The sequence below is a fragment of the Aplidium turbinatum genome, chromosome 1 (genome assembly GCF_918807975.1).
Source record: "Aplidium turbinatum chromosome 1, kaAplTurb1.1, whole genome shotgun sequence".
NCBI lineage: Eukaryota > Metazoa > Chordata > Ascidiacea > Aplousobranchia > Polyclinidae > Aplidium > Aplidium turbinatum.
The window spans coordinates 8,607,932-8,680,020 of NC_137472.1; the positions used below are offsets into that span (position 1 = coordinate 8,607,932).

Genomic DNA, 72,089 nt, shown 5'->3' on the forward strand with positions numbered 1-72,089 from the left:
TCGTACTTCTGCGCCACAGAGGTTGATAAATTTATTTTGAGAATTAGGAGAAAGGTAGTGAAATTGCAATCTTTTATTCTGGCTTCGAGCTTCTCTGATTTTATTTGTATGTCTAGCCAGGACAGGATCGTACTTGCTTAGCAACTCATTTAACTTTAAAAACATGCCTGAGTTTTCATCTCCTAATACATGCGACTTGCCAGTAAAAGACGAACCGCTTTCTCCCAAAAGTAAAATGCAATCCAATATTCTTTTTAGTACTTCTTCACAATTTCTTATCTCGTCTTGTACTTTTTTTAAAACCAATGTTTCTATTGGTCCTGTATTCTGCAAAATGCTCAATTTCCATTCAAGATAAAACTTTCGATGTGCCAACGTTTGTTCGTGATTTGGAATTCTATCTTTTAATTTCGTCCTGCCATTGGTAGTTTCGGACCACCCGGAGCTCTTTGCAAGATAAGGGATATTGTGGTGATCACCAGGCATTGTCAGAAAACAAGGCAAACAATAAAATGCATTTTTCACTTTGCTGTAGCACAGCCAGTCTCTCACTATTGACTCTTCGTTAGGAAGCTTTCTTCGCAATAAAGCTCCAGAAAATTTTTTCCGCTGCGATCAGTTGAAACGTTTTCTGCGCAAACTGGAATGTGACTTTTACTTTTTTTAAATGAGATGTGTTCTATATTTCTTTTATCAAATAAACCAATGTTTACAATATCATCTTTTAGCAAGGAAGTAAATGTTGAACTTTCTTCATGCTGTAGATTGTGGTGCAAAGTTTTTTGCGTTGGTGAACTATCTGTAAGAAGTATTAATGCACTGAGTAACTTTGTATCTGAATACAATCAATATTCTGCTATGGTAAAATATCTAAAAGAAAATTGTAAATGTTTACAGCGGAGCCTTTTTCTTCAATACATTGCCTGCTTGCCAAATGACTTACAAACAGTAGGCTAAATTCCAATTAAGTAACTTGATACAAACTAAATCTTCTTGATAACAAATTATATATTTGTTATATAACCCTAACCTGATAACTGTCTAACCATCAAGATCATAAAAGACACCTTTATTCTGTTCACTATCAGTTGTTTGAATAGCAATCCCCTTTTCAACATCTCCAGCAAGACTAACAGCAGAATCAATCTTTTCATTGGTGACAGCCACATCAACTCTTTCAACAATAGAATCTTTTGAAGTTTGACTGGTTGATGAGATTTCCACTTTATCTATAAAAATAAGTTAGGCTATGTTTAATAGTTTAGTAAGCACACAGTGGCTGTGTGCATGTGTGGGAAAAACTTAAATGCCAGTAATAGGCATAGCCTAGGCTATGAATTGTAGGCTACAGTAATAAACCAAAAAATATCTGTAAAGCTTATCTTTACAGCTAAAGTCACCAGTCAAAAATCATTCAAATTTATACCTTTGGTAAAATTATTTGTAAAGAACAATAAACATATTTTAATCATAAGCTAACATGCTCTAATGTATACTCCAGAATTATCCAAAGGTAAGTTAATAAAAATAATTCAGAAGAAACAGAACATTGTAAGATAACCGGTAGCCAGTCAATGTAATTGAAAAGTTGATTATATTAAACTCATAAAGCTAAACAACTATATAATCTTACTGTAGTCTACTTACTGAAAGCTTAACTTCTATTAGAAGCATCAACAAGAAACTTCTTAATTTGACTTTTTTTCAGTATGCCTTCCAAAGCTTTTCTTTTTTTTTCGCTTAGTCGATCCACATTCCCACTTTTTCATGACTTTATTGAGACAGACTACACTAAACTCTTTATGACTAAACAATAAGATATAAGCTTACTCATGTAGGTAACCGTTTAACAAAGTGATACTTACGTACTAAAATATTCTGCTACTTCACACTAAGCTTCTTCTGCAGTGAACTTTTCTTCTGAGTTTTGAGTAAACACAAGCAAACTGGTTAGCCTATTATAAATTTTCCATACGACTTGAAAAGATTTGGGATATGGCTTTAATGTTGATTGGACATTTTAAAACAGAATAAACTTTGTTTAGGCCATTAATACAAACAAACACAGCAGGTGCAATTATAACAATTTTATCATTGCACACGCGATGCAAATTTTCAGTTAGGCTACCTAGTAGCACTGCCATAATTGTTGAAGACACGTGTTTTTCAACCAAACCTTGAGCAAAGGACGGATAAGCGGAATAGAATGCAAACAACTGAGAAGAAATCCGTTTTCTCCAAAGATATTAGAAACGACTATTTCATATTTATGTACAGTACGTCAGTACTGTATACTCGGGGAAAGTGAAAGAGCACTTGGTTCGTTTGAACTACGTTTATTATTAAGTTGGTAAAGTTTTATTTTAGAAGTAAAAATAGGCCCCCCTCAAAACTAAAAAAAAACTACTCGTTTTTCGAAGAAATATACGAAGAAATTTTTACGGCTTTTATTTCACCAACAACTGATTACGAAAAATTGTTTTACGAACAACTGTTTACGAACAATTTGCCTATAACCCACCCATACAGTATATTGATGTAGCTAGAAACAACGTTGTAGTAAAGTTTCCGATTGTTAAAGTGCTGTTGCCTGCAAACTATTCCATCTACTAGGTGCCACTAAATGGAGAGCAGTCCTGATATGCATTGCCAAAGCGTACACCTCGAGAGTTGAAACAGCGCCGCTCGATCATCTTGAGTAGAGCTACCACCGATTTAGCGGGCGGACAGATAAATATGAGAAATGGCTTGCGCCACCCCAGAGTATTGTAAACGACACCCAGATTGGGGACCACTGGGTTTGGTTTTGCATATCCAAAAAATAATCTGAATTATGCAAGTATACAATTATTATTTTTAATTGTCTGTGAATTGATGACTGCGAGAAAGTCATCTTTCAGTTTGTATGGTAAGGTTACGTTAACAAAATAATGTAATGTTGCAACATTGAAATAAAAGTTTGTATGGGGCCTGCACTTACACAGAATTCAAGATTGAAACTTTGGTTGCACCTTGTACTGTAGGTTTCCAGAAGAATTTAAAAAATTTAATGAAAATCGTAATTGGTTGTTCAGAATAGCAGAAACTTATCGCAAAATGAACTACACATGAGTTTACCTGTGTAATTCTATGATTACTTTTGTGTTTGTTGTTTAATTATCAATGCTGTGCAAATGGCATCCTACGTGATAGATCAAAGAGTGGGATGTCATCAGAAATAAATCTATATGTTATAGTGCCGAGTGATGCTCCAATGGACACAGCTTCTACACTTGCTAAAAGCACATGAATTTTTCTTCGCAACACGTTTGATGGCATACTTGATGGTTGAACTTTTTTGTTTTTGTTTAGTAAAACTGAAGTAAACCATCTACCCTTAAACAATAGCTTGGATTGGTTAAATCGCATTCATTGCTCAAAATAATTTGACTGCACAGATACACCATCAAACAAATAAAATATGTCATGAGAAAGTTAGCACACTCTTGGTTCTAATGAAGACGGTTGAAATCATAAAGCAGTTTGAAGCCAATTTATTTTTATATTTAGAAAAGGTGTAATTTTAAAATTTTTAAAAAACGATGATATTATTCACTTGATGAAATGGAGCAAGCCCAATTCAAAGAAAGCTTGATTTTAAAGAGAGTTCTACGAAATCTTCAACACTTTATTTCCAACAAAAAATACGCAATTCTAATGCTCTTTTGCTTAGCCGTTGTGACAGAAATGCTCTATGGATTTCAGGTAAGAATCAAAAGTGTTTAATCCTCATGTACTATTGCTAACCTACCAACTTCAAAGACTTCCAACTAGTGTTTTGTCAAAGACTATCAAGTGAACCGTTGAAACGCATTGACCTGAAATATGAACCATATGATACCACGTTGACATGGCGGTAAAGCATTACCACTTATGGATAACGCAAAAAGCCTGCATTTTGTTTAAATCCGTTTAAGGCCTTCTAATATCCACCGGACATTAGACGAGATGTTACTGACTGAAATCTAAAGCAAACATGTGATGAAAGACACCCTCTCTATAGACAAACTGTTGCACAGACACGGTTTAAATCAAGAACATTTTTCCCAAAACACGTCCAGCCACTAATCTCAACAAAAAAGAAAGAAAGACTTTAGCAATAATTCAATAATGACCCATCACACGCGGAAATGAGAGTTTCCCCATCAGAGTCCTTTCTCACATGAGCAATCGCCCCCTGAATACAGTGGAAAATCTTGAATCGATTCCGAACCGGTGTTCGCCGTACTAAATCTACAATGGTAAAGTGCGCTACAACACGGGCTCAGTTCCATGCATCTGTGGTACCAAGCCTCAAACAGCAGATTATCTTCTTGTGTGCCCCAACTTACCACCTAGTAGGCTACAGAAAGTTAGACCTTTCAATGTACAATAGGGAGGGCCGTCAATGCACTTTTTTTGCCAAATCACTTAGCAACTCGGCTCAGATAGGAGGCTTAGGTCACAAACAAATAATCTGAAAACCTTTTTTAGATCGGGCCGCGAGAAAACGCCGCACAAAAATGTCAATATTCCCCAAATAAAATAAAAAACGTGTTTTTCCCTCCTCCTCAAAAAAAAACGTAATTAGAAAAATCGAAAATACACAAAATCCTGCTAAACAGTCAAAAACAGTCAAAAAAGGGTTTTATCCTTTTTGTTGTCAAAGTAAAGGCCTTCGATGCTTCGACTATTGTGCCTAGCGAACTGGAAGCGAAGTGATTCGTCTCTAAACGGAGCCGTTTTCGTGCACAAACAAGCTTGTTTTTGTCGACTATCATCGTCGGATTGAAATCATCTTTTATGTCTAGTAATGTTGCGGTTGCGAGGGCAGCTGCTGCTCGACTCGAAATTCCATACCTTTCCGCCTCACGCGCAACTGTACGAAGATCGAAAGTACATCGCTCCTGCTCTTCTTCGAGTTCTCCTGCTCTTCTTCAAATTCTTCTCGAGCACTCTGAAGGGATGCGCCTTCTGGGAGATTCTTCTGTATTGTCGTCATCCGAGACATTCTTCGCATTCCTCCCGCTCGTTTTCTCGCTTCTGTCTCGAAAGCAGTTGCTTCTTCCGCTCGTCCCTCTTCTTCTCAGATTTTACCGTCTCCCAATCGACGATTCCAATGAAACCAAAATTCTCTCCGTGTTGGTCCTTAACGAAATAAACCTTGCGTAAATACAGCAATTTGTCGTCAACGACGTCGAAAAGAGTGTCGAGGCAAAGACTGGCCTTTTTTGAAGCTTTCCATTGAGCCGTCTTTCTCGCCGTGGGGAGTTTATTCTTCGTCTTAACCATGGCCCATTCCTTCAGAATCTTCTTGTTCACTCCCTCATGCCTAAATCGCCACTGTGACGAAATCTTACATAGGCTACTTGTTATTTTAGTCACCACTGCTTCCGCCATTTCGCGCAGCCCCATTTCCTTCTTGTAATCTCCGGTGTCCTTCTTCTTCATGATTTTGTATTCTTTTTTTTACTCGGGCGCAATATTGGAACGTCACCACTGGTGGAAAGAACCAGCTCATTTATTTCTTTGGCAAAGCCGGACACCGCATCAGCAGAACGAGTATATGCGGTCATGTTATAACTATTACAGACCACTTAACTGCAATTAATTGATAAACTGCCACCAGTACTGATTATTTGTATTCAATCAATCAATGTAAAGTAGGACTGGTAGGCTATCACTACCACTACGAATTACTGTAGGCTATTGAATACCTGTAATAAATTGCAAATTGTGTTTAAAATTTCCCTCCACTTCACTATTGTGAATAAAATTTTCACTGAAACACAACCCAATTATACTTGCTTCAGTCAGTATGCTAACACCCTACCTGTTCTACTTTCTCTGAGCACTGATATTTACCTGATATCTGAGTAGTCCACATACCATGCCTTCACTTTTATACCTACCCTACCTGCAATGCCCATATACCCTGCTTTCACTTTTTATATACGCTACCTAAGTTTTAGTAGCTTACTCACTTGCATACAATGCCTTCACCTTTTAAACAGGCTACCTAATAGCCTACTTCCTTGTTTCCCATGCCATCACCTTTTATATAGGCTACCAAGTAGGCTACTTGCATGTATACCCTGCTTATTTAACCTAGTTACCTATAGCCCTATAAATAACCTAGCTTACTCTGAATCCAGGCAATCCTGCCTGCCATGAGAGTAACAATTGGACAGTAGCCAATTTCAACATGTTCTGATTGGTTGGCGGTGTCAAAGCTGCGATTGAGTCTTACTAGGAATTAACATGTTTAAGTGGCTACCAGCCATGCGTGTTTTAAGATCTGAGCACACATGTTTCCAATATATTTTTTCGCAATTTTGCAATATATTTTTGTGTTTTATAACAAGAGACAGTGAAAAACTGGACTGTCATGCATTTCAAGCTTCATTACTGACTGATTTTCACTGTATGGTGATTAATGAATCCACCATGTTTGATGGGTGTGCGGCGCACACCCTGAATATACGCCACTGCAATATCCCTGGAATGGGGTGATTTACTGATTAGTTGGACCCTGTTGTGCACTGTCTTCCTGACGTTCAATTTAAAAATGGTTTTCGATTTCGCCATTTACTCGGCAAGCCTCCTAAGAAACTCGAGTTGCTAAGCGATCTGTTCCCGACGGCCATCCCTAATGTACAACTCCGTCGCTACTGGTGTTTTGCAATTTTCACTCAAAAGCGACGAAACAACTTGTCGATATCACATTAAAAATAAAAAATAAAATCGGCAGAACATAAAGAAATGTTCCATACCACAATAGAAATGTTCCATACCACAATAGAATGTTCCATACCACAATAGAAATGTTCCATACCACAATAGAAATGTTCCATACCACAATAGAAATGTTCCATACCACAATAGAAATGTTCCATACCACAATTGAAATATTCCATACCACAAAACAGTTTTCTACCAGTGGTGCTTCAGTGAACTGTAGGCTACTTGAATTGATTGAGATATTTTGGTCCATGATGTGTGAGATTTCGAAATAGGTCAATTTTAATCTTGAATAACTTTTAATCTTTACAAGTTACGGCTTTCCAAACGTTGCTGGATAACAATTACCATTTTTACGAAAGTTTTAACCTTGCAACTACCGGAAAATAATTCAATCAGTCCTGTTACTCAACGCAAACAAACAGTTTACAATTTTTGTAATCACAAATCGATTTCGCTATCACAGCATCCTCAGTATGATCATGTCAAGTTATGATATGATCATACTAAAATTTTTTTGAATTTTATTAGAAATTTTTTTATTAAATTTTGTTTAGAAATTTTGACATGATCATACTGAGGATGCTGTGATAGCGAAATCGACTTGTAATTACAAAAATGAGGCTGGTAAATTGTTTGTTGCGTTGAGTAACAGGACTGATTTAATGATAAGAGACGGTCAACCGCCTCAAGTAGACAGTTTGCTTGGTTGGTTCACAAAGCCCACCGGAAACTTGTTACACTTAAAATGACAGTATCGATCAATTAACCGGTAGACGAGGTTATCGTTGGTTTGCAGGTGCTCACCAGGAAATTTATCTCGCTTGTGATTTATAAATAAGCCAATATCAGAGCTGGTATCAATTGAGTTCAATTATTTGCTGCAGTCAGATGAAGTCGCATCTGAAAACAGAGCAAAGTTTGCATCATCTTTTAATTTGTTGGATATAATTTGCTTGAATTAATTTGTTATAGCTAAAGATATCAGCAAGACACAGGGCAACAGCCGTGACTTATTCTTCTATTTAGGAAAGTTGTTGTGGACCACAGAACGACAAAAATGAGTCCCTGCATGCCAACATATCTTGCAACCGGCACAGCAATTTGAATCTGTGTCAAAAAATAAAAACTTGAAAGCAGATGTTGCAACTGTGGAACATATTATTTGTTTTGTATTGTTAATAAAATTGGCTAAGTACCTTATTATACAGGTCGACTAACCAGTGTGGTATTTCTAGGTACAGTATATTATGCTCAGGACCTGGGCCCACCATTTCAGGAGGCCCAGCTCCTGAGCTCTCCATTTCATGGGGCCCACAGATAACAAGCTTGTATGTTTTGTTAACAAAGTTTTTACAGTACCGTTTTAAACTTTCATTCTGGTAGGAGTGTGGTTCGGTCAATGTTTTTTCGTAAATTGTTTGATTGCAGAGTCACTTGTAATAAACTACTGATTTGAATGGAGCGGTCAAGTGTTATTATTGTTAGCAATTGGCACAGATATTACAGTGTTAGTACCTAGTTAGTTTTAGTATGCATGTTTTTTGATCTCAGTATTCTTTAGAATTCTTCTATGTCCCTGACATTAGAAGTGTGGTTGCGATGTCGGTCAATGTTTTTTTCAGTCAATGGTCTTTCGACTCTTCATTCAATGCTTGTGGTTCGGTACAGTGTTAGTAGTTAATTTTAGAATGTATATTCTTTGGTTTGAATGTTCTTTAATAGGCCATTCTTTAGTATTCTTGTATATTTTAGTCGGCAGCAATGGCCGAGTGGTTAGCGCGTTGGGCTCGCAGTCGAGAGCCTGCATGTTCGACTCCAGCCACCCGCACTTGCTGTTGTTTCTCTGGACAAGAAACTTTACGATAATTGTCTCTGATCGTGATCGTTTTTGGTGATCACACCCGGTGATCACACCCAGTGATCGATTTCGAGTAATGGGTATTACCAAATTTAAGTCATAAGCAGAGTAGACAACCGGAAACAGACATTGCCGTCGGCTGCAGCGTGGGTCAGGTGTATGTTGGAAGGCGTACACCGATGCATAGCGCTCAAGTCCGCTTTCCCGCAATGCAGGATAAAGACAAACAAACAAACAATATCGAAGACATAAGGGCTGTGGTTGTTAGTCAATGTTTTTCCAGTCGATGGTTTTTCGTTTGGGGGTGTTAGGGGTGAGGTTGCAATTCAATGTTTTTTAGTCAATATGTTTTTGGCTCTTCAGTCAATGTTTGTAGTTCGGTACATTGTTAATAGTTAGTTGTAGCATGTATGCTTTTTGCTCTCAGTATTATCTAGTATTGTTTTCGTTTGTGATGTTAACTTAACATTCGGTATTCTCTGTATATTGAATTATGGTTTGGTCAATGTTTTTTTGTAAATTATTTGGAGCAGAGTCACTTGTAGCAAAATAAAATAGTTGTAGCCTATGTGTACGCACTGTTAGCAAGCACAGATGGTAGGCTACAATGTGGTTAAGTGGAATCGGTAGCCTAGTGCTAATTGCTGTGCCCCTGTAGTATCTGGCAGTCAGGTTATTTTAATTGTGCATGAGCTTACAATGGAGTGCTTTGAACTTCCCAAGCAAAACATAATAACCGCTTGGTAAAAGTGTTTAAATGCTCTTTTTGTTAAAAGCAATTTTTGTTGCACTGCCAAATTGTTTTTTCTCTATTACGCCCACGTATTTGAAAATGATAGGCGTGTATAGTTTCGAATAACTGCAATTTTAAGGAAAAATTGCTTTCAAGTGTAGTTAACCAAATTAAATCTCCTAATTTGTTAATTTTTCTCCAAATTTGAAAGCATAATTAAGTCAACTTAAGCATGCCAAATTTCCATGCTAGCTTGTATTGTGTGCTACATGTTCTGGGTTGAATGACCCCATTGTTTATGAACATTGTAATAATTATCTTATTAAAAATCTTTAAATGCTTTTGGCCTTTATTCCGAGCAGAAGTGTAGCTATGATCCAATAGACCTGTGTTATATCATTTGGCTTAGCATATATTGGTGTGGTTTTTCAAAATGGTCAAAATATCTATTGAAGTGAAGCACCTTTTCATATCGATGTAGTGAAAATGCACACTATATTATCATAGATTTTCTTGCCCGTAGAGGCCCAAAATTATTTTGGCCTCGGGGCCCAAGAAGGGTTTAACACGGCACTGAAGACGCTACGTTATACTCTAAAAAAACTAAGGACAAATTGTACAAATAAGCCTAGAAATATAACGGTAAGATAATCTTGACTATCACCGAAGCAAGCTGTGCCATTTGTCAAAAGCGTAACTTTTTCACCCAGTATGCTGTATTTTAATAGATTTTGTCGAAAACAAACTTTACTTTATCATAATGATAGCTGATAAATGAAAGATTATTATCTAGTTGTAATGTGTTTTTATTAAAAATAAACTAATTTATATTTTTAGGTTTCATCGTACGGAGGAATAAACACAACTCATTTTCCGGGCAAAACTATTTCTCAAACAATTTTTCTAAACAAGAAAGAAAGTTTTGCTGAAGAAACATTTATCAGCATTTTAAGACATAGCTATCAAAATTGCACTGATAAGAATTGCGATACAAGATGGTTAAATACAAAAAAGTACCATGCCTTGCAACGGAACTACGCAAGTGGCTTGGTGAAATCAACAAATGTTCGATCTGAAAATGTTGTTTCATTGTCTTCATGCCCAGAAACTCCACCTGGTCTTGTTGTAAGCAAACGTTTCCTAATATGCTGTGTAGCCTATGACTTTGAAAGTGCTTTAGTGACTACAACATATCAATATGGTTTGTATATAGCCTATTATACCGTTTTGCATAAGTAGGCAAACAGGCATGCTTTGCGAGACAAATTAATTAATTCTCTGTTTTCTTTTTAAAATAAATTTTTATAGCAGAAGTGGTCACGTCGATCGCGATCGACTTGTCAATCGCCAAGTCTCAATTGATCGATCGCGTCGGATTTTGTGTTTTGATAAGATTCTTAACCCCTGCGAATTTAAAGCACATTTAGCAGATGCGATATTGATATACCTTGACTTTTCTCAGCTTTGCTTGATCTTTATGAGAATATAATAATTATTGAGCTCAAGCAAAGGTTTGTAGCATAAAAAAAAATAATAGGCTAGCATCTTATACCGTCCAATGGACCGCAAGCCCGCTGTATTCGAAATAATCTTGGATTACAACAGCACCAAAAGTGGAGTTGAAACTATTGACAAAATACTTAGGAAATACACTTCCAAGAGAATGACGAGAAGATGGTCGATAGCTCTATTTTACAACATGATCTATGTCACTGCTGTCAATGCTTTTGTGATATGGCATCAATTGCAAGGCAAAAATAGCAGCACATTCAGCTTGAAAGAGAAAATGTTTGATCCAGCTAAGAAAGCTTGCTGAATTACCAGCTTCGACTTCATTATCAACAAGACATCTAACTTTGCAACAAAATAGAAAGAACAGCGCTGTTGAAGATCAGGTACCAAAATCGAAGAAGGCTACTAGATGCAATCTTTTCTAAAGATACAAAGACCGAAAATGCAGACAATTCTGTACTGCTTGCAAATTCAACGTTTGCCAAGAACATTCGCAAATTGTTTGCAACCAATGTGATAATAAATAAACTCACAATGTTTTTTATGAACTATCATGTAGGCCTAATATGCATTTTTTAGCCAAATCTCTCAACCGTTTGACCATTGCTCGCTCACGAATAGACCTAATTCCGTATCAGCTTGGTTTGTGCGTGGGCTACTGTATGACTTGTTCGTTAAATTTCGTGTATTTTTGGTTTTTCTGCAGCGTTTATAAATTATGGTTTATATAATCTGTTGCGTCCTTTCCTGTTGAGCTTTAATTTTATAATTGGAGCTAGTTTTTGGTCCAAAACAAGTACTGAACGGTAAATCTTGCATATTTTTTTACAGTACAGAGGGTTTGCGTTTTTCAATTAATACCCGTAGCCCTAAGATAAAATTTGTCTATTCACTCAGACAATTTACTTCATTGGACAAATTCAATCATCAGAACTTCAGTAGGCTTAAAACACAGTACCCGTTATACACGCCTATCGAAGCACATTATCATGAAACAGGGCTAAAAAACAGGTAGCCTACTTGGCAAAGAAATGGCAGTAACTTTACAGCTTGATTGCTTTTTGCGTTAAAAGATGCTAGTTACTTTTACAAGTGTTGTTAAGTGCATTTATTGCAGCCGTATCCTAGCCTAATCTTTTCTACTAAATTAAAAGAAACATGAATATAGCCTACTGCTCGTGATCAGTGCTGACAACGGTCTGAGGCAAGTAGGCCACCAGGCACTTGTAGGAGAAATCGTCTCACCAACAATGTAATCATCGATCGTGCTAGGTTGACCAGACTATAGAAGCCACCAAATTGCAATACCACCTTTGCTGGACAGGACATGTTGCGAATGGACCCAACTAGGGACAGTAGATTACCGGGATGCGTAACTACATCCGCTTTTTGCTTATCCGCAACACTAGAAGGGTAACGTTTTTTTGTAATTTACAAAATGATGTACTTCTTATGGGTTATATAAGAAGAGTGAAGTGGGTTTTACAGTAATTTAAGGTTTTTAGTTGAAAGCAAGCCAGCAGCAAAGCGTAAAAAAAATGTCAAATTGGCAATTGACCCTTCTAATGTTGGCGGAACAACGGAGTTGGGCGTCCCGTAATCTACTGTCCCTAGGACCCAACGAGGCTTCCTCGAATAATGCTCTATGTGGAAGTGGACAAGGAAAAAACCTTTTGGAAGATCAACAATTTAATATAAAGATCAGCTAAAAGTATCCTTGAACCAAATTTCACTAGCATTGATTTGGAATCGCGGGAATAATTTTCCAGCCACGAATCAACCTGAAGAAAGAAAAATAGGGATGGCATGAAACGTTAAAAAAACAAAAAACAAACAGGAAACAAAATGCTCAGGACAAACAAAACATTAAAAAAGCTAAAAAAAACACGTTCCCCACCATCCATCTACAATATGACTTTTTCCCAATTCAATTCTATCACCGACTGGGCCTTCAGAGCCTCATCCGACTGCTTGAAGACAAAATCAATGCTCGGACACGAGCTTAAGCCGACGACGACTGCAGACGATAATAAAAGTGGAATAAAAGTAAATTCATTTACAGCAAAGGTGTCACAGGAAAAATTGGCCTGGCGACTTTATCACCGACCGGTGGACCGCTGGTGGTTAATACATTTTTCTGGTCGATCGCAACTAATGAGACGTTGGCCACCCCTGCTTTATAGCAACAAAAATATATGATTTTGTTTGGTATTGTCTGTTAAACAACATTGTGATTTTGATATAAAATTGAGTAGGAATTAGAACTGTGTTGACAACCTGTTAAGTTATTTATCCTATAACTGGTGATAATGCTTGCTAAACTTCTGCTGCAGTTATACTTTAAGCTTATGTTGTTCATGATTCATCCAGACGAAATGTAGCATAGACTACATCACTTTCATCAGTTGTTTAATATAACACAGGGATAATTGCAATTTATTGTTCTTGGAGTCTGGATTTTAATCGAAATCGGTTCACATCACACACTGAAGTATTGGAATCGTTTTTAGCACTAGTTGCAACGTTCATCCGATGAAATTGAAAGTAATTTAATTTTGTAATTGTGATTTAATTTTGTCTCAAATTTCTAGTGGTTTTCACTGCTTCAAATTTATGTTTATTGTTGGAAGTTTTTACGTAATTTAACGTCGAAAGTAACCACACATCATTAGCCAATCTTTAAAACATTGTGTTATATTTCTCTTACTTTCAATCGCATTTTTTCTGTTGGCCGTCACTGCTTCGAATTTTTATGTTTATTGTTGGAAGTTTTTACGTAATTTAATGTGGAAAGTAACCGCTCACACATCATTGAACAAATTTTTAAAATATTGCGTGTTTTATTTTTTCTTGCCTTTAATCGCACTGCAGTATATAACTTTGTAAAAAATTTATTTTATATGTTGTTCGCTCTGAGGATGCGCATTGTCATGGTGCGCGAAACGTCATTGAAGCAAAAAAAACATCCTGTTTGTTGTTGCTTTTACTTTCAATTTCATCAGATGAACGTTGCAACTTGTGCTAGAAACGATAATTGTCCTGATGAACACCCAAACTTTTCAGTACGAAGTACTGGAAGTCAATGAAGTTTTGCAAACACTAAAGCACTGTTTTTTGTTAGGGGAGAAAAGATGCCAGTCCGCTACCAAACATCCCGCCCTTATACCAAGCAATTGAAAAAGCAAATCCTCTTGTATCTGATGGAGGTCACTATAAGCCACCCAACTGTATAGCTAGATGGAAGGTAAAGATACGACATCTACTGTTACTAAACTTTAATTTATGATATAACAAGCTATTAAACTACGCGCATCACTACTATTCTACAAACAAGAGCATAATTATTATATATTATTGTTCATTCCTTGGCGATGGAGAGGTGAAGCAATAATTTTCTTTGACGAGGTTGTATACAATGCAATAATGGTTGGATATAACTTGTCAGAAGGATTTTTGATAGTACATGAGTTGTTATAACTAATAGTCAAATGCACTTAGGCCAACACACAAATTGTATTCTGAGATTACAATTTCTGTACCATCATCATTTAAATTGGGTTTTGTCCCCACTGGTTGGTGGTCGCCGATTGTTTTCTAACAATGATTGTCTTCACTCTTATTCCTACAACTTCTACGACTCCTAGAACGTTTTAACCAGCATTGCCATAGATTTATTCTGAACAATCACGCCAGCAGCAAACATGTCCCAGACACTGAAGTCCTTCAACAGGTATCTATCTCTAGGATTGATTTAACTATGCTAAAAACACAACTACTTTGGGCCGGCCATGTTTCGAGAATGAACAATCACAGACTCCCCAAGATCACCTTGTTTAGAAAGCTTTCCAAAACCCACCGCAATGTTGGTGCCCCTAGAAAGCGTCTCAAAGACACCCTAAAAAAATCACTGAAATTATGCAACTTAGACAATCGACATTGAATTAACACTCGCCTGGATTAACCTTACAGAAGATAGAGGTATGAAGAAAAGTGTATCACCAACCAAGAGTAAAAGCGTCGCAATAGACTAATAATACAAATATATTAAAGTATAATATATCACAAATATAATACAATAACAATACAAACACTATAATAATAAAAAACCGTCAGAAATTTCCATCGTCACCGGTGGCAGGCTTTACGTTTTATCGTTGCGGTCGTGCCTGCCAGTTAAGCATTGGACTTTTTAACCATAAGGTTTGCAAATGACGTGATGTTTAAACTGATGATTTTTGTCCCAAAGTATTGCCATATGTATATATTCTCCACATTCTATTTCTGAATTTTCTTCCTCCAGCCGACTCTGTCTGCCTCATTCTTCACCTGTTATTGTACTTTCCATTTTCAATATTAGAAGTTCAATAAGAGTCATGTTTTATTTTGGGCCAATAGCGAAAACATGCAGTGCACTGTGATCACAGATACCGTAAAACAGACAAATGAACGCTGCGAAGTGTCGTATAAGGCGTTGTGTCAGCTGGTCCCTTTATTTTGGCATACCATTAAGTGTCTTTGCCTCGTGCTCAGTGCCCAGTGCTCAGCCTCGTGCTCAGGAGCGGTGTCGAACCCGCGTCCTTTCGAATATCGCGCAGACGTTCTCACCATTTGGCTACGTAGCTGACGACGTTCTCTTTCTCTTATTATCCGCGTTTCGCTGCTGTAGCCTACAATATTGCAGGCCGCATACAGCTCTGATACACTTTTCTTTTATTTTTAACGATAAATTTCTTTCGTAAAGCATTTCTCCACATTCCCTGAACTTTTCCGAACCCGCCCTTACCTTTCTTGTTACAGCTATGTTGTATCCTAGCTAAAGGTAACTAAAGATTTGAAGTAACTTATTTCAACCTTATGTCATTAATATGCATTTAGAATTGTTATTACTTGCCAGCACTGCTGTGGCAGTTTATAATTTTTTTGAACCATTCCAGGTGGCAATAATAATTCCGTTTCGCAACCGAGACACCCATTTGCATTATTTTCTTCACTACATGCATCCGATATTGCAAAGACAGCAACTTGATTACAGGATTTATATCATTAACCAAGTAAGTGGAAACACTCAGTTTAAACAATCTTCATTTGTTGTAAGAAAATAAATAAGGATGATGTTAATTTTGTGATCACGTTTCTTATCGTGAGATAACGGTTATAATTGTCGTGCATTAGGTTCACAGTAGTCTACGCACAGTGTTGTACGTTGACGGCGTCAACTTTTTGTTGACGCTGAGGCTAGCGCCGTCAGTTTATTTTTTAGTTGACGGAAGTGATAGCGCCGTCAACTATTTTGCCGATTTTAAGCGTCAAGCGCTATGTGTCATTTTTCGTTTTCATGGAAAATCTCGTTTCACTATGAGAGTTAAATTTTGTTTGACGTTTTGACTTTCAGACTGATAGCAATGAACAATCTTTTTTGTGGCAGTTGTTCGTCTATCCAATTATGCAGTTTCAAGTTTGTTTATCGTAACCTGGGTTTATCTGAGTCGAGAAAAGACGAAATCGTCTTTCACAGCTCGAAACACTCAAAAGCCAAACCCGTTAGAAGTCGAATACTTCCGTTTTGTGAGACCCTGGCTAAAATAGCGCTAGAAATTAACGCTGACGCTGACGCCGTCAATTTATTTCATTGACGCGTACAACACTGTCTACGCATCACAGAATACCTGACTACAATTATTACAAGAAACAAATTTGTTAATACACTATAAATGAACATTGTTGTGTGTTATGACGTGGTAGCGACGCTTTCTTCTGTAGGCTTTATAGCATTTAAAATGTTAGTTCTTCTGAACGATGTAAGATTTACGATACCTTTTCATCTTAACCCTATTATCCCTAGGTTCTGAGTTCCACCAAATCCCCAGGTGGTGCTGATTCAGCACCCAGTTTAAGCGCTTATAACTCTTTTATTACGAGTCTCATCATTACCATCTTTTGACAACAGATAGAAAATTTATCTAGGGTTATGAAAATTGTCAAATTGTCATTCAATTGCTTAAAATACTCTTGATTCAAAGCAATACACAAACAGTGTTTTTTTTACCACATTTAAAATAAAGAAACACAGCTATTTTCGTTTTTTCTCACTCTTTCACGCATCAGCGTTTGCGGTTTCCATATTCTCGAGAGATTGAAGGCTGACAAACGTTTTGAAGATATTTCTGTCTGCGGTTTTTCTTGCAAACGTATTTGTCAGCGCTCAACGTAGCTGTTGATTTTAAAGGGTTTTAACGTCCGAAGACGTTAGTCTGATTTTGAGTAACGCAATAGTAAAATTGCTTTTCTTGAGAAAGGTTTCACTGTTGTCTTTCAGTATAGTCAGAAACAATTCAAGCTGTTTCGTCTAATGATGGTTTACTTACACAATTTTGTATTGTTGAGAAGTGTCTTATTCTGTGCGAGTCAAACGGGTCTTCACGACACTCTGGACACTTTTTTTTTATAAAAATCTCTTGCAGTTTGTTCAACTCACCAGAATGAAAATATTTGTTTTCGATTTTATTCAACATTCTAACCACGGCAATGTTGGTCTGGCGTGCTATCAGTCATTGATTGCCAGAATTCTTGTTCTGTATTCAAAATTCTTCGTTCAGTCATATTCTTATTCTATGGTATTGTTAAGTCTTGTTTCACTCAATAAAAGAAACTGTATTGAGTAGGATCGTTTGTCACAAAGTAGATTGTAATAGCAAAAAACAACTTCAAGAATGTTTTGCAGAATCACAGAAGTTTAAAAAAAATGCACGAATAAACCTCAAATAAGTTTTGTAGTTCATGTCGACTTGCCTAGCACTACCTGGCAAGAAAAATTTGTGCTTTTTGCATTGATTCAATGTCTGTAGACTTTTTCTCAGTGCTAAAAAGAGATTATTTTAGTAGCTAGGTAAATGTTCATAAAAACGGCAACGTACGTCACTGCAACTACACCGATTTCATAGTCCAGCCACTCTTATTTATTCAATCAAAAATAAGATCAGAAAATTATTAAATTTTGTATTGCAATCCATTGCAATGCAGCACAAGTTTACAGTTTATAATATTGTGCATTTAAAATTTTCTATTGTATGCCTGTGTTACTTTGCATTGAAACAAATTGCCCAATTGCGGCAAAATAAAATCCTGCTTGGGACTAGCGGCGGATTGAACATTGCGACTTTGGTATAGCGCCTGTATTGCGAAGTCCACGCAGAAGTTATTTTTTGGTGATATTTAGCAGGTGGAAATATGAAAAGCACTGTGATTACTCTGTACTGCAGTTGGGTATAATGTGTTGCCAAAAAGCAAACCTTGTCATTGTTTTGGATTTCACTCATGTAAGCCCAAATCTCGTCGCTGGACAGTCACAGCATTTGCTTATTTGCTGGACACGTGCAGAATTAATGCTTCAACTATATTAGCTTTGGGTCTGCAAAACGACCCAAACAAAGTTTCTTCTTTTAATTTTGGTTGGGACCTGGCGATGTCGTTAGTTCGACTGCAAATTGAGTCCCGTCCCTTGCGGGGTCTCTGGATGACAATACAACGAAAAACAGAAACGGTAATAGGAAAAAAAAACGATACCACCAAGTTCATCGTCAGGTTTACTACCATTCAAATCTGAAAACCGGCGAAGATGTAAACAATGCTTACAAGAGGCTACTGGGGAAGTTGGTGCAAAGAAACGAAAGCAGCTACCGGCAAACTGTAGTCAATGCCAAAGATGTGGCCACTCGGTATACCAAATACACTCTACTAGATTGTGCCAAAGTTGTTTTTGTTTTGCACATGAGCTTTCGGACTAAATGTAAATGTCTGCAAAACCTTTTGTACCAAGCTAAAGATTGAAAATTTGTTTGATTAGTAGCCTAGGCCCACTGCCATTGCGTTCCGATGCTGCTTATCGTGTAGGCGTATATAGCGTAATATGCTGCCATAAATTTAATTAGTTACTTTAAAAAAACGATAACTGTAACTGAAACTAGTAATTTTTTGAGCGAAGTAACTGTAACTCAATTACTTCAAAAGTAACTAGTGCCCACGACTGGAAGTCATTCTTCTCTCTAAAAGCCACTCGGCTAACGTCACCGATGTAGGCTATAGCCAGCCTACAGTCTACTTTCTAAAGTACAGCCTAGCTATCTAAATCTTTAGAAAGTTAAAGACATAAAAGATGTTAGAAATTGTTGCCCACATTCGATAAATGGATTCATAATTATCAAAATAACTTATAAAGTGAGACCCTGATTGTGACTTTTTTTTTTAATTTTTTTTATTTACATGAACATGAAAGACCAGCCACCAAATTAATCCTTTTTAGCTTTGATTCAACGTCTGCAAATGTTTGTCTGGGCGATGCTGAGGAAAAAGAGGGTAGCTTCATTCCTAATGGATATAGGCATCAGCCCTCCGCGATTTACAAGGTATCTACGCTCAATTCAAATGCTTCCTTCTCAGCACTTATGTGAAAGTTGTCGCCTTTTCGTTGACATAAATGTTTATTGTTTAATCAGTGGGAGAAAGGTTTAAAAATATCGATAAAGGTTTAAAAATATTTGGAAGATTTTGCTATGATGTATTTTATAGCCGGTGCATTATGACGGCAACAAATCATTTTTTTTTTGAGTTACGTTACCTAAAGCAGGTGATCGATGCAAAAAATAAAAATAACAAGTAAGTTACGTACACAGCAAAGAGGGATCAATGTTCTGATCTAATACTTCGAAAACCGTACGTTATTCGTTTTTTTTCTAGGTATGGCAGAGCCAGTAAATTCGCTCTCATAACGTTGATTCATTGTCTACAAGCGTAAACAAAAGAAATAATGGCTTGGTTGATTAACCGAATCAGCATTTGCGTTGAAACGATGAAACTCTCACCAAGCACTTTCATGAAAAATTGAGATCTGTCCAGAAAATGTGGTTAAATTTTGCAAGTGGCCTTTGAACATTTAGGGTTAGGCGACTGGAGAAAATTCAAGTTTGCAGTGATATGCCGTTTTTGAATGAAAGCTTTTTGTATTGTCATCGCCACTTCCCAGTTTTGAAGATAAAGTAGATAAATGTGTACAGGTTTGTTGTTAGAAAAGAAATTTATAGATTGTGTTTGAAGATTATTCCCTAGAGAAGTCCATCTCGCACACGGAATTGTGACGTCATAAGTTACAATTGCTATGAATCTCACAGCAAACAAAAAGATTTTTTATTTAGCAAATTTACTAAAGATCAGCGTTGCGTTCAAACGATGAAATTAGTAGCAAGCATTTTGATAAAAAAAATTGACATCAACCATCAACCAAGACAAATTTGCTTTGGTTTTGCGCGCCGCCTCTAAACTTTTCCTGGGGATGTTACGTTTACTGCAGCAATATGATGTTATTGGATGAAAGGTTTGTGTATGAAGTAAAATTCTCCTTCAGCACAAATGTTTGATTGACAACGCTAAACTTCAAGGCAACTAGAAAGCGAGTCGCACATTTTTGCGGTTTTGTTTTCAGACAGTTCTCGACTAGCGCGACGCTCCATATGAGCAATAAAGAAACACACAATCTTCTCCGAAAAGAGCAATTTAGCAAAATTTCACAAATTGCATTTCAAAATGCATATGTTTGCATGAAAAGTATAAGACATTGGAGGCTCAAATTTACACACAATAAAATTCGATGATATTTAGGAAAAGTCAAAAAAATCTGGATGTATGGAGCCAGTGGTTAAGCCGCGACAGCAAATTTGAAGTGCTTGGTGCTGATTCAGCACCACCTGGGCAATATAGGGTTAAAGTTCATATGTAGAGATGATTGATGAATTGCTGTGGCGAAGCGTGACCATTATTTAAGTGTTCACTTTATTCAGCAAACGTCAGTCTAATTGTATTAAGATACCTGGGTGCGACTCAACTAATTCAGTTCCACTGTTTCTTCTTCTTGTCCTTTTTTTGCTTTTAAATACACTACAAGAAGGCTGTATGCTTTTAGAGTTCACAGAAAAAACAAACACACAAACATTGGTCAAGCCACGTCACAGATTAATTATTATTTTGTTGTAGCCATTTCAATTTTTTCCCAAGTATATTTTACATCGGAAAAATGAGCTTCCAAACAATCTATCTGAACTAGGGTCGCCCTGGTGGGAAAACAGTAATTAAATTTCTGATATCTATTAATCAATTGAAAAAAGTTGAGATTTGATGTTTGTTGTTAGATGATTATTTTGTATTCATAATTTGAAAACGAAACTCTAGGTCAACGAATTACGTGGGCTGAGCATGAGCAGCCCATTGATACGTTTAGGATTAATTGAAACACAATGTTAATCACTTAGATCAGTGAAAAATGATTTCGCCTAACACATTGTTTTCGATAACTGTATTTCCGTTTAAGTATAGTATTTGAAAATAGTTTTTTGAGAATTATTTATGCAATAGAGTCGAATCATAAAAAAACACTTTATCTTGACTAAACCTTTGCCAGATATGGACTAGATGAAGTGATTGTCTGGAACGTCTGTATTGATCCTTGTCTTGTTGTTTAGTTTGAAACGGGTAAATTTAATCGAGCGAAACTTCTCAACGTCGGTTTTACGGAATCCATCAAAGATTACGATTTCCAATGCTTTGTGTTCCACGATATTGACCTGATATTGGAAAACGACAATGTCTTGTACAGCTGTCCTGACCAACCACGACATCTAGCTGTTGCTATGAGCAAATTTCAATATCAGATGCCCTACGGTGATTTTTTTGGTAAGTGATTGTTGGGCCAACATGTTGATAAGTCGGTTGATTTATAGATTTTTCATCTTAATAAAGCTTTAGTAGAGAGTTTGTATTTTAGAACCATAGACAAGCAAAACAAAGTAACCTTAGCGGGTTTAACATAATGTATTAAAAATAAAACAAAATATCTAACATAGTGACCATAGAATAACATAACGTTTTCGACACGTAGCCTACGTGTGTCCTCATCAGGAATTAAACCTGCTATATGCATAAAATAAAAAATAGTAAGATAAATTTGACTTTGCACTGTAACTGTAACGACACTCTGCACTGAAAAGCACAAACTGAACAAATGATACAAGAATGATTACGACTGAATTATACCAGAACACATGAGGTGTAAACTACAGGCACGTGACAAACAATTAGAACACACACATAAGGCACGATGAGCCACAGGCGAATAACTGCCGGTTGAGAGATGGATTGTTACGTTTGATTCTTAAGGCTTCCGTGATCTTAGTCTGAAAATCAGATTTGCCTCGAGAGATGATTTTAAATTGGTCGATTGAGACATTGTGAATGCACGTTTCACAAGAGGCGATGTGCTCTTTATTTGCACTTTTGGTTGTTAGGTTTGGATTTAAGTGCTCCCCGGCTTAATATTCATTTAATACCGAGAAAACTTTTAGAAGCATGAACTTTGAAATTTGAATTTATCATCTAACTTTTAGATTTGATATAGTTTAACTTTTTCAAGTTTTACTTTATAATGCTTAAACTTTACTTGTTTAATTTCACTTTTATAAAATTGATTTATCTAAGTTTAAAAATCAACATTTGTTGACTTAGTTTGACTATCCTAAAACTGACAGGATTTATCAACTGTGTCGGCAGGTGGCGCATCAGAGGTGACTAAAGAGCAATTTGAAAAAGTAAATGGTTTTTCAAACAACTTTTGGGGATGGGGTGGTGAAGACGACGAGTTTTTGTTTAGAATGCGTGCAGTTGGAATGAACGTCATCAGATACCCTATTGAAATATCCAGGTGCAATATACAGCTGACTTTCATAAGAAGCTAATTACTTACAAGCTTTTGTATGATCGTAAAAAGGAGTGACAAGGCCAATAAAGGTTCAATAGTTTATTGTCTCTTATGTTGCCAAAAAAAGGAAATCAAGAAAACTATTTGTGCACCAAATGAAAATATTTTGTTTTAAACAGCCCAAACAAAGTGTTGTCAGTTCAAAATATAGATAGTATTCTTACAACATATGGAGCTAAGAAGGAAGAAAGCTGCAGTGTTGATTTTTATAGCTTATGGCTGACAATGCATCGATAACACAGGTCAACTGAAAAAATCCAAAAAGCTCTGCATGTGAAAGTCGTTTTGGGGGTATTTTGAGGCCTCTGTTTCCAAAAATGCATTTATTTTTATTGAATTGGTTAGTTTTTGAAATACAGCAAAGTTGTTTTTTGGCAACTTTGATTAGACTTACCCATATACTTAACGCCGTGTCGTTGATTACATGGACATTGGACAATATGTATTATAGATGATTATGTATTATGTAATAGGCTACATAAACCCATGTATTATAATACATAAACTTCATCCTAACAATACGAAAATGTTTATTGATTGTTATGGTTATGATTAATGAATTCACAAAGGTTTGATCTCAACATTACATTGAACAATAAGAAATATTAACTACTTTACTCTATTATTCCACAAACTAACTTTGATGTTTTTTTTCTTATGTAGGCTATCTGGTAGATTGTTTTGTACAACCCATAGTGTAGTCCCAAAATTGAGCAGAAAAAATTCTGCTAAAACGTTATTTTGAGGTGCAACAAGAAGGTGTTGCGCAAAAAAAACTAGTTTGTATATTTTAGTTGTTAACCCGAGAAACACCGGATACTTTTTCTTCTTTTTGAACATATTTGATTCTAATTGAATAATGATAAAGATGATCTAGCTACTAGCTGATCGAAATCGATTTTTAGCTATTTATAATTGAACTGACTTGTGTGAAAATTCATTCGTTTGTATTGCAAGATATGTAACTGACTCGTTCGGTTCATATCATGCATTGTTTGACACATGTCAGAAGATATTTCATTTTCTTGAATATGCTAAGAATATTAGTGAAAATTAATTGTAGTAGATGTAATTCGCCATGCTTGGCTTTTTGCTTCACATTGAGCACTTTTTGTAATAGGCCTAATAACAGTTTATGTTTTGCTTAAGACCTTATATACAGTAGATTATTTGTGAACCGAGTTAACTTTATATTTTAAGTTTTGTTTTTAGATATCTGATGTTTTCACACAACCGAGATGCAGGAAATGAAGTAAATGAGCAACGATTTCGTCTTCTAAAATTTGTAGGTGTAAGAATGAAAACAGATGGACTTAATAGCCTAAATTACAAGGTAATCTTGCGTAATTGTATCTAACATATAATAAACTTCTTCAATTTCTAAGAAAAAAATAAATAATTAGTCGTGTTTTCATGCAAGCATATCATTTATTGTTTTGTCAAGACGTTGGTCATAGATATTCACAGAACTGACTCTTTCGAAACTCCATGGCTACATTTGTGGATGCTTCACTGTCTCTTCTCAACGACGTGAAGTTACCGATTCTGTGAAAAGAGCTTATTTCGCTTATTTCAAGGTGACGTTAGGAGACTAAGATGAAAGTTGGGCAACTCATAAAGTTGCGTGAAAAGTTTGAGATATTGGTCTCAGGGCAAGGACAGACATCTGACGTTTGGTATACCAAGGATCTGGCGAGAACAAAAAAATCATCTCGATGATTGCTACTTTTGTCTTATCATTGTGAAAGGTTACAAGAGGAACAAGCACAAGCTGCAATTTCCAAATCTTGTCTCTGTTTTGCGTCCTATGCCACACAGTGAGGAAATACCTGTGCCCACCTTTACTGATCTGCCCGAAAGTAGTGATGAAGAGCTTAGGTTATCCTCTGATTCTCCACTAATTGATAAAGAAGTTTCAGATTAAGATTTTCAACCCTTGAGCTCCTTTTCTGAGCAGCCCTTATTGTTCAATCAGTCGGAACTGAACGATTTAATCCGTGACTTAAATCTTTCCAAACATGCCTCAGAACTTCTAGTTTCACGGCTCCAGGAAAAAACCTTCTCCAGACTGGATGTACTGTCACATTTTATCGGAATCGAGTAAAGCTGTTTCTGAACTATTTTTCTTCTAAAAGATCTTTGGCAGTGGTTCCCAACCTGGGGTCGCGACCCCCAAAGGGGTTGCAGAGCATTTTATAGGGGGTCACGAAGCTGTTGCTCATGCAACAACAAAAGTGAATGTAAGTAGGACGAGGTACCGGTCCGCTAGTAGTATGTGCCAGGCTACGTTTACATGACGTTTCATTGCGCCCGAAATGAAAATTTTCCGTTTCTGTTAGTCTACCAGACTCGCAGTCTGTTTGCATGCGATGACCGAAATGAGATTCGTGGTGGTCTGGATTTCATGTCGGTAGTTTCAACAGAAATAAAACCAAAATGAAGCGGTTGCGGGTGATGTGAACACACCGCAATGAGATCCTAGCAACGAGATTAGCCCTAGTGCTAGTAGTTTGTGGTCTGTTTAAGTATTTATTTGTAGTGTAGGAGGAAGAGAGAACTTGAACATTACATCAGTCCAATAGCTTTGTGTTTTTGAAATCATAATGATAGATATTTTCAACTGGGACTGGAATGCTGGTTGTTTAAGTTAAGTGAGCAATTAGCAATTGCTAACCAGCAATACAAAGTCACTCTCTCAATTTTGGTGTGAAATGTATGATTCATACCCACAGATTTCTAAGCTGGCTTTTCAAGTATTACTGCCCTTCGCTACGACGTATCTAAGTGAGAATGGTTTTTCAGCTCTTCTGCACATGAAAACGAAGGAAAGAAATAGAATGGATGTGGAAGACGACATGAGAATGGCTCTGTCTAGCACGCAACCTCGAATTTCACGGTTAGCTGCAGACCTACAAGGTCAACCATCGCATTGATTTGTCAATAAATGCAAGAAAAATATTTTTAGTGCTGCCTTTTGTTGTATTATTTGTTAAATAGGGACTGCTGAGGACAGCAGCCGGCCGGCGGCCCGAGCCGATCCGGCCTAGTATACTTGCATTTAGGAAAGAATATAAGTGGGGGTGGCGGTATCTACAAAAAATTTTAAAGGGGGTCACCAAGACAAAAAAGTTGGGAACCACTGGATTGAAAGGTGAATCAACAAGCGCCCCAGTGCCTGAAGCTTACACACCAATGCATTGTCCATTGTCAGTGCATTTTTTTTTCTGTTGCAGTTTGATTTTGATCGAGTTGGCACAAAGTCTTGTGACTTGGCTAGTTTCAGTGGTAACTTTGATTTGTGTCGCAATGAAATTATCTATTGTTAAGATTTGCATTTTAAAAATAGGCTCTATTAAAGTCAGAGCATGGTTAAAGTACCGTGTTGTGAAAATATAGCATATTACTCGAAGCAATGTTCAACGCATTGTGTTTTGTCATGCCATAGGCTATAGGTAATCATTGCCTGTTCTAGTCCCATAGAAATGTCAGTCGTGCCCGATTGGTGAAACGTCGGAATAAATGCAGATGATCATCTGAAACACCTTGTGATACTTTATCAGTTTACTCCAGAAGAACTGCACAGTTTAATAGTGAGGGCTATTCTCCAATACTCGAAAGGGCGCCGGTTCGACACCGCTCAAGAGCATACGACTGTACATTTGACAGAATACTTTATGACTAGCCTGAAAGTGGAGACGAATATTGGCTTACTTACTTTCCCGTCCACTTAATCTAAATCTTTATATCCCGAGTAAACAGCCTAGATACGAAACAACAACCAGAAGAGCGTGTCATGTTATTGAACTAAATGTCTAGGGAAAAGCATCATTCAATTTTAGCATGCAGAAGTATTACCAAATAGTATTGCTTTTTAGTAATCGCTGCTTCGTCAACTAAATTGGTTGGCAATATTGTTGTGTTTTTTAAACTCTAGTTTTTGCAAATTTCTTTATTTGTCAACATGCTTTTGTGTTGTGCCATTTGCTGCAGAACAGGCACTGTTTACCTGTTTCAACCCCTTTGATTAAAAAAAAGTTGTGCTGACTGACCAAACGTTGAAAACAAAATCTTGGATTCATTCTTAACAACAGGTGGTAGCCTAATACAATCACCTAAAGAGCGGGAGTAATTTTATGTTTAAATATGTTAATGAAACTTAGTACTGTACTGTATATTGGACTAACTAAGGTATTCTAAACTTTAGGTCTGCTACTTCTGATGAAGAATAATCTTATCAAATTATTTCGTATGCCATTGCTATATGATATTTTTATCATGCATCGTTGGTAACAACCTATAACTACGTTTTTATAGTGATACAATTTGTATTTATTTGCAGAGACTTTACTACGAGAAACATTCACTTTACACAAATATAACTGTGGATATAACTTCTTAAGTGAGACCTCAAGGAAATTGGTCCCAAGGGAAATGGTCAACTTTCTCTGCTCTACAGATTACCGCAAGATGGGAATCACTGCAACGGAACGCCATCAGAATATGGCAGATTACAAAAAAAGAAAAGAAAGCGTCTAGCAATGCTAGCTTATGAATCTAATACACCTGTGTCCACAATGTTTTCAAAGATATTTTTTTTGTAACAGTAATAATTTTTTAATGAGCCGGAACAACTCAGATCACTGACCTCTATTATCTGTTGATTTTCGTCCTTTTTTAGAATGTAAGACAATACAATAACAGATACGCTGCTGCCGTAGATGACATTTAGGAAGATGAACAATGAACGAACTGCTACAATGTTGCGTGGTCTGATCTAATCTACGTGAATTGAAAAGTCATCTCGCTCAAATGTAGGCTGCATCGTTGATAAAGCTGATGGGTCTTGAAAATAGGATGACACGTCCCAATCGAAGCAGCTGACAAAGGCAGTTTAATATACAGAGGTGTGTCCAACTCACATACACTGATGTGACAAGTCTTATAACGTATTCCCGGGCCAGCGCTTATTGCTATCATAAACTGTTCCTACCGGTTCATGTTGTTTTCTCTTGCACACTGCGTCTGCACACCAAACTATAGAGCAGTGTGAATGCAATCCTCCACTAAATTGTAGTTACCATCATGCTCTAATATTATGATGAAACAATGTTACTCTAACTCTTCGCAGTTACTATTCTTTTGTCTGCCGAAAGAGCCATTTCTGCAAATTTTCAACAACGTCAAAGCCACTTGCTGACTAGTGCACACGCGTTGAATAGGATTCTGTGATATAGCTCAGAAGAACATTTTAATTGTGGCAATTGCCTCTCTGCATTATCAATACTAATAATTAAACAACAATTAAATGTGTAACAAATCTTAGATTTCTTTATATTAATTTTCGCGAGGCCTCGGGTGTCATTTGCAGATACGACTCGTGCCTCATTTGGCACGCGTTTCACACGTTGTCGCAATCGGTTTATAACATTCTTTCTTTCTAATTGTTGTGTTGCACCTTCTGTTGTGATCAGGGTCGCCGGAACAGTTTTTGACTGGGAGGAGGGCAGGATTATGAAAAAAGGCACTTTTGTTGCTGAAAGGCCAGTTTTTTTTTTTAAGATAAGATATAACGACAATGCTCATCCATCAGCTCATCATCGAGTAATGATGCAAGTGTCCGGTATACAAAGAACAATGACACGGAAGGGCATCATGCTATGTTGTAATGATGTAGGCTAAGGCTATGTTGTAATGATTGTAATGATGTAGGCCAAGCCTAAGGCTAACCTACTGTGATAGACAATTTTGTGTCGTGAATAATATTTTGAGGCAGAAATGAAAGATTATAATTAGGCTAAAAGTGAATGGCTAAAATTGTTATATCGTATTGCAAAATGTGCAGTAGCTTACATTACCTCAAAAGGGCATCATTGCCTCCCTGCTCCCCCGCTTCCGGCGCCCCTGGTTGTGATATCAACTTATTTTAAATAATATTTAATTTGCACAAGTATGTAATAAAAAATTGCATTAAATAAAATAATTACACCGGTGGTTGAGTGCTAAAGTTTTTAAAATTTGTTGACCACGCGGATTTTTGCCAATATACGTATACGTACTCGCAAAACGTTCATTTCACTTACAAACTAAAAAAATGACAATTATTGCAGTTGCAAAAGTGGATCTATCTCAGGTTATACAAGACAACAACTTTAACAGTGCAAAGAATGCCATTGTTTTTGCAACTTCACAGATCACCATTGTTTCGGTATAATAATTATTGTGGATAATCAGTAACCCATGTCTTATAATATGTTTCTCGGCAGCTGATTTGTAGCAAGAATTGACAGCGATAGACACGTGTTTCGCCCATGAGGCTGGGCTCATCAGTATCGCACCGTATTCTGCCACCTAAGCACCGAAATGATAAAAGCACTAGATGATATTGGCATTGACGTACTCCACGCACTCTTCAACAAAATATATGACACCGGTGAAATTCCAACTGATATGACAAAATCTATTTTCATTACAATCCCGAAGAAACCAGGCACAAGAGAATGCGAAGAACATCGCACAATTAGTCTGATATCCCATATTATTAAACTACTGCTGAGAGTCATCATGAACAGAGTTAGAAACAAATTACACCCAGAAATAAACCAATGCCAATATGGGTTTATGCCTGATAAGACAAGACGACAATAACGACAAGACAGAAACAATCATACATGCAACATATAAATAGGAATATTTGTTTTAATTATTTCTGAGGCGCCAATGCCTGGTTCAGGCTGTTGTAAATTTACGTTTATTTTATGTATGTTTGTACGTTATGGTTTCTCTGCTCGGCGCGCTTTACCTTGATTGTTTTCTCTGTTCGCGCCTCTTGGCTCACTCAATCTCAGCAAGCCCGTTTTCATAAGAGCTTTTCTTGCAGTGTTCAGTTAAAGGGACTTTCTGTTGCTTTAAGTTCTGATCGTGTGAGACTGACTTACTTTGTTCGTTTTATATTTATGGCTTGTGTATTGCAGATGTACTTTGTTTCTTAGTTCTTTAAAACCTAATAAACGGTCGTTTCATTTCATTGCAAAGAATTGTCATTGATGAGTCATTGATGTCATTGATGTCATTGATGACTCATGATGAGTCTTCTAACCGCCGAAACCGTACAGGGTTCGTCCTTGGCGCTTCAGCGCGTAAACGACATCGAGGGCGGTGACGGTCTTTCGTTTTGCGTGCTTCGTGTAGGTGACGGCGTCGCGGATCACGTTCTCAAGGAAGACCTTCAACACGCCTCGGGTCTCTTCGTAAATTAAGCCGGAAATGCGCTTGACACCGCCTCGACGAGCGAGACGCCTGATAGCGGGCTTGGTGATTCCCTGGATATTGTCACGCAAGACTTTTCTGTGGCGCTTAGCGCCTCCCTTTCCCAAACCTTTTCCTCCTTTGCCACGTCCAGACATTTTCGTAAATTGGATGCAAATACAACAAGTTCAACACAAAATGAAATTAACTTGCAAGGTAATTGAAGAAGAAGAAGTCTATACGGTATGCAATGCGTTCAGTTTTTGAAACGATTTACTTTAACAAATTTTTAAATTCCATTAGCAATTTTACTGATTTAGTTTCATAGCCGAGTAGAGAGAGCCTGGGAACAACACTGGAAAAGGCACAGGCTTGACATTACTGATGAACCACTTGTTGTTTGGACTCACGAGTTCCAAGGCCCCATGGGTTTCTGGACCTCATCGGGTCATGGGACGGGTTACTGGGACTCAAAGTAAACACTTCTACTAAACTTACGTAAATATTTATTTTTTATCTTTTACTATTACAGATAATAAACATTCTCCTTTATTTTGCAACAGTTTGGGTTTAACTAACAACAATTGTAACTTTCTAATATTTAATGGGATATCAAATTATTTTCCAAAACACACAATTTAATAACGTGAATTTGAAAATCAATTTTCTAGAAATGATGTTTTTTTTTAGATCGGTGCTAAATTGGACATTTTGCCACGACTTTAATCACCATCAATGCATTGTTAACAAAGTACAGCATGAGCCTTTAACAAACAAGAATTTGCCCCGAAACCGGACATAACGTGCTATACAATAAGCATATGTTATGTTATTAACGACAAGACATGGCAAGCTTTTTAGACTGCTGAGGTGGGAATAAATGGAACGGCATCCTATACAAATAGTTGAAGCTATAAAGAAATATATATTAGGGCTTTAGAAAGAAGTTTTCTTGCTGCTATAGATGCTGCTGTTGATATTTAGGACGTTAAGCTAATAATGATTGCATTCCCAGCGAAATATCACTACCAAAGTCAAGACAGCTTTTGGTTTTGAAAACTTATTTATACAGTATAGCTTACTCTAAGCTTAATTGTAGGCCTTGTAACTTATTTATTAGCATATGACCAAGAACACAAAGAAACAACAGTGAAAATAATAAAAAGAGTAAGAGGTTAAAATAAGACGCAGAAAAACAAATGTACTCTTAGTTATCAAAATAACCTAATCCATTTCTCTATTTACATAACCTAAATATGAGGGTGAGCTCTGCACAAGAACTAGCAAAGCCTTAACGCTATAAAAGGTAGCAAATTTAAAGCTTATTTATCGAGAATTTAATTGGAAGTTAGCTAAGAAATAATTTATTCTTCCCTGCCATCAAGAATGTCTTTGTGTTTTTCTATCAAGACACAGCTACATTTTGCTGTTGTTGTATCTCGTTTTGATTTCTTACGATAACAATTCTAAATTGATCATATTAACAATATATTGACCAAGTAGACAACATACTATGTCTACTTGTCTATTTAAGAAAAATATTCTACCATTCACAATATAGCCTGCTTAGGGTTATGATTATGGTCAGTGCAAAAAACATTGACTACGAAATTATACTAACAATAGTAAAGCGTTCGCATAATGTGTTGTATCCACAACAGATTACGTTGCTCTCAGATGTTCTCAAATGCAAAGCGGATATTGTCGACTTGTCGGATAGAGAGTCAGTCCAACACAGTCCATTCTTTGGTTGAGATGTCGTATCCATGCTTACGTCCGGTAGATGACGATTTAGACATATTTAACGGAAGGCAAGAAAACCAGTCTTCGTGTCCACATTAAGGCATGCCTTTTGGCAAAAACAAGGCCGCATGTTGTCGAGTGGTGTCGAACCAGCCTACAGTATATGGGCTCTCACCACTCTGCTAGGTTGCCAGGAGGGCACATGGTTCAGAATCACTTTAATCAGCATTTTTTTTATGACCCAGAAAAGTATAAAATCCAAGTCTACCGATTCATCAGTGAACACTCAAACCATTAGTCACCTAGCAGGTTAAAAACACGCCGTGATTTACAAACTTTGTGATCTTAATTACAACTACAAGAACTGTGATTCTAATTCTTGAAAAAAGACGGTTGGTATTGTTTGGTTTTGAATCTTTATCTTTAGACTGACAAAGCCTTGATTGACTATTCCTGGTAGTTTCGCATACTTGTAGAGAGGCTCTTGACGCAGGGCTGATTACCGAGATTGGCAGAGTGGAGTTTCCAATTGTTGAAGTGTTGTTGCAGGGGAAGTATTCCATTCACTAGGTGCCGCTGAATAGAGAGCAGTCCTGAAAATGCGTTGCTCGAGCGCACACCCCGAAAATCGAACTTGCGCAGGATGATCTTGAGCCGGGCGTGTAACTACAGAGCTAACGCGGCGGACGAATAAAATTTATTGTATACATTTTTGTAACAAAAATCGTATTTGTTTGTTGGAAGTCTAGACAACATAAAAAGCTGAGAAGTAGAAACATAAGAATGATTTGCCACTAAACAAAATGGGACAAACTCAAACAAAGAAAAGTTTGTTATTAAAGAGATTTCTACAAAATCTCCAAAACGTGTTTTACAAGCACAAGAACACAATCTTTGTGGTTCTTTGCTTTGCTGTTGTGACAGAAATTCTTTTCGGAAGTCAGGTAAGAATAAAATAGCCCATATAAAATCTTTATGCACTAATCTAGTAAACTATATTCAGATTGGTTGGGGTATTTTTGAGAGCGAATACATTGGCATGCAAGCTATTCGATCCTTTCCACTTTTTTACAAGTTTTGCCACTAACAGATTACGAGTTTGCTTTTCTGCAAAACAAAACGATAACTGGGCAAAAAGACAACTGATTAAATTTTTAAGTTATGTATTAAACCAGGAGTCGGCGACCTTTTTCTAACTGCGGGGAAAAATCAAATTTTGCAAGATCTTGGAAGGCGTGTGTCTCCTGTGGAAGAATAGCTGTTTGTTGGTTGGTCTTCACTAGTTGTTCTGAGATGTCGATTTTAGACTTGTCAGGCCTTCCGCATTCAACTGGAGCAAGATGATGCCTTCCCATACGACAACCGAAGGTACCCGCCTTGAACAGCTATTAGACATGAAGGGCGCATGCTCTGGATCGTCATCACTCTGTACAGGATTGAATTGCATTGACTTCTGTGAGCTATACAATTGCTGTCTCGATTTGTTGTCATTCGCTTGATTGCAAGAATCAATTCCCAGGGCTCACCACTAGGAGGTTGACAACTTAAGCCCCGGCCATAGCTTACTAACACCACTTTTGACAGATTCAGATGTATCTTTTCGAGGCGTTGACGTAATGCATTCAGAACATCGTCTTTAATGGTAGTATCCTTGATAGAAAGCAGCAGAACAAGTCTTTAACAACACAGTACAATGTTTACTTGACACACAAGTGTTGCCAGCTGAGCTGCATCTGTCGTGTCTGTGCTCTCATTTGTCGTCATTGAGAAGAACTGGAGATATTCAAGAATCTTTTTGACTAAATTTTACGCTATCAGACATCTTTTGTAATCGACAGATTACGGTTTTTGGTGAAGTTCTTGATTCTTTACTGTAATTTGAATTTTTGTAGAAACACGGTTCCAGTATATCATCACTCCCCTTTTCTCAAAATTGCCATCAATAAACGGTCTCTTGTGCTTTGCTATTAATAATGCTACCTTGTAGCTGGCAAAACTATCATTTACTGTTTCATCTGTTTTCCTTTAGAACATGACGATGATTGACATCCAAAAGAATACTTTTGTAGCGTGCTGTTTTGAAAAGGTTAAACCAAGTTTGTTTTTCAGATGCCATCGTACGGAGAAATACAAACAAAATATTTTTTATTAAAATCGATAACTCAAACAACTTCTCAAAATAGTAAAAACAATAGTGAGAAAGAAACAAATGTCAGTAATGATACAATTGCCAAACAACTGAACATTTCACTGGTTAAAGAAAATATCGCTTCTTTGCCAGGCATACTAAATGAAAATTTCAAACGGGAATTAAGCATTAAAATGAGTAAACTGAACATTCACGAATAGCCTTCATTTCAAAAAAAATTACCGAAAAAAATTTGTTTTCAATGGCGCTGGTAAGGCCTAAAGTTCAACGTTTCATTTAAAGTTCAACGGAACCAGGCTAAGCTTATATAGAAAAGCCAACAACTGTTCCCCTGCACCATCTCAATGCCGATGTAGTTATCGTTATCATCAACCAATTTTGACTATTCAGACCATTAATTTATTGAAGAAACTTAAGTCCCATAAACCAATGAGTCCCATGAACCTGTGAGGCCCAAACCTGTAAGTCTCAGGAGCTCTTCTTTTTCGTTTCAACAACTGAACGCATTGCATGCCGTAACTTGACGGTGTGGTTTACCAAATTAATGACCAGCCATTTGAATTTGTGTTGTAAATGTAGCGGACGTCGAGCAGTCCAAAGCATCCGCTCATACCTAGCTGTAAATTATTGCAGCAACATCACGAGCACATCGGTGGTAGGGATAATCCGAGAATGATGTCTGGATGTCTACATGCATGAGTTTATTGCAGAAAACAAATCTTCAAACCATCAGGATGCAATAAATCAAAAGATTGCAACTGAAAAATGCCTAACTTACAGAACGTGGTGAACTGAATCAAATCACCGCTCGTAACATAAATTAAACTGACACCACAACTGAACTGGCACCATAACTGCAAACAAAGCGTGGTGAACTGACTGAAAGATGCCACGACTCAATGACTGAAAAAAGTCATAATAATGATAATAATAATATGGTTTTATTTATTGTCGCTCTACAACAGCTAAGGTCTTTCAGCGACAGGGCTCATTTTTAATTTGTATCAGGTTTACGATGTTATCACATTATTACCCGGCTCATTCTCACTGCGCTATGCAGGATAGAACACAATCGGTGCCGTTTTTAAAGTCTTCGGTTTGACCCGACCTGGAATCGATCTCAGATCTACCAGCACCAGAGCCGAAGGCGAAACCACTCGGCCACTGAGCTGGTTCATAATAATGAATTTCAACGCTAGCCGCGTTGGTTTAAGAAAAAACCCAGTGTGATTGGAATGCTCCAAGCGATGTACAAAAGCAATGTGGCATGCACAAGATGCACAATGCAGCAGATGCACAACGCTAAAAAGACATAAAACTACGTGTCTGTGTATCAAACTACCAAATGCAAGAATGCACTCAAATTATTAGTTAGCGTTCCAAACTCCTAAGAAGCACACAAATACCCAGCTAACGTTTCATATTCCTAATCATGACACAATGGACTTACAGCGAAACTACAGAGACTTAGAGCCTCCATGTTTTCACAACATCAATAAGATACAAGGAAACACAATAATACCGCAAAGAAAAAAATGCAGGAGCTACATCAACATAGATTGTGACGCAAGCGTGACATCATCACTGCGATGTATTGCCACTCTTGGGTGAAAATCTCCCTTTACTCTCAATTTAGTTATTTGTGTTTCTCGCTACAAAGCAGAAACGTGATTTGTTCTTATACGATATTTAAAACTGTAGAGTGGATGTCAAAAGATTGGTACATTGACCATCTCATATCACAACTGAATCCTTCTCTTTTTGGCAATACAATACAATATGCTCTCTAACAAATGTGAAGCTTGTTCTAAAAACCAGCAAGAAAACAGGTTGGGTGGCGGTTATCATATAGCTGCTACAAAGAAATTACGAATAGGTATAGTCTAGCATTTTTTTTAAAATTGGTAACGTAAAATGGGTATTCTTAAGCCAATGCGCAACGATGTGTGCTGCAAGTAGGCTATTAACCTTGTCGAAAAGGCTAATGGTCCCGGATTTTAAACTCGAGCAGCTGTAGATTTGATTTTGCATAGTTCGTGTGCTAGATGCTATTGTATTGTTCTAGACAATTTCGAATGTGGGGTTCATTTTAAGCTCATTTAAAAAAAGAAAAGATCGATAAAGTGATAGAAATATGAACAGCAATGGCGATTCATATTGCCATGGTTATAAGATGTAAGTTACACGAACTTATCCAGAATTGTACCAAAAAACTGGTGATATATAAAGTTGCAAAAAACGGCATTCTTTGCTCTGATGAAGTTGTTGTCTGGTTTATCCGAGATAGATTGATTTGCACAACAGTGAAGATTGTCAGTTTTTTAGTTTGTAAGGGAAATGAACCATCTTGGAATCTGTAAGTATATTGCGGCAAAGATCTTCGTGGTCTACAAATTTTAAAAACTGTTGAATTAAACCACCGGAATAATAATTTTGTTTTGTTCAACTCTTTATATAATATAAAATAAGTTAATACAACAACAGAAGAAGCAACACAATGTTTAGGAAGAAGAAGGAAATGTTATAAACGAATGGTGTCCAACATGTGACACGCGTGCCAAACTTGCCACGAATTTTAAATCTTTCTGAACTGCTCTTTCTTTGTTCCGGTTTGACTGTCGATATTATGTAGAAAAAATAAACAAGAGAAAAATCAATGAGATAATACGAATGCTGCAAGATGGGAATAAATGTAGGCACAAGAATATCGTCACAAGTACAAACAAAAATTCAGTCAGTGAGTGTGAGTTGGACACTCCTGCTATACCGCACTTCTTTTGTCAGCTCCTGCGATTGTGACCTGTCATCATGTGAATTTTCAAAATTCATCAGCTTTGCCAGCAATGCGGTCTACTTTTGCATCCGCAGCTTGATCAAGATGACTTTTCAATTCAAGTATTTTGCTTATTAGATCAGACTACACAACGTTGTGGCGGTTCGTTGTTTATCTTCCGAAATGTCATTCATGGCAGCAACATATTTGTCATTGTTTTAAATTCTAAAAATGTAGAAAAACGAAGAAAACAGAAGTCAGTGATCGTGATCTAGTTCCGGCCCATTAAAACTTTGTTACTGTTACAAAAAATATCTTTGAAAACATTGTAGAGACAATTATATTAAATTCATAAGCAAGTAATGCCAGATGCTTCATTTTCTTTTTTAGCAATCTGCCATAATCTGATGGCAATCCGTTGCAGTGATTTCCATCTTGAGGCAGTCTGTAGTGTACAGAAGTGGGAGCTGACTTTTGCCCGGGGTGTCAATTTCCTTGCGGTCTTACCGAAGATGTTATATCCACAGTTATATTTGTGTAAAGTGGATGTTTCTCGTAAAACATTTTCTGCAAATAAATGTGTTATTAATATTATTGTTGTTATTTGTTAATAATGTTTTTAATAACAAAATAATGTTATTTTTGAGAATGTTCTTCATAAGAAATAACAGAATGTTTAGAGTGTAGTCTAATGTACCAAGCTTCATAAACATATTTGAAAATAAAGTTACTTGTGTTCTTCTGGTGACTGCACTAATCTACCGCTTGTTGTTAACAATGACACCCAGCTTTTATTTCCGACTTATCGTCAGTCAGCACTACTGACTTTATTAACAGAGCTGAAACAAGTAAGCCTTGCCTGTTCAGTAGCAAATGGTTCAACACAAAAGCATATTAACAAGTGAAGAAAGTTGCAAAAACCAGAGTTTAAAAATGCAACAAGATTACCGCCCAATTTAATTGACAAAGCAATGATGCTTAAAAATAATGTTATCTGGCAGGGTAAATGCTTGAATATATATTCTAAAATTAGACTATGTTGCTAATATGCTAAAATTAGACTTTAAACTTAATTAAACTAATTATAATATGCTAAAATTAGACTTTGATTAGACTATGTTGCCAAAAATTCATCAATTGTTACACCAAGAAACAGATATAAGAACTCTTGTTCTAACACCAACCACCTTTCTTGGAGTAACTTTCTCAATTGCGTTTATTATTACTTTTTCTTCATTGTCTTCTTTTTCATCTTCTACTTCAGCTTACACTAATTGTTTCTGTTTTATGCATCTGGGGTTTTGTTTGGGCTTTCCACTTTTTGTTAAACTTTCAGCTTAATTTTTCCACCGCTTTGTAATTTCTGTCTACTTGGTAACAATCCTACTCATATCATCTTTAATACCGTACTTTAAACTTTACATACATTTAGATAATTTTTAATTAGTAGCTTTGCCACTTCAATTGCTTTATTTATTCCTCTCAAAGGCTCACAAAAAATTCATTTTATTAGGCTGGTGTATTATAGTTTTGTTTACGATTACTTTTCTGGGAGATCTTCTTGTCTACTGGTACTCAGGGATTGTTTGTATGCATCTACTTTTATAGCTTTTTTAAATATTTGTGCACATTTTTGTTCATCCATTGTCCATCACCCTGTCTCTTGTAATATCTTGGAACCTCTGCTGTTAAGCCTAAAATTTAACTTGCTTCACCTGTCGCTACAACACTTGTTTATCAAAATAATTTTCAATCTGTTTTTCCCTTTACAGTACATTAGATCTTGCAATTATGTTGGTCCGTGCTTTTACAGCAATGAAATAACATTAAAAGAACTAGATTTGAGAAAGTATCCATACTCAGTTGTTGATTCATCATAAAGTAAACTTCTTGACTTATCACTGCTTTTAACTCACTGTCTTCTTCTGTCATGAAGCTATTGATGATGTTGTAATTACTTAGATTTAGAAGGTATCAGAAGCGGATGTTACCTGTCGAGGTTAAGGTACAGCACTTAAATCTGATATCACATTCAGATCTAACGATACTACCATTTTTAACTCGGGTCCGCATGGTAAAAAAATAAGCTGAGTTTTGTAAGAGTCGGTTCCATCATTAACTATGACCACCGTCTTGGCAAAACAGATAATGATGAGCTTGAATGCAAATACGACTATTTGTTCTGTTTTTGGAATTCGATAAAATTATGCAAGGTTACCTTGTAGTTTAGGCTATTAAGTCCTTCCCTTTTCATTTTCGTACCAACATCTTTTAGAAGACCAAATCGTTGCTCATTTACTTCATTTCCTACATCTCGCTTGTGTGAAAACATCAGGTATCTAAAAACAAAACTAAAATAAAAACCTAAATTGGTTCACAAATAAACTACACAAGGCCTTGAACTAAGCAATAAGTATGTTACTATTAATAATATAAAAAAGTGTTCATTGTGAAGCAAAAAACCCAAACAGGCCAAACTGCATGAAATACAATTACTTTTCACGAACAATCTAACTCTAAACAGACTGTTCTACTCTTATGGGGATTATCATAAGGTTCTGGAAAACATGCAAAAATTACACACAGCTAATGCTATTTTATTTTACCGATTATTGTATTACTCTTAATAGACCTGAAATATTGGTTTTTGTTTACTAATTTTGCATTAAGAGTTTATAATTTTTGCATGATTTTCATCTGATGATTCCTAAAAGAATTAAACAATCTGTTAAGCTTTTTTAGTAATAGGTAGTAACTGAATTTGATGTAAGGTCTAACTATGTAAGTATATGGACTAATTTATTTGCTAAATTATTCCTTCTTGTGGCACCTCCAAATATTAGCCAAATTGTCAAGTCAAATCAACGGTAGGGTAATTGAAACGTTTTTGTAGCATTTTTGCTGATAAATTTTGGGCCTACACTGTTGCTTGTACAAAACATTTTACCAGATACATCTAAGCAACATTACAATTATTTTCTAAAACAAACAAACGAGCAAGGTAGTTGGTGTTTTTTATTGTTAAAAGCAATGTTCAGATCAAACGTTGTATTCATCCATACTAATTTCCAATTGAAGTTTAATTCTGTTATTTTGAATTGTAAAATAGTCGTGGAATTTATTGTTCGCCCACATGAACCCCAACAATCAATAGTATGTTTTGTAATGTCAGGAATTAGATTATTTATTATAATAATGCATTGTCAGCCATTAGCATGACAAAAAAAAAAGTAACGCTGTTTGCATCCTTCTTAGCATCATTCGTTATACGGATATCATCTAACAAAATTAATGTCATCTGACAATAATGATCACTTTGAACTGACAATATTTTGTTTGGGCTGTTTAAAACAAGATATTTTGAATTGGCGCACAATTATTTTTCTTGATTTCCTTTCTATGGCAACATAAGAGAAAAAAAATATTGAACTGTGATTGACCTTGTCGCTTCTTTACACCATCACACAAATCAACGAGTTAAATTAATCAAACAAATAATTAGCTTCTCATGTAAATTATCTATAGGTTGCACCTGGACATTTCAATTGGGTATCTGATTACATTCATTCCAATTGCACGGATTCTAAAATAAATTTCGTCGTCTTCACCACCCCATCCCCAAAACTTGTTTGAAAAACCATTCACTTTTTCAAATTGCTCCTTAGTCAGCTCTGATGCGCCACCTGCCGACAAAGTTAATAAATCTTGTCAGCTTTTAAGAAAGTCAAAATAAGTCATCAAACGTTGATTTTCAAACTTATAATACTCATTATTTTGTAAAAATGAAAGTAAGCCAGTGCAGTTAAAGCGTTAGAAAGAAGAACATGAAAAAGTTAAACAATATCAAATTTAAAAGTTAGATGATAAATTCAAACTTAAAAATTCATACTTTTAAAATATTTCTCAGTAACCAATTAAGATGAAAAATCCACAAATCAACTAACTTCAACTTTTCAACAAGTTGGCCTAACAATTCACTTACCAAAAAAACCACCGTAGGGCATTTTATATTGAAATTTGCTCATAGCTGATGCAAGATGTCGTGGTTGGTTAGGACAGCTGTACAAGACATTGTCGTTTTCCAATATCAGGTCAACATCGTGGAACACAAAGCATTGAAAATCGTAATCTTTGATGGATTCCATAAAGCCGACGTTGAGAAGTTTCGCTCGATTGAATTTACCCGTTTTAAACTAAACAACAAAACAAGGAACAATACAGACGTCCCAGAAAACCACTTCATCTACTCCATATCTGGTAACGAACTGGATCAGAGAAAGTGGTTGTCTGAGATTGTACTCTACTGCACAAACAATTCTCTAAACAACTTTTCTCAAATACCATACTTAAACGGAATTACAGCCACCGAAAACGATTTGCGAGCTCAAATTACTTTTCACTGACGTAAGTCATCAAGATTGTGTTTCAATTAATCCTAAATGGTGTCTGACGTTTTTTTCGTAAACAGTTTTTCGTAAAACAATTGTTCGTAAGCAATTGTTCGTAAAATCAATTCTTCGTAAAGCAATTCTTCATAAAGCAATTCTTCGGGCATGCAATTGACCGTAATACTAATTGTTTTTAAACAAATGTTTATAAAAGTTAGGCTACAGCTTTTTAAAAAAAAACAGTTACAATTGTTTACGAATATTCAATTAGGGTAGCCTATATGCTAGAGATGTGCTAATTGTGCTTAAAGACGTGCTGTACCTGTAGAGTGTAGACGAGCAGACAGAGTGTAGAGTCCCTGATTCAGAATGGCATTACAGTTTGTGAGCAGCGAAAAAGAAAAGCCAAAACTTTTGTATAGTGGCCAGCTTTATTACAAAGATTATAGTGCACTTAACGCACAAGGGCAAGAAACTACTTATTGGAAATGTGAGCATTTTCATAAGAAATGTCCTGCATGAGTAACAACTGCTATGGCAGCCATTGTACAATCCATAGGTGAGCACAAACATACTGGAGATGCTGGTCATGTCGAAGCAGCAAAGGTTATGGAAAATATTCGTTGTGCAGCAAAAGACAGTCGTGATGCCTCAAGTTACCTCGTCTCAGCAAAACTATTGGACTCAGTCAAGCTACGGCAGCAAAACTGCCAAGCGTGCAGAGCATGAAAAGGGCAGTCACCCAAGTGCGATTGAAGGAAAATGCAAGACCGGCAATCCCACATTCTCTCCGTGACATTGTGCTTCCAGTAGAGTACAAGCAAACGTTTGCTGGTGTAACATTCTTGGCCTATGATTCTGGGCCTGGAGAAAACCGTATGGTCCTTTTTGCCACTGAAAGAAATCTGCAGCTCCTTGCCCGTTCAAAGCACTGGTATGCTGACGGCACCTTCAAGACAAGGCCTTCACTGTTTGAACAGCTTTACACAATACACGGACTGAAGGAAAACACTTCAGTGCCTCTGGTGTATGCCCTGCTGGGGGACAAAAAGAGAGGGACATACATTCATGTGCTACAAAAGATCAAGGAGTTGTTACCTGCTGTTGCTGTTCCAGAGACAATCATGACTGACTTTGAGATGGCCATGGTTAATGCAGTAAGCAGAGAGTACCCACTTTCAACTCACCGTGGCTGATTCTTCCATTTGTGCCAGTGCATTTGGAGAAAGACGCAATCAAGTGGCCTGAAGGAGCAGTACGAGACAAGTGCAGAGTTTGCTCTGAGGCTGCGCATGTTGTCGTCTCTGGCCTTTGTGCCTATTGATGAAATCATCCGGGCCTTTGACATTTTCATTGATGGGAATATATTACCAGATGTTGCTCAGCCAGTAATTGACTACTTTGAAGACACGTGGGTTTGGCGCCCAGATCGTCGTCAAGGGCGCCGTCCTCCAATGTTTGCAATTCAAATGTGGAACTGTTATGATGGCGTCCTCAGTGGCCTTCCCAAAACTAATAATAGCATTGAAGGATGGCACAGAGGGTTCATGTTCCAGGTATCTGCAAATCATCCAGATATTTGGAAGTTCATATCTGCAATCAAGCGAGAGCAAAACCTAAATGAGGTTCGCATTGAACAGTATGTCAGTGACCAGGCAGGACCCCCTCCAAAGAAGAAGTACAAGGACAGTGCAGAAAGACTAACTAGAGTTGTCCGAACTTGGCGTCAAGACTTTCAAGATGATGAAATTTGTGATTACTTACGTGGAATTGCACACAATACTTCACACTAAACTTGGCTCGTGGACAAATTGTACGAAGTTCCTCAAAGTAGTATTGGTAGTGTAAGCAAAGAATTGCTAAACACAAACAATTGTTGTACTCCAATACATAACAAAAAATGCGCTTTTTCATTGTGCTTATTTCTTTGTGTCGTCGTAACTTGGTTATTTAGGAAAATTTGCATTACGCACCTTCATCGGAAATTGCAAGACAAATCTTGCTGTTGCGAAAAATTGTTCACGAACAATTCACCTATCACCTGTTTACGAACAATTCACCTATACGAAGAATTGATGTATACGAAGAATTGCTTTACGAAGAATTGATTTTACGAACAATTGTTTACGAACAATTGCTTACGAACAACTGTTTAAGAACAATTCACCTATAACCATCCTAAATGTATTAATGGGCTGCTCAATGCCCATGCTCAGCACGCATAATTCGTTGACGGAGAGTTCAAATCATGAATCTAAAATAATTATCCAACAACAAACTTTAAATCTCAACTTTCTGTCAATTGATTAAAGAACATCAGAATTTTTTATATTCTACCTCCTGGCAATACGAGCCTTGATAGATTGTTTGAAAGCCCATTTTGCCCATGCACAATATACTGTTCTTGGTAAAAGTTAAAATAATCAAAAGTTAAAATGGCTAGGACAGAACAATAATTCAGAAGTAAGCTATATGCTTTTAAAGTTCATAGAAAAGTAAAAACTCAAAAAAGTATTTTAAAGCAAAAAAATTAAACAAACTAAAAAGAAACAGTGAAGCTGCGTCAATTAAATCGCACCTAGAGCTTTTTAAACCCTATCTGTCGCGACATGGGGTTTTATGAGGACGCCTCACTCTAGTAGTGAAATATTTCTCAGAAGGAAATATGCTAAAAATGTGAAAATTCGTTACTTTAATTTTTATTCTTTGTGAATTTTCTAAACATACACTGGTCATTTTTATACTTTCATGTCTTTTAAAATAAGCATTTCGTCTCAGGTGGCTATATTTATGCCTTATATATATGAGCAAAAGTAATTTTTTGTTTAGTTTAGCATTACCCTGTGTTATAATTCAAAAATTTCAATTTTGAAGCTATTTTCGGGAAATTAAAATAAAAACCGACTTTCTTAAGTTTTTTCATCTCAAGCACTTTATTTCTATAATTATATTTGTTAGGTAAATGTTAATTTCTATACGCACAATACACATGGCTATTATCTTGTAAAATATTTTGGCTCTGTGATTCTCACAGCTCCCCCCGTTATTTGCGATTTATTAGCACCGAGCTAAGATAGCCCGTGACGTGCTTTCTGCGTACAAACACAGCTCGTATTAAGATAAGGTTAAAAGGAACGCTAAATCATCTTGTAAAATATTTTGGCTCTGTGATTTTCATAACTCTCGTTATTAGCGATTAATTAGCACGGGGCTAAGATAGCCGTGACGTGCTTTTCGCTTACGAAAACAGCTCGTACTAAGATAGGGTTAAATGCAAGTAAACTAAATTTTTCTAAAAAAAAAAGAAAAAAAAAACACAAAAAGGAGTCACGCTATGCCACTGCAATTTATCAATCACTGCTCTATCTGCAAACTTTAAAATGAAAATGTTCATCTGGGGAAGGTCTTGACCTACGAGCCACTTTTTAGATTTTTTGCTTTAACTTTTTTTTTGCTGAAGATAGAACGCTCAAATTTTTAAAGCATTTAACATAACTATTGGGGCAGATCATGGGGAAGTTTCAGATCAATACCTTTAATAGCGTATCAGTTATAAACATTTCCTTGAAAGTCTCCAAAGTGGCTCAAGGGTGCTGCTGGTAATGACCCATAAACCACCCCGAATTACCCATGAGCCATGAGGTTATAATTACACTATATAGTGTAAATATAGCCACAGCTTAAAATGTAGGTATATAGTAATATTAAGATTACATGACAAAGCTACGAAACCCAGCTTGTGATGAATTTGTAAGCGCGCAATCCAATCTTTTCATTACCTATTAAGTATTTATACTCTCAACTGTTAAGTGAGAGATATGAAATCACAAAGGTTTAGTGTGTGAAAACATATTAATTTTAAATATGATTTGAACATGCCCTTAACCCTTAACCAAGCTAAATTACACTTAAACCTTACAGCATAATACAGCCTATACAGTCCTACATACTATGACATAATGGCATCACCCATGAACCATGGCTCAAGAGTCATGCTCCTTGGTGGTTCATGGGTCAAGACCAGCCTGATTGGTATGCTTTGCATCAGAACTAAAAAATTAAAGCAAGTTATTAGCCACAGTCTAACTAAGATTCAGCACTAATGCCTACCATTGCATATATGAAATAGAGCTTCCTGCACTGAGCTAAATCTTAGGTACCAGAACAAAAAATCAATGGTACCAAAATTTTACTCTGGAAGGCTCAAAACAGAACTTCCTTAACAACTGGAAAACGCCTTTCAGCTCTGACCCAAAAATTTCCAAGAAACCTTCTGAGGCATTAGCACGTTCAGAAATGGTACAAGTTGACGCTAGAGTGCAACAGAATTTTTTTTGAAGGGGGTGGATCATGGGTAAACCCGGTTCATAGGTCAAGACCTTCCCCCTACCGCTTACAGAAGAACACACATTTCATATGCTATAAAGTCTAAGTAAATGGAAGAACGCGTATGCTACTATGTCATAAGCACAATATTACGCAACAGTGCTCAAATAAAAACGCCTACACAAATTTGTTTCTTGCAGCATTTTTACCCAGCTTTTCTGTGATACGTAGCCTACAGTGAACCTAATGCGCGACATCTATGGACACTATTTCACGATAATGAACGTGACCACAATTTCTATATTTTCATTATTTGTTTTCCCTCAACAAATGAAGTTTGTTTAAACTGAGTATTTTCACTTACTTGATTAATCACATAAATCCTGTAATCAAGCTGCTGTCTTTGCAATATCGGATGCATGTAGTGAAGAAAATAATGTAAATGGGTGTCTCGGTTGCGAAAAGGAATTATTATTGCCACCTGGAATGATTAATTTTGTAAAAAGAAGTAATCGCTAAACACAAGAAATCTTTTTAGCGTTCTTAACAAACAAAAGCCTATAAATTATTTCCTTGTAGATTATGCATAATATACAGTATAAGCGCCGAGATAATGCTGATCATTAATCACGATGCTGAATGTGTTGTGTACCCATGGTAGAAGGTTGAAATTAAATATGTCAAGGGAATCTTCAGTGATCTTTAGTTCAGATAAAGCTTTGACAGAAAGGTCAAGGCTGGGTTGGGCAAAGTCTAGGAAATGTGGAGAAATGTTATACGGAAGAAAATTATCATTAAAAATAAAAGAAAATGTCTGTTGGAGGTGTGTGCGACCTGCAATGTTGTAACATACGTCAGCAAAGTATGAATAATAAAAGAAAGACAACCACTAATATTGAGAACGGAAAGTGCAATAACAAGTGAAGAATGGGCAGACAAAAACGGCTGAAGAAAAAATATGGAAAAAACAGAAGATGGAGAACAGGAATGACGACAATTGTTGCTAGGAAAGAATCGGCCACCACCAACTAATCAAACAACTTAAATAAGATTAAACTGTTGCATTATTTTTAGCAGGGATTCATAGTATAGGATTGCCAACTCGGCTGGATTTCTGACAAGCGGAGTGTAAAAGTGTTGCCAGATATTTTGTTTATTTTTAGAAAAACTAATTCTTTGGCATTTCTAAAGAGTAATGGTCACCCAAAGCTTGTCCACTTAAAATTAACCTGAAGTTTAAAGTTGTACAAGATTGAGTTAAAGTAGATTTTAGTTGTACTTTGCAATAAGAATGTGAATTTATGCACAAAATTTAAATAAAATTTAAAAAGAGAGGTTAAATATGCATAAAATATGATAGTTTGATAAGTGAATAATAAATTGCTTTAGATTAGTTTTAAAATAGCTTTTTACGGGCAAGTTTTGGGCGACTACTAAATTTAAAAATGCCAAAATAATATTTTTTCTAAAAATTAAAAAAATATCTGGCAACATCTTTACACTCCGCTTGTCAGGAATCCAGACGAGTTGGCGATCCCTATATTATGAATTCCTGATTTTTAGTTTTTTTTATCTTTATTATGTTGCAAATTCAAACTATCTTTAATACTCCAGAATACAAAATACATATAAAATAATAAAGCCGTGTTTCCCACGAAATATAGGCCAAGCTGCGCTTGCAAGCTTAACGTTTAATGTAAACGCTTCTTCTTCTTCGTGATAAGTGAAAAAGAAGATAAGGAAGAAGAAGAAGAAGAAAAAGAAGAAAAAGAAGAGGAGGAAGAAGATGTAAACGATAAAATTCTTGCAATAAAATATGAAAATTTCTCAGTTACAGTAGATGTCGTATCTTTACCTTCCATCTAGCTATACAGTTGGGTGGCTTGTAGTGACCTCCATCAGTTACAAGAGGATTTTCTTTTTCAATTGCTTGGTATGGGGGCGGGATATTTGGTAGCGGACTGGCATCCTTTCTTCCCTAACAAAAAACAGTGCTTTAGTGTTTTCAAAATTTCATTGACTTCCAGTACTTTAGTGTGTGTACATTTCAATTAAACTCCGAATTTGAAAAACATTTTAAGTCAAATAAGAACAAATAAGAAATTGCAAATACCCCTGTGTTATACCAAAACGACTGCTGAAAGTGATTATGCTACATTTGGTCTGGATGAAGCATGAACGACATAATTTAACTGCAGCAGGAATTTAGCAAGCATTATCTGCACTATAGCAGGTTGTCAACACATAATTCTAAACCTGATGCACCTTTAAATCAAAATCACAATGTCGTTTAACGGACAATGCCTGCCAAATCAGATATTTTGATTGCTATAAACAGTGTTTCCCAACCTTTTCAATTCACGGACTATTTTTTCAATAGCCCAAACCTTTGTGCACTCATGTTACAGCAATCACAAAAGAACTTGTTTGATCGAAATTTGTTTATTGCTCACATTCTCAAATTTCAATGGGAACCTTATCCCTGAACTTGCTTCACCAGTTTATGGAAATTGGGGTTGATGGTCGTTATCTGATGCACATCTGATGTTGTCTTCTGGTTGTAGTTGGTTGCGGTACTTGGTTTTAAATTTTCATCATAGTTAGTGCTGAAAAACCAGCTTCACAAAGATATGTTGTCGGAAAGGGCAAAAGAGCTCTTGTTTCCTGCAAACAGAGTTCAGATAAATTGGGTTCCATTACTTGGACGTTGGCCCAAAATTGAGTCAGAGAAACATTTTTTTTTCCACAGCTGTCGACTTTGCAGCATAACCAGTTGTTCACCAATGCAATCTATTTCCAGATGATCCAGTAGTGCTGAAACCTCGAAGGGATTTCGCACCCACTTAAACTTTTTGTTGAAATTGTGGGAAGGAATAGATCTGTCCAGCTTGAACATAAATGAAGTAAGGTGCTCAAGAAAGATTCCACAGATGCTCTTCAAATCAAATTCTTCTTCTTCCAAAAATGCGTTTAAAGCAGGCAAAGCAGCTATCTTCCCACTTTCCTTTCGATGCATCCACAGTTTCATTTTACCTTTAAATGCGAGAATGTTTTCCGATACATCCAAAAAGATTTTATTTTTTCCCTGCATAGTAGCCTAGTGTTCAGCTGGTTTAAATGGCTGAAAAAAATCAGATAAGAACAGCAGTTTGGCAATCCACTCGTTGTCGCTGAATCGCTTGGCAAGTTTATGATTCTGCTCTTTTAAAAAAGCACCGATTTCATTGCGTAGGCTAGTCACTCACTCTAACACTTTTCCTCGTGACAGCCAACGGATGTTCGAATGAAATAAAAGCCCAGTGTGCTCCGCACCCATCTCGTCGCACAACGCTCGAAATATACGAGTAGCCTACATAAAGGGAGGGATTTGATATAATTAACCACAAATATAATTAACCACAGATACAAACTCATTGAAGACTATGGCTAGGTTTTCTTGAATCTCTTTTGCTGCCAGGTTTTCTAGATGAAGAAGACAATGAATAACTAAAATATCTTTGTTTTCCATTTTCACGAAACTCATAAAACTTTTGTTTGTTCCCATCATAGACGGAGCACCATCGGCACAAATAGAAACACAGTCAATCCATTACAGTTGATGTTCTTTAGAAAAAGAATCTATTTTCTTAAATATTTTTTCTCCTGTAGTGTGTTTTGTAAGTTGACGGCAAAAAAGAAATTGCTCCATGTAGTCCTCACTTGCACGATATCGTATAAACACCATAAGCTGGGAATCGTTTCCTATATCGCTAGTTTCATCCAATTGTAAACTAATTAATTAAACAAACAATTCCGTTGAGCTACATCAGAGTTGCATTGAAACACACATTGCTTACATATACGATCTTAGTTGATGTGCTTAGTTGATGTGCTTCACCCAGAGCCTTCCACGGACTCATTTGAGTCCGCGGACTCGGGTTGGGAAACACTGCTATAAAACTTCAGTTTAAAAAAAATACCTAGTGCAAATTAATTTGTGTCTACGTATGCCGAGTTCGCCAAAACAGTATAATATACAAATCATATTGATATGTCTTGGTCACAAAGACACTTTTAAAACCATACACAATAAATTTGGAATCGGTTACTTACTACAAGACCAGGTGGAGTTTCGGGGCATGAAGGCAATGAAACGATATTGTCTATAGCAAGTGGAATGTTCGATTGTTTGGCGATTGTTTTAAAAGATCCAGCTACTTTAATTGTTTCTGGCCGAGCACGTGTATTATTTTCCGGTTTAACTTTCTGTGATAGCACATTTGTTGTGTTGTTTGGTGGTATAGTATCTAGCGTTGTTTCTCGTGGTTGAACAGTTGTACGTTTCAGCAAGGTACTTGCGTTGTTCCGTTGCAAGGCATGGTCTTCTTTTGTTTTTAACAATCTTGTATCACAATTGTTGTCAGTGCAGTTTTGATTGCTTTTTTTTGACCTCCCGATAAATGTTTCTTTATCAAAACTTTTTCTCCTGTTTGAAGAGAATGTTCGAGAAATAGGATTGCTTGAAAAATGACTTGTCTTTATTTCTCTAGACAATGAAACCTGAAAATATAAATTTGTTGAAAAGGAGCGATCTTTCTAGCGTCAGCACTACTTGACTACTCACTATAGAACAGAAAGCATTGTGTTTCGCTAACCATACCGGTGTAGCATCCACACTGATGAAGCCATCAAGAGTTTAAGATTTTTCTAAAAAACATGTGATTCTCGTAAGTCGAGTGTAGCAAGAATTGACAGCGATAGACACGTGTTTCGCTCATGAAGCTGGGATCATCAGTATCGCACCACAATTTATGCTACATAGTTATCAACCGCTGCTTTTGTTAGTAATTGGAATGGAAGAAACACGTGTCTATCGCTGTCAATTCTTGCTACACTCGACTGCCGAGAAACACATGTTTTTTAGAAAAGTCTTGAACTCTTGATGGCTACAGTGTGGATGCTACCAGTGCTGTATTCGTAAAAAAAGCACAAGGTATATTGTCAGATTTGCCAAAATGATAAATAATACACAGCTTTCAAAATGCTAATCTTTATTCTACCAAAACTTCGTTTACCCCACTTTTTCTAGGGGCTTCCCCATGTGAGGTGGGCTGCGGGAAATCCTAGATAGACCATCCCAGACACGGGTCTTGATACCGGAACCCAATGTCATTGTCTAAAACGTTTTTTGCCTAGACTGGATAAAGTGCAGGCCTTACTTATTAGAAGAAATGGTGTATTGAAAACGACAATAATAAAACGAAACAAACAGTTGCTTACCGAATTCTTACATATTCCCTAGTCACTCCAAATCTCCAGTTCTCCAGATTTATAAAACAATGACCACTCCAGTCCATGCCAAAACGTAAAAAGCAAGATCAACTAGCAAAAATTGTTAATGCATGGCCGGGTCACTCAAGCATGAAAATAGAATGGAGCAGAGATACAACAATAATATTAAATGGGCGGGGAATCGTTTCTAACATACCCACCCCCAAAACCAGAGTTTAACAAATGAGGGTTTTACCACTGTAAAACGATTACAACGAAGCAAAACACAAACAAATTAATTGCCACAAGGTGGCCAAATAAACGACAATGAACATGAATTATGCAAATATCGACAAGTCAGAATCAAAGCTATTCGAGGTTAGCAAGGGTCACAACTACAACACAATACCTGGCTTGCATAACACACAAACCTAATAGAACATACATAACAGTAGCTCGAAGACACGCCCAAGAAGAGTTAATAAACCCTTTTGACCAACATGCTTAGCGATTGCTAAGAATAAGCACAAAAACATAAGTCTACCGACAACTGGAAGTCAGTATAAACGGATACACGAAAAACAAATGAAAACATACATGGTACCAGTGGCAAAAGTGGGGATATGGCATAAACAAAAGCACACATACAACCTAATACTGCGCAATGCTATGACCAGCGCAAGTGACATTAACGTCAGAGCAACAGTAGGCTACCAGAAAAAACACGCGACTGTTAAGTCGAGTCGTGATAATTAAGCAATGAATTGACAAAACACAAAAAATAATATCGCACATAGCAAAAGCATTAGTAGTGAGACAGGTGTGTGAAATAGTCAGACCAAAAACAGAGCTAGACTGCTACAGTGTAAATAACTGCAGTATGCAAATAGAAACAACACTATTAATGGGAGTCAATAACACAGTTATGGCAGAACTGCTGGATGCAAATGCATCGACGACACCGCGTTAGCTGCGGTAGTGAGGAGCACAAGAATAATAATAGTAAAATAAACACAAACACGCAATACAATTCAAAACTGAAACCTAAGTAGCATGAGAAATGTCCGTTGTGCAATCGTGCCAACCAGCCAGCCTAGAAAACAAAATTGTCATTTTTAAGAGTCCATACTGCCCTCTAGCAGGCAGATCTTTCTGATGTCGCGAACAAACTCAGTACCGTCAGCAACTTTTACTCGCACGCGTCTGACAAGTTTATTAGTGTCCGGCATAACTTCTTTTACAATAGCCTTGGGCCAGTGCCCACGTTTAGTTGCCTCGTCCGCTACCAGTACCAAATCGCCTGGTTTCAAGCTTGGAGATGTGCCAAACCACTTTTGTCGGGGCTGCAACAGGGGGAGATATTGCAACAGCCATTGTTCCCAAAACTTGTTTGTGAGGTATTGGGTCTTTCTCCAAGAGCGTCGATAACCGTCAGCCTTCATAAAAACATCTGGCGGTAGGGTGTCACAAGCTGATCCGGTGAGTATCATACTTGGAGTCAGGGCTTGCAGATCATCTGGTGACGATGGGAGCGAAGTGATGGGACGATCGTTTAAAATTCTTTCAATCTCTGCTACCAGCGTTAGAAGGTCGAACTCATCCAACGTAGCGTTTCCTACCAGCGACCGCATCAATTTTCTTAATAAACGAAAAAATATTTCGTAGAAGCCGCCTTGATGTGAAGCACGCGGAGGGTTGAAGTGCCAGTTCGTTTCATGCCGAAGTAAGGCATCGGTGACTTTCTTTTGATGGAGGTTCTTGAGTCCTTGCCGAAGTTCGCGGTCTGCAGCAACAAAGTTTCCTCCGTTGTCACTGTACAGATCAGTAGGACAAACGTTTCTACGGCTGCAGAATCTTCGGTAGGCTTGAATGAATGCACTTGCCTCCAGGGTTTGCACGACCTCAAAGTGCACAGCACGGGTCGCCAAACAATTAAAAATACAAACATATCGCTTAACACTGCTGCGGCCGCTCTTTACCATCAATGGACCAAGAAGGTCAGTGCCAGCAGCTTGAAAAGGAATGGATTTGTTTACGCGTGGAGCAGGTAAGTTGCCCATCTGCTGTTTTCCGGCGGTAGCTTTCCAAAAACGACAGTTCATACAGGAATGCAAGACCCTTTTGACAGCTGATCGCCCTTTGACAATCCAATAACGGGAAGCAATGGCGGTAAGGACTTGTGAGCATCCCATGTGTCCTTCTCGTTCGTGATACCTCATGATCACTAGATCGGTGATTGGGTGCTGATATGGGAGAATGATCGGATGCCTTCTTCCGCTTGACAGAGAAGATTGTTGCAATCGCCCACCAACTCTTAACGTTTCGTTAACAACATAGGGGTTTAGGGACTGTAGCTCCTTCAAAGCCACATGCTTCTTCAACTGCAAGTCGGACACGAGTTCCACCGGGGCGTCAAATCCTGGGTGGTTATGGAGAACTGCGAACACCGTCGGGTATGCTTGATGCTGGGCGGCTGTGACAATGGCAAGTTCAGCTTCGTCCATCTCCTCGACACTGAGCGAATCTGTCTTAACAGTCAAGGAGTCATCTCGGCATTTCCTTTTCAGGTACAATTTGTAGCGAAGCAACCATGCAACCGTTCTTTGCAGATCGTGGAAACGCGAGTAGCGGGTAAACAACCGACATAGAGAGTCTGAGTCCGTAATCGTGTGTTGCTGAGCTGAGCAACGTTCAATGTTTTTAACCTCTGGATCGTCTGACGAAATTCCGCCAACAAAGTCGGGCTGGTTTGGCCAATTGCTCGTGACATCATGCAAAAACTTAGGACCATTAAACCAAAGCTTAGCGGTATTAACTTTATCAGGCCAAACTCCCCGAGACGCGAGGTCAGCGGGGTTTAAAGTAGTCGGTACATAATGCCATTGATTGACACTGGTAAGCATGTGAATAGTGCTCAGCCTATTAGCCACAAAGGTGTGGAAACGAGTCGAAGTATTATTAATGTAACGCAGCACAACAGTTGAGTCTGTCCATAAGACAACACAATTGAATTTAAAATCACACTCCGTCAGGATAAAATTGCAGACTTTGGCAGCGAGCACAGCAGCAGTGAGCTCCAGGCGAGGTACGCTAACAGGCTTTAATGGAGCCACTCGAGCCTTGCCAAATAGAAAATTACAAATTACTACAGAATCATCATAAAACACTTTAACATAAAACACGACCCCATAGCCACTGGTACTGGCATCACAAAAACCATGCAATTCAAAGCGGATAGCACATTTACCAAAAAGAGTCAGGCTTCTAGCGATGGAAACACATTCAAGCTCTGGAAGGGCCTTTAACCAAGCTTCCCAATTAATGTTTACTGGCCCAAGGCCATTAAGGGGTTCATCCCAATCAAGTTGAGCGTCACATGCCTGCTGCAGGAGTTGCCTAGCAGGTAAAATGAAGGGTTGTATTAGACCTAGTGGGTCGTATGTTTGCGAAATCATGGAGAGAACGCCTCTCCGGGTGTTAGGCTTTTGTTGGATACTCACCCTCACCTCCATGCAATCGCTCGCAGCATTCCACACAACACCAAGGGTTTTCTGCGTTGGAAGCTGGCACTGAGGCAAATCGACCTTCGACGCCAAGTCTTCCTGCAACACAGAACTCAAGACCTCTGCACTGTTAGACAGGAATTTAGTTAAATGGAAGCCGCCACTTTGTAATAGTTCACGCAGTTGTTGTATTAGTTCGATAGCCTGATCCGGCGATTCACATGAATGACAAATATCGTCAACATAAACATTTTTTAAAACTGTGTTAACAGTGTTTTGATCAGCACCTGTTTCATTGTCTTTGGCAGTCATCCGAAGCGCGAAGGCAGCACAGCATGGCGACGACTTTGCTCCAAACACATGAGTTTGCATACGGTAGTCGACAGGTTCCCGCTTGAGAACATCGTCCGGATACCATAAGAATCGAAAGGCATCCCTGTCTCCTTCGTCTACACGTACTTGGGAAAACATGGCCTTAATATCGCCCACAACAGCGATCGGATGTTGCCTGAAGCGAAACAATGTTCCTACAAGGTTATTGGTGAGATCTGGGCCATGAAGCAGCTTGTCATTTAATGACACGCCTTTAAACTTCGCGCTGCAGTCGAAAACGACTCTAAACTTGGCCGCATTGGTCGTGCAGTGATGGGGCACATAGCACGTCTTCCCTGGTGTGTCTACCACACCAGTTTCAAGTGGCACAGCATAGCCACATTTAACATATTCCTGCATTTTACCACGATACTTATTGAATAACACCGGGTCAGTAATAAATCGGCGCTTCATTCCCTCTAGGCGCTTGAGTGCCATAGAGCGATTATTGCACAAGTCCGGGTCTTCATCCTTCCACAACAGCCCTACAGAATAGTGTCCATCCACCTTCTTCACCGTGTCCTGCATGATCTGCAGCGCACGTTTATCCTCAATTGAAGGACAGGGGGCCTGTGGCTCATCGATGTCATTAAAATCCTGCAACAATACATTTAACATTCTATCGCAAGACTCCTTTACGCTAAGAAAGTTTACCATTACTGGTGAGTTGAGTTGCCTATCGCCGCCATCTTTCCCATAAATGGTCCAACCCAGAAGAGTGTGCAGTCCACATGGTTCTCCTGGTGCGCCAGTACGAACTTCCTGCAAAAGATAAGCCTGGTGAAGATCGCTACCCAATAACAACTCAACCTTCCTATCTTTTAGTTCAGGGAACTTTAAGTCCTCCAAATGACTATATGCACTACTAAGTGCTTCGGTGGGGATACTGTGGCTGACATCAACAATCTGGTCCATCACCAGAGCATCTGCAACGGAAAACACAGCCTGCTCTTCCATTCCCTGCACAGCCAAAAAATCAATTTTCTTGTCATGAAAGGAGACAGCATTGGTGGTCAGCAACTCCACATTGCTTTTTGTCGCAGCAACCCCTAAGCGAGATACGAGGCTTGAGGAGCATAGACTGACGCTAGAACCTTCATCGATAAAAGCATAAGTATAGGTATAGTTGGAGGGGTCCCCAGCCCATACCTTAACTGGCAAAACCTTAAAAATTGTTGTCCCAGATGTTGCTGGCACAGTTGCGGACGTTGTTGCTGAGATGCCCTTCTTCAGAGCAGAGGGGCTTTCCTCTTCCACACGGTTTACATGCAGAAGTGAATTATGCCTCGATCCACACGTTGCACAAGATTTCTTAAATCTGCAATCAACCACTCTGTGGCCTGCTCTCAAGCAACAAAAACACAGTCTATGCTTTTGCACCAGGGTTCTTCTTTCTGCAACAGGCTTTTGTTTAAACATCTCACACTTCCATAGTGCATGCGACTCTGCACACAAACAACAGGACTCTTGCTTATGGTTAGCAGATTGGGAAATCTGCTCTTGGGTTGTGCAAACCGAAGCACGCTTGTAGCCACCTTGCGGATTAGATCGAGCCATCGTTGGTTGTAGAGCTCTCTTAACATCTTTGCCTGGTTGCATAAGATGGCCATATTGGCTGTCGGCTCGAGAGGCTGCATCCTCGACCAAGACTCTTAAATCGCCAAACGTGGCACAGTCCGATCCCAAGTGATTAACATTAACAAACTGCTCCTTTAACTTATAAGGAAGTCGCAGGAACAGCCGTTGAAGCACCTCATCACTGTTTAAAAGATGGGACTTACCCCAGCCATCGAAACTGACTTCACACTTATACATCTTGTCGCAAAGCTTTGTGAGGCCCGGCGCATCCCACTCTGAAATAGGGGGTCCTTGCAGCAAATCTTCCTTCACTTTGGCCATGAGTTTTCCAGGGTTGCCAAACCTTTTTCTCAATCTATCCCATGCCATTCCATATGCTCTTTCACTATTTTGCAAGCAACTCAGGCCAGAAATTACTTCCAAGGCCTGGCCTACACAATTGTCCTCCAAAAAGGCGATGCGATCTTCAAAGCTTAGATAGTTTGACTCAATGTATCGTTCAAAACGCCTTTTAAAGTTAAAGAACTTTAACACATTGCCGTCAAACTTCTCCAGCGACAACCGAGGACCATGAACATTTTGAAACCCTGCACTGAGCTGGGGTTGAGGCACGACGATGGGAAATTCACTACTATTATTAGCTTCAGTGCGAAAGGGAGATGTGTAAGGATTAAGAATATTACTAGCACTACTGCTGCCCTGAAGGATACCCTGTTCTGCTTTTACAGGTGGTATCTTTACACCACTCTCACGGGGTGTCACGTGACTGCTAGACTCAGCAGCTTTGCCTGTGTCACTGCCTGCATCCATAACTACCGATGATGTTTGATGTGACACTTGCTTAGATTGTTCTCGACAGCTTCGAATGAGGGTAGAGCATGCTTCAAGCAAACCATAAATGCTTTCCCCCATACGGTTCATCCTAGATTCTATTGAGCCTGATTGCTGTGGTTTGCATTTGAGTAAATCTAAACGTTTAAGGGAGAGCTTCCTTTGAAGTTCGAGGCATCTTTTCTTTACCTCCAAAACTTCAGAAGAACTCAGGAAATCATCACTTGAGCATAGCTCCATGTCGATGGAAGTTATGCCAAGCTCGATTTCAACCAGCTCTTGTTCTAACACAACGAGACCTGGCAGCTCTTCGCTACTGTCATGTTGACCACTAATATTAGAGGCGGCCTCATGCTGCTCTGTTGAGCCACTAGCATAACCATTTGGCTTACCCCGTCTTGGGGTTTGCTTGGGCTTTTTACGAGCCATAATTAACACACAGCAATATACAAGCTACAAAAAACAAAATCTGTACGGTACTTACCTTAGGTGAGGTGACAATTGACCTTCACGATATTACGGAGAATGTCAGTAAGCAACCTACTAAAATTACAGGGTTTAACGGTAACCAGTTCTACCTGACTAGAACAATGGCCTGACAGAGTACAGGCTTAGAAGCTTCAATCTTTGGCAGACCTGACAAGACTGCCCAAAGTGAAGATCTATTTACAAAATTTAAACAAAGTTTACAACGTGGCAGGCTCAAAGGCACAAACCAAAAAATGAATCCTTGGCAGACCTGAAAAGACTACCCTAGGATAACAAACAACTAGTTACAAAGTTCAAAGAAACTTTACAGCATGGCAGGCTCAAAGGCACAAACCAAAAAAAATGAATCCTAGGCAGACCTGAAAAGACTACCCTAGGATAACAAACAAATTACAAAATTCAAACAAACTTTACAGCATGGCAGGCTCAAAGGCACAAACCAAAAATGAATCCTTGGCAGACCTGAAAAGACTACCCTAGGATAACAAACAACTAGTTACAAAGTTCAAAGAAACTTTACAGCATGGCAGGCTCAAAGGCACAAACCAAAAAATGAATCCTTGGCAGACCTGAAAAGACTACCCTAGGATAACAAACAACTAGTTACAAAGTTCAAAGAAACTTTACAGCATGGCAGGCTCAAAGGCACAAACCAAAAAGTTAATCCTTGGCAGACCTGAAAAGACTACCCTAGGATAACAAAACAAATTACACAACTAGCTAAAGTGAGCTAGACAAAGGCACATACCATAAATGAATCCTTGGCAGACCTGAAAAGACTACCCTAGGATAACAAACAAATTACACAACTAGCTAGAGTTAACTAGACAGGCATAACCTTGCACCAAGCAAAGGTATGTTTTATAAATGATGTCTAAAACGTTTTTTGCCTAGACTGGATAAAGTGCAGGCCTTACTTATTAGAAGAAATGGTGTATTGAAAACGACAATAATAAAACGAAACAAACAGTTGCTTACCGAATTCTTACATATTCCCTAGTCACTCCAAATCTCCAGTTCTCCAGATTTATAAAACAATGACCACTCCAGTCCATGCCAAAACGTAAAAAGCAAGATCAACTAGCAAAAATTGTTAATGCATGGCCGGGTCACTCAAGCATGAAAATAGAATGGAGCAGAGATACAACAATAATATTAAATGGGCGGGGAATCGTTTCTAACAGTCATCGCAGTTCATTGGGAGACGATCATCATAGATCTGCCGCCAATGTGTGAAACCGGGCTGGAGGCTTTAAACTCTACCAAGCCTGCTCCCGTTACCCGTGATATCATCGTCATTGGGCTTTGTTTGGTCCAAGTCCAAATTGAGACTGAGGCCATTCGCTTGTTTGGTTGTTTAAGGTGGTCGTGACTACGCGAGGGCTACGCACACACTCTTGGCCAGCTCCATGTCCACTGTCGTCCAATTATATTGAAACGTGCAGCTTCAGGGGAACTGGTTGCAACGGGCTGCCGGGTGCTCTGTTCATCGAGGCCCGCCTTACAGGATGCCTGCCCATCAGACACTGCCCTCTTCCGTCAAAAAGAGCTTGCCGTTGGGGACTTTTGCGTGTGTCTATTAGCCCCAGGAGTTGCTAGGAATGAGCCTAGTTTTTCAGCCTGGGTTCACCTCTACACCACGTTGAGGCATCTTTATAGGATGGGGGCTGAACAACATGAATTACAATATCAAAATTGGACTAGAGGTACAAAATTGTTTTTGCACCTGTTTTTGTACCTCGGTACGGAATTAAGTTCATGGTACACCCGTGTACTATTGGTCTTCAAAGGGTTTAGTAGTTAGTTAGTACTTGTCAAGAATCAGTAAGGATAGCATATACGCACTCTCTTTGGAAAACCAGAGTGTAGGCCTATACTATGGTTGCTCGAAAAAAGCAGAGTATACTGTGTATACCGCCGTATACCCTCGAATACAGCACTGGATGCTACCCCGGTGTAGTTAGCGAAACAAAATGCTCGCTGTTCTATAGTGAGTAGTCAGGTAGTGCTGACGCCAGGAAGATCACTCCTCAACAGTGTATATCCTTGGCGACAGTTAGTTTATTTGTTTTCTTTGCACAAAGGTATGGATCCAACTGACTGACAAAAACAGCGGTTAACTATGTGGCATGGATTAGTGGTGCAATACTGATGAGCCCAGCCTCATGGGCAAAACACGTGTCTATTGCTGTCAAGTCTTGCTACACTAGACTGCCGAGAAACAATATAAATTAATTTACGTTTAATAAAAATCAAAATACAACTAGGGAATCACTTTTCATATATCAGCTATCATTATGTTGAAGTACCGTTTAGTTTTCTACAAAATCTGTCAATGTGGTGCATATTGGGTAAAAAATTTATGCTTTTGAAAAATGCCAGAGCTAGCTTAGGTGATAAACAAAATTACCTTGTTGCCCTATTTTTATTATTGGTACGATTTGTCTTTTTTTGTGTTTTTGTAATGTAATGTCTTAGAAAGTTCCATCTTACTTATTCGCGAGAGGCTAAATTTGTATTTACAATATTTTCTAGCAAATTATATTGTGTTTCAATTAATTACACTGGCCAAGAAAAAAAAAACTTTTTTCCGAGTGCCGAAGATATTTTAACGGTTTCTGGGCAATTTTGGGCCCCTGAATCCGAAAATAACAGCCGTTTCTTTGAATTGGCTCCAGTTTCTGAGACATCAATATTTTCCAATTTAGGCTAGATGACCAAGATAGCCATGAGCACCTCATATACTGTCTGCAAAGCATGTGTAGAAAGCCTGAGAAAGTGAATTAAAGGTAGGCTACATTTAAAAATTTTAATTTTGGTGTACCAATGATTTGGAGGGAACCAAAAAGCTTTTTCAATGACTGCTACTTCTGTTTGGTAGACCTACAGGGATTCAATCGTCACAAGAAAGCATGTGGAATTATCCAGATTTAGAATGTGCTCGACCACCTGTGCCTCACTGTATGCAAATACCCCAAAACCGTTTAAACTTTCTTGGCACCAAAATGTGTGTTGACCAGTGTTATTTATTGTTTACGACAGTGATTCTCAATGTGGTTCAGGTGGACTACCAGTGGTGCACCTGAAATTTCTGTTGGTCCACAGAGAGTTCTATAAATCCTTTATAAAACGCTCTTCAAAATTGTATCATTTGCTACAGTAAATTATGTAAGGGCTGCATACAGGTGTAAGAAAATTATGTACCGTAGCATGTGTGACTGTATGTCAGCGTGACGTAAATAATCATGCTTACTTCGTGATTTTGATCGATTTTTCTGGAAGTGCTAGATAAGCATAAGCTCAGCAGTTTTTGAACTTATTTTACTATTTGACGAGTAGGCTATTGAACTGTTCAAGGCATAAGTGAAGTGGTGGCAGGCCTAATCAATAAATCATAATTATGCTGCTGTAATTGTTGTGGCCTCGCTAGCAGTTGCAGACTGCTGTGTGAAATGTACCGGCTGACATGCAGCGGCTTGTCTTTGTCTTTCTGTGGTGCACAACATCTCTTCCAATTGTAACCCGAATATCACCCATGCTGCCCTTAGTCATGCCGATAACTTCGGCTATTACAAGTAAACTCAAGCAAATTTCATCTGACAAACTGAAAAATGCTGCAAACTTTGCACTTTTTTCTGATGCAACCTAATACGACTGCTGCAGGGAATAATCGAATTCAATTGATAACTGCTCTGACATTACCTTTTTTTGTACCTTACAAGCGAGATCAATTTCCTGGTAAACACCTGCAAAACAACGTTATCCAGTATCCTCATCTACCGGACAATTTACCAGTGCTGTCGTTCTAGGTATAATAAAAAAAAAAACTTTTATAAGACGAATGAATCATTAGACCAATCAGAAGTTACAGGAACAGCGTTTCAACCAATGAAATATTGCCCGGAAATCAGAGAAAACAATTCTGATATGGCCTCTAGTAAATCAAGTCAGCGTTTCGCCCTCCAAAGCTAGTATAGGCCGTAGAGCACGGGTCAGCAATCTTTAGCATTGAAAGGGCCATTTGGTCTCGTCTCCATCAAACTAAAACCTGCTCTGAGCCGCACCATCTAATTGACTGGTTACAGCAAAAACCTAACGCTTACAAGGAAAGCCTTTTGTTCGAGTTATTCGGCCGCAGCCTGTAGAACTGATTTGTATAAGTTACCATTTCAACAGCTATCAATTAACATGACTGGGAAACACAACTAATCGGTTCATGGTCAGATATAAACATACACATATTCTTTCAATGATTTATTTCACGTAGTTAATGCGATTTCACATGAGCCAGAGCACAGAGATAAAAGAGCCGCATTCGATTCTGGAGCCGCAGATTGCAGACCGCTGCCGTAGAGGGTTAAAGCAGTGGTAATGACTTCAATGACTTGTGTTCGATTTCTACCCAAACCTTAACTTTTTTTCTTCTGTAATAAAATAGATGAACAACATAGAAGCAACTCCCCGGGTGAATGCTAGAAGAGTCACAATTGGACAGTAGTCACTTAAACATGTTCTGATTGGTTAGGGGTATGATAGAGTTTTGCAGGGATTTGTCACGTTAAAGTGGCTACCGTCGTTCTACGTGTAAAAATTGTTCAGTAGTTTTAGGGTTAAAACCTTGTAAAAATGGTATAATCGATTGTTTACCAGCAACGCTTGGAAAGCCTCGACTAGTATAGCCTATGGATTAAAATTCATTCACGATTAAAACTGACCGATTTCGAAATTTCACACATCAAGCACTAAAATATCTCAACCAATCCGAGTGAGTACTAAAGAAGTAGCAAAAGTTTTTGTGCCATGGAACATTTCTTTATGTTTGCTTTTTCCTTTTTTAATGTGACATCAAGTAGTTGTTCTATTGCATTTAAGTGAAAATGAAAAATACCAGTAGCATACATTCAGGATAAACTTTTATAGCCGTGTTGCACTTAAACTAAATGCAGGCATTTTGTGTTATTATTTGGTGGCAGAGCTTCGCTGTCATGTCTATGTGGTATCACGCTGTTAACTGTTCAGGTCATTACTTTACGACAGTTCACCTGTTACTCCTTTAGGGCACAATAACAATAAGTACTGTAGTTGGAAATATTCAAGGTACGTAGGTAGTAGTAGTATATAGAGATGAAACATTTTTAATTCTCACCTGAAATCCACAAAGAACTTCTGTCACAACGGCCATGCAAAAAATCAGTATAATTGCGTATTTGTGTTTGTAAATAAAATATTGAAGATTTTGTAGATTTGTCTTTGAAATCAAATTTTCTTTGAATTGGGCTTGTTCCATTTTGACAGATAAATTATTTTTCCTTTTGTTCAAGTTCACATACCTTAATATTAAATCTACACATTTTTCTAAATAAAAAACAAGTTGGTTACAAACTGCTTTGCAATTTTAACCGTCTTCATTAGAATCAAGAGTTCGCTAACTCTCTGATAACGTATTTAATTTGTTTGATGGTGTATCTGTACAGTTAAAGTATTTTTAGCGATGACTACGATTTTATCCAATCCAAGCCATAGCTTGGAGATAAATTAATTACTTCAGATTCACTAAACAGAAAAAGACTAAACTATAGGTCAACCTTCAAGTATGTCATCAAATGTGCTGCTAAGACAAAGTCACGTGCTTCTACCAAGTTTCGAACCGGCGACCTTTGGAGCATGTCGTGGCACCGCAACATCCAAGTTTATTCCTGATAATATATTGTATTCTTTAATGATCTTGTAACGTTAAAGTAGGTACAATAGAAAGCACCAAAACAGCAGGACGAAATGCAGCATTAATTTTCATAGCTAGGATAGATACTTGCAACAAAAGTACAGCATCCTTGCACAGCATATTTGTACAGCATCCTTGTACAGCATTCCTGTACAGCATATTTGTACAGCATCTTTGTACAGCATCATTGTACAACATCCTTGTACAGCATCTTTGTACAGCATCTTTGTACAGCATCATTATACAACATCCCTGTACAGCATCCTTGTACAGCATCTTTGTACAGCATCCCTGTACAGCATCTTTGTACAGCATCCTTGTACAGCATCCCTGCACAGCATCATTGTACAACATCCTTGTACAGAATCCTTGTACAGCATCCTTGTACAGCATCTCTGTACAGCATCCTTGTAGAGCATCCTTGTATAGCATCCTTGTAGAGCATCCTTGTACAGCATTCCTGTACGGCATTCCTGTACGGCATCACTGTATAGCATCCTTGTATAGCATCCTTGTACAGCATCCTTATACAGCATCCTTGTATAGAATCCTTGTGGCTTTTGTCACAATTTTGCATCTTGAACTTAGGATGCCATTTGCACAATATAGAAAATTAAACAACAAACACAAAAAGTAGTCATAGGTTTACACAGGCAGACTCATGTGCAGTCCGTTTTACGATAAGTTTCTGCCATTCTGAATAACCAATTACAATTTTTATTACATTTCTGACGCTCTTCTGTAAACTTACAGTACAGCCTACAAAGTGCAACCAAAGTTTCGAGCTTGAATTCTGTACAAGTGCAGACCCCAAACGCGCAAGAAGCATTCACGTCAATATTGCAACACTACATAATATTGTTAACGTTACGTTACCTCACAAACTAAAAGTAACTTTCTCGCAGTTATCAATTGACAAACAATTAAAAATAATATTTGTATAATAATAAGTCAGATTATTTTTCATATAAGCAAAACCTATTTCAGTGGTTCACAATCTGGTGTCGTTTACACTTTACAATACTCTGGGGTGCCGCGAGCCATTTCTCATACTCATCTGACCACCCCGTTAGCTCAGTGGATACGCGCTCGACTCAAGATCAAGCGGAGCTGGTTCGGCTCTCGGGGTGTGCGCTCGAGGAACACATTCTAAGGACTGCTCTCCGTTCAGCGGCAAACCGTGGAGGAAATAATTTCCTAGAAAAGAACATTTCCACTACAATCGGAAACTTCACTTTTCCAATCTTGGTAAGCGGCCCTGTTTCAAAGCCTCTACTTCTACAATCGCATACAATTAGGTTATTTAGTGATATAAGTAATATATTTTGTGTTTTTGGTTAAATATGTTCAAACCGATAAATGCTACTTCATTTGTCATCTATGTGCTATAACAAGATAAACTCTCTACCAATGCTCTATTATGATAATTATATGTATAATCTAATTAATATTTTTGTTAAGTGCATGATTTCACTGAAAACTATTTCTGAAGTGATTACGATGCTGCCAAATCTCTTTCTTTGTCATCTTATTTCAGTCTCGAACATAGGTATTTGTTTGTAACTTTTACTTTTTGTCCATTCTACTTTTACTTGGACTTCCGCTTTGTTGACGAGTATTATTTTGTCTGTCATGGTCGTAAATTAAACGAATAATAAACTTATTAACTTATGAACGTTTGCAAACGTTGAATCATTGTAAAAATGACGTAGGCTATTTTGCCGTTTAGGGATACTTGGTGCAAACTCTTGATAGCTCAAATGACATTAAACTGTGTTTTGGAGTTCATTAATGGAATTAATTACAAAATTCATTAGCCTTTTGCAGGTTAGGCTACTAGCTGCTGGGAAAGAAGCTGGCACGTTAGTTTGCCTCTTCCACTCTGAGACAATCGTTGTGCACAGCAAAACCGCCATACTCTGTTAATCATGCATTTCAAAAGATTTAAATGTATGTCGCATTCTCAAAGGAAACTACCTGGCAAGAAAATCAGTAGCCCACCTATCTTTAGTTTTTTTACCGTTGCAGATGTTGAATCAATGAAAAAAAAAGTTTTCAGGATGGGTAGCCACTATGTCTATCCCCAATATCAGTTTACATTTGTTAGATTGTACAATATATTATGCTTATTTTACTGTAGAGTTTAGATACTTTTTTTAACAGTCAGTTCTATTGTTTTTTAACGTTGAGGGCAGGTTTATGGCAAAATACAAAAGCGTGGTGTTGTCGAAAACCTCAGCATAACAAGTATAAAATGTTTATTTTGGCCACGCCATCTAACCACATAAAACCTTCTTTGAAACCACAAATATTCATAGAAGTCCCACCTATGGGTTTGCAGAATTACACATCTCACCTATAAGGTTGCAGACTTGCTGGTTTGAAGTTAACAACAATTGTATTAATAAAAGTATTTCATAAATAATACGTAAATGTCTGCTGTGTATAAAATGCTTCTAAAGGAAGACACTGCGAAAGGAAGGAATAAGTTAGCCTATTTCAATAAAAAAAAAAATACTAACTAAAGAAATGCTCTATGCGCTTTGGTTTTAAGGGAAGTGAACGACAAAAGAAACTAGATCCTGAAACTATAAATCTAAAAAGAAATAAAATTAAGCAACACCACTGACTTTGACATATTTGTTTAACATAGATGAAGTGAACAAAGAAGAGTAAACATCTTTTGCTTTCGTCTACATCGGAAACCTTAGGTATGTCCGATCACCATCTTGATGCAAGAGCCCGCTACTCAATAAGGACCACAGACAGGCTTGAGGGAAGGCAATCGTCGAAGCAATAGAGACAAAATGTTTGTTTCAATAATATTATAATTTGTGTTAAATGATATTAGCCCACTAAAACATTATTTCTAGTTACGCCACTTCTACTTGTCTTTATCCTTGCTGCACTCTACCTTTAGGCCTCTATCGATCACAAAGATTGTCAACTCCATTGTGTTGCGTTGCCTTGATTTGGGTCAATGAAAAATGCAAGCAAGCAGAACAAGAGGAATGAAAGCTCCAACGACGTGCCAGTCAGCATGGCTAATCAAGCATAGAAAAACAAGCCGTTCAGAAAATTTGGACACTTTGCATCCGTTCAACGTTTAGCAATGCCGGATCACGTTGAAAAGATGTATCCATATCACATTTTCGAGCTGTAGCATCGTAAGTTAAAAACAAGCCTCTGTATAGACGGAATTATTGTACTTAGAAAAAGTTCAAACATTTCGTAATAAACTCTACAAAATTATATATCTCAATAAAAGAGACTTATCCATCTGTTATGCGTCAAAAGAATAGTTCTTTCACAGTAGAAACCGCTTCATCTGGATTCAAATTTCACAATACCTTATTATCTCGTCTCTTATGAACTCGTGTTTTCAATAATATCATAATTAGAAAGCGTAGTGGAGTTAAAAGAACTTTTTCTGAACAATAAGCTTATTGAAATTTGGAATGTCCAGACCTTCGCATATAAAACAAAATGTTTCGTCGGTTTCGCAACAGTTTAGGCAAACATTTAAGTCCAATAAACACAGCGTGGAAGCACAGGCAATGCCTCAGCCAGGGGCGGATCAAACTAATAACCTTGAGAGGGGGAGGATAGCGATTTAAACAAAACATAATGATGTTTAGATTTACACTAATTGACCTACCAAATACAATGTCAATAAGGTTACTCTTCTGTTTTAGGAAAGGAGGCCGTCCCAAGTGCAATTTCTGGATCTGCCACTGGCCTCGACCGTCTGAGATCCAGTAAGACATTAATGCCGCACTGGGGCGTTCGCTGTGCAACAAGAGTTGCTTGACCGGGTACAGTAACAAACGAAACAACATCTGCCTGAATTCTCTGGTGTGAAAGCAAAATGCTCTCAATTCAAGGAAGGAGCAAGAGCTTGCGTGATGCTGTGGGGAGTGGGACACAGGGGTACCGGAACAATTTTTGAATAGAAGGAAAGATTATAAAAAAATAGCACTTTTGTTGCTGAAAGGCCACTTTTTTAATTTTAGGAAGGTCGGGACCTATGATCATGGTGGGAGCCATAATCCACCCCCCTTTTTTAATATAAAGCATTCTTTTTGCATTTTTTGACAACATTATATTTTTTATACTTGAATAACTTTTCCACAATCCTTTGGTCAAAATTGTACTTAAAAATGGAGGTGCAATGAGGATTTACAGGTTTTGTGTTAAAAAGTAATTTTTTTTGACTGAATATGTTTCAAAATAACTCATTTGTTTTGCAAGAAATGTTCATGAACTTTTTTGTAATGGTAGGTGATGTATTTATGATGAGATTAAGCTGAAAGTTTTTTAGATAGCAATGTTAGTTTTTTTGTCAGCTGTTGTTTCATTTCTGAAACATCAAGTAGGGAGCCTTGAGTCACCTTGTGTTAGGACCTGCAAGCCATGACAAGTGCCTGTGATAGTAGATGTTAAAGTGTCATATGACATCATTTTTTGCATTCACACCTTTCCATTAGGATATATCACAATTCTGACTTTTGCTTTGTTTGCAACTATTAATTATGCTATTTCACATGAAAATTCTGACAACTCATCCCAAGGAATCATTTGAAAATTCTCCATCGCTTATTTCAAAATTTAAAGCTTGGAAGCTGGCTTGAAGATTGATTTGACACATAAATAATACAACTATGTTTTGGAATTGTATTTTTGATATAGTGAAGCGATTTCTTTGCAAAAATACTACATTTTTTTTGTAACGCAATTGTGGCTTATCGCTCCCGACACGTGTCTTATCGCTCTCCAAATGTGAGGTGTGATAAGACGCTTGGCGCTTGTATATGTTTTTTTTATCGTAAATTAAACAATATTGCTGAAATAATAACTTGTGCTTTTGTTGTAAAGTAGGTAGTACTACAAAGCATTGCAAAACCAATTTTTAGTGAAAAATATTGAGAAATGTAGAAGATATGCATCTAAAAGAAAAAAGTGGCTCGCAAGTCCCGACCTTCCTTTTAAGATAAAGATATAGTGATAATGATAATGCTTCATCTATCAGCTCATTATTGAGTAATAATACAATAAGTGTCCGGGATACAAATAACAATGGCACGGAAGGGCATCATGCTATGTTTTAATGATGTAAACTAACCATAAGCTACTGTGATACAGAATTTTGTGTGTGAATATTATTTTGAGGCAAAAATGAAACATTACAATTAGGCTAATAGCGAATAGCAAAAATCCCCCCCCCCTTTGCACCTCACCCTGGCGCAAAAACTTAAAATTTTACAAAAACTATGACTCTTAACCCTTTGCTTTTCAACGTTTTTTTGGAAGTTAACTGCTCAAGGGGGGGCCGTTTTTGGATCAAATTCAATCAGCTGCTACGTGTTATCCGCTGGTGCTATTTCAACAGAAGTTGCACTGATGTGAAAACAAATCATTTGTCTATAAGTTTGAAATATCATTATTTTAAAATTTTATATGTTAAACTTGATATTTCACTTTTTGCAAAGGTACCCAAAAACGACAATTTTGATTTATCTTGCCGCTGTTTAATTACCATGCTAATCCGATTTCATGCAAAGTTCTGAATAACAAAGACCTCAATCGACTGCACGAAGTGTGTGTGCGGTGTGCCGAATCATTGCATTGATAAAGATTTACGACTTGAGGGCAAATGTTATTGTAAGCTACTCACTGATTCTAAAATAGCTACAATCAGAGTAATATTGTTACACGAATTTGAAAAAAAACAAAACTGCGTTTGTTGTCTTACATTTTTGTCCTAAACTAATGCATTCCGAAACTCATGGCTAGCTTCTAGTTTTATGGAACCAAATTTCTCATAAGTAACACCTTAGCCTGCTTGAATAGCTGCTTACATCTTCGTTTGTGTATTTTAGGTCTGCAATTGAGTTTGTAGTATGAATATTTTTAGTAGAGAGAAGACAATTGAACAAGTTGTTGATATTATCTGAAATTTCTAAGTTCATATTAGGTGCTTTTGAAATTGTGGATTTGTGTCAAGTCGCATCACAAATATCATGCAGGCTCCATCATAAGTCATTTCGCTTACGGGTGTTTATAAACATGACTCATAAATTACATCCACAAAAATACAGCATTTACATCAACAAAGCTAAGTTCGAAGCTCATTTTTTATTGAAGATTGTGTCAATCAATTTGAAAATACATTTTTAGTCCGCCAGCGTCGAAACAATGCAACAGCGAATTGAGGAACATGCGTAAACAAAGGAAATGTGAAATAACCCACAGTCAGCAAATCTACATACATTTAACGTTTACAAATGTTGAATCAATGTAAAAGGACTGGATTGCTGACTGGGTCCTTATTGTTTGAAGCACAAAAAATACGCGTAAAGGCGACAACATCAGCAAAGCAGTGATTATGTTTCTGGCCAAAAAAAAATTAGCTTTTGACTTCAAAGATAAAAATGATTATAACGAAGCTTCAAAGTTTGTCGTAAAACATTTTGCAGAGATACAATAAACATAATCATTTTGTGCCAGATTGTGAGAAGACTTCCTAGATTCTTTCCAACCATTTGCATGATTGCAAATTATTTTCTATAACTTTATATTGCCAAAAAAGGGCTTCTTTGTTGAAACAACGTGGCTACAATTCTATAAAAAATTCTTAGGCCTACTACATTGAAGTAATGAAATTTTTTTTTGTGATTTTGCTGATGACGTTTTACAATATCCGAGAAGTAAAAAATAATAATGATGAATTATTTTACAAAACCGTGGTTTGCAAGCGCTTCACAAAAAATTGTTGGGGGAAAAGTTATTATTAGACGTAAAACGTTTGTAAAAGAAAATTGTCGGTTTACGTATTTATAATGTTTATTGCGCTGTTATCGAATTATAAACTGCCTGTATTGTCTACCTTTGTGGTTGCCGGCCAGCTTAGAGCAGCATGCAAACTAAGCATTTATGGTATCTGCATCGTGTTATGATTCTCGAAAATTTCCCACAAGGTCTTTATTTCTATCGTGATATTTTGTGCCTCTTCTGTCCTAAACTTGAAGTTGTTGTGCAGCACAATCCACATCGGTTTTTAGACTCAGTCTTCATTGAAAATCTTTTGTGTGGTGCATCATTTCAAGTAGTGTCTTCCCCTAAACTGTTACACAAATCGCCCAGAACCAGGTTGATTATTATGTATCTTACAGCCGTTGAGAGCCCGTTATTGCATGTGTGGAATTATTAGATGTCTGACTAAATTCATGCCAAAGTCGAGCAAATTCTGCTTTCGGAACCCTTGCCGTTATTTACGGTATTTTTTGTTGATAAGTTTAGGCAGCATTTTTCCAAGATAAATAAAGACATCGGTATTGTTCGTCACTTAGAGTTAGTTTTCTCAGCATTGTTTATTTATTCTTTGATCCACTAGTTTGTCCCACTTTTGGTATAATCGGATCGTTTATAAACGGCGGGTTTTCACAATAGCCGGCCTCTTATACATTGGGGCAACGTATTCAGATGTTGAATCAATGATGAAGAAAGCTGATTTGTTGTTTGTCTTATGTGACGCCTAACTTTATGCCTCGTCTACATTACAAAATATTTTGTAATGTACATTGTGTACATTGTACATTTTGTTTGTACATTACGAAATATTTTGTAATGTAGATGAGGCATAATCATCTTTATTTTGCGCTCTTTGGAACAAAACACAGTGCATTGTGAAACAAAAATACAGGACATAACAACAAGTAGGCGACATAAAGCAGGGAAGGGACGCCATCGAGTTAGCTGCTACGTGTAAATGGAGCTTATCTCATAATTTTGAGTGTATCTCACAATTACTGTTTGCCAGAGCGCTATTTCTCCGGCTTCTCCCAAAAGCATTTTCAGTGATACATTTCCTCAATTGCAAGTTTTGTCAATGAGAGCATTTCCATAGAACGTTTATTTCGAAACCAGGTTTTCGTGTGTTTACCCAAGAGAAGATTTCTTATTGTAACGTTTTTTATTCGTCAATGAATATTATCTGCTTGAAACAACTGTTTTGAATAGTTTGTGGCCTCCATAGCCTACTATTTTGATCGTGGATTGCTATTCTTCTTTGTAGAGCTGATAACGCAAAAAACGTTTGCCATTATTGTTTCTAATTAACAGCTTTGCGATCACTGGCTTTTCTTTGTAGCATAAGAAATAACGCGCTTTGTATTATTGAGGTCAAACCAAACAAAGGAAAGCAAGAGGATGCTTCTCTCTGCTCGCGCATGTCGATGCACGAAGCAATTATGAGCTTATGGCTTGTTATCGCAATGTAATCCATTTCACGCTTTGCTGGAAGTTAGCCAGAAATAGCAAAAATTCACCAAAATCTTGAATTTACAAGAAAACTACACAACTTTTAGCATCAAATTTAATATCATCAGATCCGCCTGGCAATTTTAGGAAAAGTCAAGAAAAACCAAGTGCATGGCGTTACTGTGCTTCAAATAATTAAAGGAAATATGAGGGGGGGGCCAAATCTGGCCTCCCTTTGAGGAGCAAAGTGTTAAAGAACGATCAATGCAAAGAACAGAACACATGAACGGTGGATCGTCCCTCAAGGTTGCGGAGACTTTCAAATTTAAGAAGCTTGTATTGTAAGTCTCTCTATCCTTTTCTAAAGCTTCGTTCAACGGATAAATTTTTTAAGCTTATTTGATTGTCTTTTTAAAGGATTACAGATGGTTCTTTACAAACACCAAACAATTTCAAAACCAAAAGATCTCATCATAATGGCATCTCATATTGCCATCCGGACGGCATGAACAAAAACTGAAGTGATTGAAAATAAACAGTGGCAATACTGGCTCTACCTTTGAGAAGATGCCTTCCCACAGGTAAAGCGCTAACGATTTAGGTGACGCGTGCGCAGAAGCATTTAAGTAAATTAGCCTCTGGAACATCGCGGCCCCTAATTATGGCACATAATTATAAGCGATTAAAGAAGAAGTTCATTACCAGGCCTACATAAATATTCACCAATATGTACGTTAATACGTGCCTGCTGCAGCAGGTTTGTGAGAACAATTAGAAGTGTACATATACATCGAGT

General features: G+C 37.5%; 3 protein-coding genes across 4 annotated transcripts; 1 reads left to right on the forward strand and 2 right to left on the reverse strand.

Moving 5' to 3' along the window:
- Positions 1-3,570: 3,570 nt before the first annotated feature.
- LOC145772320 (beta-1,4-galactosyltransferase 4-like) lies at positions 3,571-28,656 on the forward strand. The gene is made up of 8 exons (XM_082584230.1): positions 3,571-3,744; positions 10,191-10,478; positions 13,987-14,109; positions 15,800-15,916; positions 21,374-21,584; positions 22,458-22,608; positions 23,878-23,998; positions 27,005-28,656. The coding sequence occupies exons 1-8, from the start codon at positions 3,604-3,606 to the stop codon at positions 27,062-27,064; spliced, it is 1,212 nt and encodes a 403-aa protein (XP_082440356.1). The 5' UTR covers positions 3,571-3,603; the 3' UTR covers positions 27,065-28,656.
- Positions 28,657-29,756: 1,100 nt separating this feature from the next.
- LOC145775674 (histone H4-like) lies at positions 29,757-30,068 on the reverse strand. The gene has a single exon (XM_082587014.1). It carries the CDS (start codon positions 30,066-30,068, stop codon positions 29,757-29,759), a length of 312 nt encoding a protein of 103 aa, XP_082443140.1.
- A 3,713-nt stretch (positions 30,069-33,781) lies between these two features.
- On the reverse strand, positions 33,782-56,864 carry LOC145784082 (uncharacterized). 2 transcript variants are annotated; one of them, XM_082595841.1, is made up of 8 exons: positions 54,040-56,864; positions 49,382-49,828; positions 47,145-47,267; positions 45,654-45,770; positions 40,558-40,768; positions 40,108-40,258; positions 38,794-38,914; positions 33,782-37,142 (listed from the first exon to the last, which is right to left on the reverse strand). In XM_082595841.1, exons 1-8 carry the CDS (start codon positions 56,800-56,802, stop codon positions 37,062-37,064), a joined length of 4,014 nt encoding a protein of 1,337 aa, XP_082451967.1. In that variant the 5' UTR covers positions 56,803-56,864; the 3' UTR covers positions 33,782-37,061. The 2 variants fall into 2 exon arrangements, 1 of the variants encoding a protein (XP_082451967.1); XR_014290976.1 differs by lacking the exons at positions 33,782-37,142; positions 38,794-38,914; positions 40,108-40,258; ... (1 more) ...; positions 45,654-45,770; positions 47,145-47,267 and having other exon boundaries at positions 49,699-49,828; positions 50,549-56,860.
- Positions 56,865-72,089: the final 15,225 nt, after the last annotated feature.

Excerpts from the sequence above, each read along its gene's own strand:
- LOC145772320 (XM_082584230.1), top strand. The coding sequence starts at position 3,604 with ATGGAGCAAGCCCAATTCAAAGAAAGCTTGATTTTAAAGAGAGTTCTA. Across the intron at positions 3,745-10,190 it reads AAATGCTCTATGGATTTCAG|GTTTCATCGTACGGAGGAAT; the intron begins GTAAGAATCAAA and ends TTATATTTTTAG. Across the intron at positions 22,609-23,877 it reads TACCCTATTGAAATATCCAG|ATATCTGATGTTTTCACACA; the intron begins GTGCAATATACA and ends TTTTGTTTTTAG.
- LOC145775674 (XM_082587014.1), bottom strand. The coding sequence starts at position 30,068 with ATGTCTGGACGTGGCAAAGGAGGAAAAGGTTTGGGAAAGGGAGGCGCT.
- LOC145784082 (XM_082595841.1), bottom strand. The coding sequence starts at position 56,802 with ATGGATGCAGGCAGTGACACAGGCAAAGCTGCTGAGTCTAGCAGTCAC. Across the intron at positions 45,771-47,144 it reads ACTGTATAGCTAGATGGAAG|GTGGCAATAATAATTCCTTT; the intron begins GTAAAGATACGA and ends TAATCATTCCAG. Across the intron at positions 38,915-40,107 it reads TACCCAATTGAAATGTCCAG|ATACCTGATGTTTTCACACA; the intron begins GTGCAACCTATA and ends TTTTGTTTTTAG.